The sequence below is a fragment of the Peromyscus eremicus genome, chromosome 1 (assembly GCF_949786415.1).
Source record: "Peromyscus eremicus chromosome 1, PerEre_H2_v1, whole genome shotgun sequence".
Taxonomy (NCBI): Eukaryota; Metazoa; Chordata; class Mammalia; order Rodentia; family Cricetidae; genus Peromyscus; species Peromyscus eremicus.
In genome coordinates, this window is record NC_081416.1 from 152,311,728 (window position 1) to 152,372,675 (window position 60,948).

Below are 60,948 nucleotides of genomic sequence, written 5' to 3' on the forward strand. Positions count from 1 at the left end.
TGTTTTCGAGGGTGTATCTGACTTCCTTAGGTTGGAATTTTCCTTCTAGTGCTTTCTGTAGGGCTGGGTTTGTGGATAAATATTGTTTAAATCTGGCTTTGTCATGGAATGTCTTGTTCACTCCATCTATGACGATTGAAAGTTTTGCTGGGTATATTAGTCTAGGCTGACATCCATGGTCTCTTAATGTCTGCATTACATCTGTCCAGGACCTTCTGGCTTTCAAAGTCTCCATTGAGAAATCGGGTGTTATTCTGATAGGTTTGCCTTTATATGTCACTTGGCCTTTTTCCTTTGCTGCTCTTAATATTCTTTCTTTATTCTGTACGTTTAATTGTTTAATTATTATGTGGCGAGGGGACTTTTTTGGGGGTCTAGTCTGTTTGGTGTTCTATAGGCTTCCTGTATCTTCATAGGCATTTCCTTCTTTAAGTTGGGAAAGTTTTCTTCTATGATCTTGTTGAATATATTTTCTGTGCCCTTGAGTTGGTATTCTTCTCCTTCTTCTACCCCTATTATTCGTAGGTTTGGTCTTTTCATGGTGTCCCAAATTTCTTGGACATTTTGGTTCATGACTTTGTTGACTTTAGTGTTTTCTTTGACTGATGAATCCATTTCTTCTATTGTATCTTCAACGCTAGAGATCCTCTCTTCCATCTCTTGCATTCTGTTGATTATACTTGCATCTGAAGTTCCCAATCGTTTTCTCAGATTTTCTATTTCCAGCATTCCCTCTGTTTGTGTCTTCTTCATTTTTTCTATTTCCCTTTTCAGGTCTTGGACTGTTTCCTTCATTTGTTTCATTGATTTTTCTTGATTTTCTTTCAGTATTTTATTGTTCTCTTCCAGGACTTTATTGATTTCTTCTAATTTGTTTGCCCTTTCCTCTAGTTGTTTACAGCGTTCTTCACATTTTTTTGTCTTTTCCTCTACACGAGCCTCTAGCTTCTTCATGATGACATTCATAAGGCTATTTTCTTCTGCTTCTTCCAATTTCTGATGTTCAGGTCTAGGTGTTGGAGGAGGGCTAGGGCCTGGTGATGGTGTATTACTATTCATTTTGTTGTATGTGTTTCTGCCTTGACGTCTGCCCATCTCCTTGTGGTTCGTTCCTGGCCTTATTCGCACACTTGGTTCAGAGCTGACAGATTCAGGAAGTCTCTCTCTCTTGTCCAGATGGGAGCTCTCTTGTCCAAATTGGAAGTCCGGGACAGGATGGAAGCTCTTGTTCAGAAGGGAAGTCCGGGGGAGGATGGGTGCTCTCCTCTCTCTCTCTCTCTCTCTCTCTCTCTCTCTCTCTCTCTCTCCTCCAGATGGGAAATCCACGGCAAGATGGGAGCTGGGGGCCAGCCTCTAAGTCTCAAGAAGAGGCTTGGGGCTCAGGCGGATGGGCGTGGGGGCAGGGCGTGGAGACTGCAGGGTCTGCCAGGGGTCTTGGAGAAGGAGATCCTTCCCGGTGGGGCTAGAAGGGCACCTGCCCAGGGACCAGAACCTGGGGCCAAGTTGGGCAGGTCTTCCCTGGAGTTGCTGGTGCCCAGGGATGGGGTCCGGGGCAAGCTAGGGCACTCACCTGTGCTTCAGAAGGGAAGTCCTGGGCAAGATGGGAGCTGGGGGGCCTGGCCTCTAAGTCTCAGGAAGAGGCTTGGGGCTCAGGCGGATGGGCGTGGGGGCAGGGCGTGGAGACTGCAGGGTCTGCCAGGGGTCTTGGAGAAGGGGATCCTTCCCAGTGGGGCTAGAAGGGCACCTGCCCGGGGAGCAGAACCTGGGGCCAAGTTGGGCAGGTCTTCCCCAGAGTGACTGGTGCCCAGGGATGGGGTCGGGGGCAAGCTAGGGCACTCACCTGTGCTTCAGAAGGGAAGTCCTGGGCAAGATGGGAGCTGGGGGCCGGCCTCTAAGTCTCAGGAAGAGGCTTGGGGCTCAGGCAGATGGGCGTGGGGGCAGGGCGTGGAGACTGCAGGGTCTGCCAAGGGTCTTGGGGAAGGGGATCCTTCCCGGTTGTGGTAGAAGGGCACCTGCCCGGGGACCAGAACCTGGGGCCAAGTTGGGCAGGTCTTCCCCGGAGTGGCTGGTGCCCAGGGATGGGGTCTGGGGCAAGCTAGGGCACTCACCTGTGCTTCAGAAGGGAAGTCCTGGGCAAGATGGGAGCTGGGGGGCCTGGCCTCTAAGTCTCAGGGAGAGGCTTGGGGCTCAGGCGGATGGGCGTGGGGGCAGGGCGTGGAGACTGCAGGGTCTGCCAGGGGTCTTGGAGAAGGGGATCCTTCCCGGTTGTGGTAGAAGGGCACCTGCCCGGGGACCAGAACCTGGGCCCAAGTTGGGCAGGTCTTCCCCGGAGTGGCTGGTGCCCAGGGATGGGGTCGGGGGCAAGCTAGGGCACTCACCTGTGCTTCAGAAGGGAAGTCCTGGGCAAGATGGGAGCTGGGGGCCGGCCTCTAAGTCTCAGGGAGAGGCTTGGGGCTCAGGCAGATGGGCGTGGGGGCAGGGCGTGGAGACTGCAGGGTCTGCCAGGGGTCTTGGAGAAGGGGATCCTTCCCGGTTGTGGTAGAAGGGCACCTGCCCGGGGACCAGAACCTGGGCCCAAGTTGGACAGGTCTTCCCCGGAGTGGCTGGTGCCCAGGGATGGGGTCAGGGGCAAGCTAGGACACTCACCTGTGCTTCAGAAGGGAAGTCCTGGGCAAGATGGGAGCTGGGGGCCGGCCTCTAAGTCTCAGGAAGAGGCTTGGGGCTCAGGCAGATGGGCGTGGGGGCAGGGCGTGGAGACTGCAGGGTCTGCCAAGGGTCTTGGAGAAGGGGATCCTTCCCGGTTGTGGTAGAAGGGCACCTGCCCGGGGACCAGAACCTGGGCCCAAGTTGGGCAGGTCTTCCCCGGAGTGGCTGGTGCCCAGGGATGGGGTCGGGGGCAAGCTAGGGCACTCACCTGTGCTTCAGAAGGGAAGTCCTGGGCAAGATGGGAGCTGGGGGCCGGCCTCTAAGTCTCAGGAAGAGGCTTGGGGCTCAGGCAGATGGGCGTGGGGGCAGGGCGTGGAGACTGCAGGGTCTGCCAAGGGTCTTGGAGAAGGGGATCCTTCCCGGTTGTGGTAGAAGGGCACCTGCCCGGGGACCAGAACCTGGGCCCAAGTTGGGCAGGTCTTCCCCGGAGTGGCTGGTGCCCAGGGATGGGGTCGGGGGCAAGCTAGGGCACTCACCTGTGCTTCAGAAGGGAAGTCCTGGGCAAGATGGGAGCTGGGGGCCGGCCTCTAAGTCTCAGGAAGAGGCTTGGGTCTCAGGCAGATGGGCGTGGGGGCAGGGCGTGGAGACTGCAGGGTCTGCCAAGGGTCTTGGAGAAGGGGATCCTTCCCGGTTGTGGTAGAAGGGCACCTGCCCGGGGACCAGAACCTGGGGCCAAGTTGGGCAGGTCTTCCCCGGAGTGGCTGGTGCCCAGGGATGGGGTCTGGGGCAAGCTAGGGCACTCACCTGTGCTTCAGAAGGGAAGTCCTGGGCAAGATGGGAGCTGGGGGGCCTGGCCTCTAAGTCTCAGGGAGAGGCTTGGGGCTCAGGCGGATGGGCGTGGGGGCAGGGCGTGGAGACTGCAGGGTCTGCCAGGGGTCTTGGAGAAGGGGATCCTTCCCGGTTGTGGTAGAAGGGCACCTGCCCGGGGACCAGAACCTGGGCCCAAGTTGGGCAGGTCTTCCCCGGAGTGGCTGGTGCCCAGGGATGGGGTCGGGGGCAAGCTAGGGCACTCACCTGTGCTTCAGAAGGGAAGTCCTGGGCAAGATGGGAGCTGGGGGGCCTGGCCTCTAAGTCTCAGGGAGAGGCTTGGGGCTCAGGCGGATGGGCGTGGGGGCAGGGCGTGGAGACTGCAGGGTCTGCCAAGGGTCTTGGAGAAGGGGATCCTTCCCGGTTGTGGTAGAAGGGCACCTGCCCGGGGACCAGAACCTGGGCCCAAGTTGGGCAGGTCTTCCCCGGAGTGGCTGGTGCCCAGGGATGGGGTCTGGGGCAAGCTAGGGCACTCACCTGTGCTTCAGAAGGGAAGTCCTGGGCAAGATGGGAGCTGGGGGCCGGCCTCTAAGTCTCAGGGAGAGGCTTGGGGCTCAGGCAGATGGGCGTGGGGGCAGGGCGTGGAGACTGCAGGGTCTGCCAGGGGTCTTGGAGAAGGGGATCCTTCCCGGTTGTGGTAGAAGCGCACCTGCCCGGGGACCAGAACCTGGGCCCAAGTTGGGCAGGTCTTCCCCGGAGTGGCTGGTGCTCAGGGATGGGGTCGGGGGCAAGCTAGGGCACTCACCTGTGCTTCAGAAGGGAAGTCCTGGGCAAGATGGGAGCTGGGGGCCGGCCTCTAAGTCTCAGGAAGAGGCTTGGGGCTCAGGCAGATGGGCGTGGGGGCAGGGCGTGGAGACTGCAGGGTCTGCCAGGGGTCTTGGAGAAGGGGATCCTTCCCGGTTGTGGTAGAAGGGCACCTGCCCGGGGACCAGAACCTGGGCCCAAGTTGGGCAGGTCTTCCCCGGAGTGGCTGGTGCCCAGGGATGGGGTCGGGGGCAAGCTAGGGCACTCACCTGTGCTTCAGAAGGGAAGTCCTGGGCAAGATGGGAGCTGGGGGCCGGCCTCTAAGTCTCAGGGAGAGGCTTGGGGCTCAGGCAGATGGGCGTGGGGGCAGGGCGTGGAGACTGCAGGGTCTGCCAGGGGTCTTGGAGAAGGGGATCCTTCCCGGTTGTGGTAGAAGGGCACCTGCCCGGGGACCAGAACCTGGGCCCAAGTTGGGCAGGTCTTCCCCGGAGTGGCTGGTGCCCAGGGATGGGGTCGGGGGCAAGCTAGGGCACTCACCTGTGCTTCAGAAGGGAAGTCCTGGGCAAGATGGGACCTGGGGGCCGGCCTCTAAGTCTCAGGAAGAGGCTTGGGTCTCAGGCAGATGGGCGTGGGGGCAGGGCGTGGAGACTGCAGGGTCTGCCAAGGGTCTTGGAGAAGGGGATCCTTCCCGGTTGTGGTAGAAGGGCACCTGCCCGGGGACCAGAACCTGGGGCCAAGTTGGGCAGGTCTTCCCCGGAGTGGCTGGTGCCCAGGGATGGGGTCGGGGGCAAGCTAGGGCACTCACCTGTGCTTCAGAAGGGAAGTCCTGGGCAAGATGGGAGCTGGGGGGCCTGGCCTCTAAGTCTCAGGGAGAGGCTTGGGGCTCAGGCGGATGGGCGTGGGGGCAGGGCGTGGAGACTGCAGGGTCTGCCAAGGGTCTTGGAGAAGGGGATCCTTCCTGGTTGTGGTAGAAGGGCACCTGCCCGGGGACCAGAACCTGGGCCCAAGTTGGGCAGGTCTTCCCCGGAGTGGCTGGTGCCCAGGGATGGGGTCGGGGGCAAGCTAGGGCACTCACCTGTGCTTCAGAAGGGAAGTCCTGGGCAAGATGGGAGCTGGGGGCCGGCCTCTAAGTCTCAGGAAGAGGCTTGGGTCTCAGGCAGATGGGCGTGGGGGCAGGGCGTGGAGACTGCAGGGTCTGCCAGGGGTCTTGGAGAAGGGGATCCTTCCCGGTTGTGGTAGAAGGGCACCTGCCCGGGGACCAGAACCTGGGCCCAAGTTGGGCAGGTCTTCCCCGGAGTGGCTGGTGCCCAGGGATGGGGTCGGGGGCAAGCTAGGGCACTCACCTGTGCTTCAGAAGGGAAGTCCTGGGCAAGATGGGAGCTGGGGGCCGGCCTCTAAGTCTCAGGAAGAGGCTTGGGGCTCAGGCAGATGGGCGTGGGGGCAGGGCGTGGAGACTGCAGGGTCTGCCAAGGGTCTTGGAGAAGGGGATCCTTCCCGGTTGTGGTAGAAGGGCACCTGCCCGGGGACCAGAACCTGGGGCCAAGTTGGGCAGGTCTTCCCCGGAGTGGCTGGTGCCCAGGGATGGGGTCTGGGGCAAGCTAGGGCACTCACCTGTGCTTCAGAAGGGAAGTCCTGGGCAAGATGGGAGCTGGGGGGCCTGGCCTCTAAGTCTCAGGGAGAGGCTTGGGGCTCAGGTGGATGGGCGTGGGGGCAGGGCGTGGAGACTGCAGGGTCTGCCAGGGGTCTTGGAGAAGGGGATCCTTCCCGGTTGTGGTAGAAGGGCACCTCCCATTGCCTGACTTCTATGTTTAATGTAGCAGCTGACTTTTTCCTCTGATCCTTAGATAAGCTTTATTAAGGTGTACAATATATTAGGGGACACAATATATTACCACATACACACACACACACACACACACACACACACACACATACACACACACACATATGTATATGCCCAAAATCCTTTGAGTTCATTTAATTTTTCTCATGTGTATCTGTGTCTAGGGATGACCATTTGAAATTAGTGACCTATTAGGGAGCTCAACATTGGAGAAAACTGATTCTACCTCTTTCAGAAGCAATCAATTGCTTCATTTAAAAGTGAACCTTGTGAAATTTCCCACATCCACATTGGTGTAACAACTGGTGTTGTCATTAATTAGGTCTTGTTTAGGAGTCAGGTTACTGACATTTTATGTGTATAGCTATGTTTAGAAGACACTATGTAGCATCACATCCTGGTCCTCTGGCTCTTAAAATCTTTCTGTCCTGTCCTCTGGGATTTTTTTCCTGCTCTTTGGCTGTAGGGGTTGTATTGCAGATGCATCAATTGGAGCTATGCAGATTGGAAAATGGGGACAAGACTTTAACAAAGGACAGGAGAGGAAGAGTAATACAGAATTAGAGAGAGAAGAGATAAATGTTATTAAGGCTGTTAGAAAAAGACACAGGAAATTACACTGTTTTATGAACTTACTTAAAACACAAATATAACAGTATTTTATTATATATAATATATTATATATATGAAATATATACATTCTTTTTTATATAAACCACACAGCATGCTGATAATGTATCCCCCAAGAGGCATAGACTATCTAACAAACGTCCACAATGTCAAGCCTGGGAAACTCCTTTGATTTGTGGGTCAGAGGAGTTTATGAACCTCCCAAAGCAATACAGGTTATTGCCATTGTACTTTGCTGTCTACTAGAAATTGAAGGTAAGACCCTATTCCAAAGACACCACACTCGGAACTTGATGAAATTGAGATGGAACTGACCTAGAATCTTCCTATCTGAGTACTATCTTTCATAGTATCAAAGCATGCTATGCAAACTTCCAAGAGAGAAAAGCAATCAATAGTCCTACATAGCTAGAATGTCTATGTAGCAAAACAATGTCCAGTCCAGCAAGATATGACCAAGGATAAAATAGTGGTACTCGTAGTTTGTGAGAAGCAAATGGTTGTCTAATTGTATTTAATACCCATTTAATTGAAGGGGAATCATTCCTGTTATTGTAAACCTAACCAACTCTACATAACTACAGAGATCTTAAAACTAAGATGAAGAACATGCTACTTCCACTTCCCTAATACAATATAATTCCTAATTGCCTTCTAAATACTTGTCCTTATACACACAGAAAACTGTAGCTTCTATCCTTCATCAAAGAAACTTCATTTTGCAATAGATGGAGACTAGCAAAGAGATCCACAACTGTTCAAAATGAAGAAAATTTTACCTTGACGTTTTATCTATTCTAGCCTGTGACTATTTTTTTTCTCAATATACCTTATCAATCACATTAAAATTAATTTTCACTTCAGTAATTTTCACAGAGCAAAAATTAAAATAACCTCCCTACTTCTGCCTACACATACAAAGGCTCTCCAATATTTCTATTTTCCATAAGACTTAGGACCTTCCACTATACAATCAATTTCACTCACTCACTTACTAATTATTGTTTATTTCCAAGGTAGATCAACTTGGCAACTATATTCACTATGGCCTTGGATAGACTCCAATCCTTGACTGATGTTAGAGCTTTAGACCTTAAACATTTAGCAACTTACTGTAGTGGGTAGCCATTCCAACCTTGATCTGGAAGTTCCAACCCCCATTGAGGCTTCGGTAACTGTCACGCCTACAACGCGAGGCCAAGAGAGGACCCTGAAGACCTGAGATCCAGATGCGCCATCTCTCTTGGTTCCCAGACCCTGGACACTGGAGGTAGACCGAGCAGAGTTCTCCAGAGAACAATGCTGGTCTGCGCTACGTCTTTCCCAGACCCTGCGACCTACCTATCCCTTCATTTGTAAGTTATGCCACTAAATAAACCTCTCTTTTAACTATGTGGAGTGGCATTAATAATTTCACCAATAACTTATGAGCAAGTAGAGTATTAAAAAGAAGGAAAAGAATAAATAACTTTGACCTGATTTTTATGTTTCCATTTTCACTCACTGTAATGGCTACTATAACTAATATTGTATTACGCTTTACATGTGTTTCAAATATAACTATAATTTACACCAAAATAGCAAGGTGTCCTTTGCCTTACAGAAGCATTTCAGTTTCATGAGGTCCCATTTATTAATTGTTCATCTTAGCACCTGTACTGTTGGTGTTCTGTTCAGGAAGTTGTCTCCTGTAACAGGGCATTCAAGGCTATTCCCACTTTCTGTTCTGTTGAGTTCAGCATATCTGGTTTTATGTTGAAGTGGTTGTTCAACCTTGGACTTGACTTTTGTGCAGGGTGATAATTATGGATATATTTGCATTCTTCTACATGTTGGCGTTCAGTTTGACCAGGATCATTTGTTGTTGATGGTGTCTTTCTTCCAGTGTGTATTTCTGGCTTCTTTATCAAAGTTCAGGTGTCCATAGATGTATTGATTTGTCTTGGTCTTCAATTCTATTCCCTTGATCAGTGTGTCTATTTTATGCCAATGTCATGTGGTTAGTACTTCTATGGCTCAGAAGTACAACTTGAAATCAGGGATGGTGATACCTCAGGAAGTTCTTTTATAATATAGTATTGTGTTCACTATCATGGATTTCTTCTTTTTTCCATATAAAGTTAAGAATTGTCCTTTCAAGGTATGTAAAAAATCATATTGGAATTTTTATGGGGATTGTATTGAATCTGTAGATTGCTTGTGGTGGGATGGCCGTATTTACTGTGCTAATCCTACTGATCCATGAGCATCGGAGATTTTTCCATCTTCTGATATCTTCACCAGTTTCTTTTTTCAAATGCTTGAAGTTTTTTATCATACAAGTCTTTCACTTGAGTGGTTAAATTTACCCCAAGATATTTTATTTTATTGACTATTGTGAACAATGTCATTTCCCTGATTTATTTCTCAACCAACCAGTCATTTCTATATAGGAGGGATATTGGGTTTTTGAGGTAATCTTATACCTAGACACTTTATAGAAGGTGCTTATCAGGTGTAGGAATTCCCTGGTAGAATTTTTGGGATTGCTTATATATAATATCATATCATCTACAAATAATGATACTTTGACATTTTCCTTTCCAATTTATATCCCTTTATTTCCTTCGGTTGTCTTATTGTTCAAGCTAAAATTTCAAGTACTATATTGAATAGATATGAAAAGAGTGGAGAGCCTGTCTTGTTCCTGATTTTAGTGGAATTGCTTTGAACTTCTTTCCATTTAATTTGATGCTGGCTATGGGTTTGCTACAAATTGCTTTTATTATTTTTAAGTATGTCCATTATATCCCTAATCTCTCCAAGTCTTTTATCATGAAGGGATATTGGATTTTTGTCAAAGACATTTTTCAGCACCTAAGGAGATGATCATGTGTCTCTTTTTCTGTTTGTATATATGGTGGATTATAGTAACTGATTTATGTATGTTGAACCATCCCTAAATATCTGGGATGAAGCTTACTTGATCATGGTGGGTGATCTTTTTGATATATTCTTGAATTCAGCTTGCCAGTATTTTATTGAGTGTTTTTGCATCCATGTTCACAAGGGAAATTAGCACTTCCCAGATTTATGAAGATTCTTTTCCCAAAACCATTACTTTGGTTAGTTCTTGTTTTAAAAATGTATATATTTAGGTGTACTTCTCTGTGTGTATATTTGCCTATAAGTGTAGGTGCCTACTGAGGTCAAAAGAAGACATAAGATCCCACAGAGCTGAAGTTACAGGCTTTTGAGAGTTATATGACATGGGTCTAGGAAATGAACTCAGGTTCTCTACAAGATCAACAAGTGCTTAACTATGGAGCCATATCTACAACCCTCAGATTTAATGAGTTCTTAGAAAAAGTGTTCTCTTTTGTCCTCTGCAGCTCACATGATACCAGGATTATTCGGTTTTCTAAGATCAAAGTCAAAGTGGTAGCTGGGGTGAAACCCCTCACTGTCTCTGAAATAGAACATGCTTCCAGCCTCATTCAGTGTGTATTGGGGAGCTGAGAGAACAACTGAGTTTCATAAAGTTTATGTAACTAAGGCACTGATTATGATTCAAGGTAGTCTCCATTATTCTATAATGGCTTCTTTCTTTTAATCAACTATTTATAATGAAGTCTCATTCACAATTCAAATGCCTCTTCTTTTCATACTCACCAGAGAAAATGTTATTATTTTTAAAGGTTTTATAAAACAAAGCATGGAGCTACATGCTTTAAGTTCCCCAAGCCCTCATGGCGCAGGAATCCTGTTAGTACTGGGCATGGTCTAGCCCAGCTGTGGTAGGCACGTTGCAATGATGAAGAGGATGGATGGAAAACACAGCAATGGTGATGAGTACAGGGTCAAATGTGGGTGGAAGTAAATGAGTGGGAAGGAAGACATGAGAATGACATCCTGTGCCCAAGGTTCTGTTCTGTCTAAGGTACAACTGACCATTTTATCCTGAGCTTTAGGGTTTTAGCTCATTTCACGAATTTCAGCTGAGCCTTTATGCCACACTTTACCATCTGGTCCCTTCCTGCCTGGCTATATTGTGTCCCTGCCAATATGACAGCTGATACATCTCCCCAAAAGATTGATTCCCTCCCCTATATTTGTCACTTTTCTTTTCTTTTCTTTCTTTTTTTGTTTGTTTTTTTCAAGATAGGGTTTCTCTGTGTAGTTTTGATGCCTGTTCTGGATCTCGCTCTGTAGACCAGGCTAGCCTCCAATGCACAGAGATCTGCCTGGCTCTGCCTCCCGAGTGCTGGGATTAAAGGCAAGCCCGGCATCACTTTTCTTTTATGTGGGAAAATACCACAAAAATAAACAATGTATAAAAGAAAGCATTTATTTTGACTTAAGGTTCCAGAGGGCAAGTCCACCTTTGCCAGGAGGTATGGCAGCAAGCAGCAGGCATTGTAGCAAGAACAGGAAGCTGAAATCTCACATCTTGGACTGCAAACATATAGTGAACTGGGAGGGATGCTAGGTTTCTAATCTCAAAGACCATGTCCACTGACATTCTTCCTCCAGCAACCCTACACCACCTAAACCTCCAACAGCTGTACCACCAACTGAGGACTAAGTGTCCATATATCTGAGGCTACAGATGATGTTTCTTATTCAAACTACCACACATTCCTCATAACAGCAGTACTTAGAAACTTTCCTTACAACTGAGTCAGGCTTTCAGCTTGCTTTTAGACATTGCGCTCTGACATATTTACTTAGCCGATGCTCTGCACAGCTGCCCTGATGAATGCACATCTGTGAGCCTTAAGCAATGAATAACACAAGTCTGAGGCAAAATGAAACAAATGTGGCTTTGTCTAATTAATCAATCCTAATAACTTTTATCTCTGTATACACTTCCTGATATCTATAACCAATTAATTTTCATATGACCTTCTTTGAATTATGCATTGATTAACGTGGTCTTTACTAAAGAGAAAATCATTACTAAACCTTTGTACTCCAGGGATTCAAGATAAAATGTAATTCCACCAGTGTTTAACTTTGGCCTAATGTCTCTCCTGAAAATAGGTGTTAGAACCCTTTTGATTATTATGGTAGGTAGAGCACCATGGGAGCATGACGACAGAGTCTTTGAAATCATTCTGGGAGTACTTTTACCAGAATGGATGGGAGTTTCACCCTGCCATTTCCAGGTCTCTCTAATGTTGGCTAAAGAGCTGCTAATATGGAACAAGCCATGCAAACAACAAAGGAGGAAGAATATTAAAAACTCATTACAGCTGTGAAGGCCTCTTAGCTGCTCAGACAGCCAGAGCTCTTATTGTGCACACATTGCTACTTCAATTTCTTCAAATTTCCTGTGAACACGTGGGGGAAAGTTTCCTGCTTCATTTTAAGTGGGCCATTTGCATGAGTGTCCTTGGTCTAGAGAGATGCAGAGCCCTTAAGTCCCTCGAGGCAAGAGTTCTCAATAATGGCAAAAATTCAAAGTCTTGACATTTGTCACCTGCAGAATTAAGGCTGCCTGTTCATTTTCCAGGGTTAATGTGCCATCTCTTCAGTTCAATTACCCAAATGCACTTTAGGAGTCTTCAGATTCCTGCAGCATGGTTTTATATTGCCAGACCTGGACTTTGACCTCTGCTCTGCTATCTACCACCCTTGTGGACAAGTGGGCTACTTTACCCCTTTATGTCTGTCTCCTTTAAAGCCACTTAACGGCCATACTTCTTAACATTTTGGTTTGTTATAAAATGCTACAAAGACAGGATCATTTCAAAGTGAATGTTAGACATATAAAGACAAGTAACTATGAGGAATTTTGTGATTCTTGGAAGAATTCAGTGGGAAATTTGATGGATGACAATTTGAGAGGGGTGGAGGCAGATAGAGATCAAAATGTTTGCTGCTGTAATCGCACTACAGAAATGGCAGGACTGAGGGACAAAATAAACTTTTGACAGCTTGCCCATTCACACCCAAGGCAGGGGAGATTTCTGGATTTCCTATACAGAATCCTGGTTGTACTATTCACAGACCACAGGAGAGTGACTAGCAGGATGAAGGCAAAAGATGGATCCTAAGAGGCTCTAGAACCATGTCCCATGAGCCAGCAAATACCAGCTCAGCTGAGGGGAAGAGGTAAAGACAGACATTCTCTCTCAGTACCTCCAAGACAAGAGATGCTTCCATCTTCTTGATCAAGGCACAGGCACATGAGAGGATGAAATTCCAAGCCCCAACTAGGATTGAAATTTTATGATTTTTAACTATAAATGTAGCAACACTGGAATACACGAATGTTACTACAGAAAAAATCAAATTAGTGCATCTATTACTAATATGAATAAATTTCTTTAAGGAAAAAAATTCCAAGCCTGAGTGAAAACATGAAAATGGAAGCTACAAAAGAAAATTTAAAATTGGAAGAGATAATTTCTCTCTGAGCTTAGATTGTCTCATGAATTCAAACATGTCTAAATGTGTTTTAATTTTAATATAAAAAGGAACTATAAATCATTGAAACACCCTGGAAGAACAGGAGGTGTGGTCATTGATTTACTTGGTAATCCACTGTGCATTTCTTCTTTTTTCTTTTTAAAAATATATATTTTATTAATTCTCTGTATATTTCATATATATACATAATATATTTTGGTCATATTCACCTATTTCTCCTCTAACATCTTCCACATCTACTTGCTACATTCTTACACTTCCCTCTACAACCAATTTTAGGGTCTCTTTTCTTTGTTTTAAATCCAGAGTCCAGTCAGTGTTGCTCATATACTAGATGGAGTATCTCTCCAAAAGTAGCACGTATTATGATGATTTCCAATTGGTTCCACCAGTTTGCAGCAATAAGTTGAAAGATGAATGGTAAGTGGGAATGGAAGGGTGGTAGGAGTCAGAGGTCAGGGATGTCCAAGGTAAAACAGTATTTTCTGGACATGACAAGATCACTTCTTACCTGGACACAGGGCAGCTGCTGTTCTTCTCATAATTCCTGTGCAAGATCAAGCCAGTCAACATGGCAGCACGGAAGGGGAAAAGGCTCACAAGTCTAAACCCCTTCCTGAGAAACCACTGACAGCTGATGACTGCTGGGAAAGGACCATTCACTTTTTCGTATGGGTATGGCCCTTGCTAAGTATATGGGCATTTCTTCTTAAATGAATCTTATTTTAATTGACACACAGTACAAATATTTATGAAATGCAGTATGAGGCTCACATATATGTATAAGCCGTATAAAGAGAAAAATCAGATTATTTATTATATCTTTCACCTCAATTTATCATTTCTTTGTTCTCAAATGTTCACAACCCACTGTGTGGAGCTTGAGGATGGATCAATGGCACTCTTCCAGGTGACCTGGTTCCCCAAATCCACATTGGGTAGCTCAGGGCTGTCTGAAACTCCAGTTCCACAGGATTTAATATCCTCTTCTGAACTCTGAGGATACCTGCACTCACATACATATATACCTACACCTATACACACAATTAAAACTAAAAAATATCTTTAAAAGAACCACTGTCCAGATATGTTGAAGTGCACAGGTCCATCTTGATGGCTCAGCTACAACACACTACACTCAAAGAACAAACTTAATCCTTCTAGCTGTAATTTTGTGCTCACTGAAGAAAACTTCTTCCATCTGCTCCCTCTACTCCCCATATACTACAAAAAAAATTTAGAGGAAATGATTCATATTTGTATGAAAAGGAAGATTTTTAATAAAAAACTAGAAATCCTAGGCAAGAAAGGCAAAATTTGATAAATATGATTATAATTAAGTAAAAACATTTGCATAGCTCAGGGGACAGTAATAGGCACAGGAGACAGCCTACAAAACAAATAAAAGTATTTGCAATTTACAGATCTGATGAGTTAATATGAGGTAATTTTAAAAACTGAAGTAATAAATTAACAAAAATGTGGACACATTTCTAAATGGTCTTATTAAGTAAAAAAACATGGAGCCAGAAATTGGGGTTAAAGGCTGAGAGAGATCAGAGGAATAGGAAGAGCCACCAGCCAACCTCACCTCACCAACTCTGCAGCTTCCAAAAAGCTACTTCCTGTCTAGCCACACCTATATGCCTTCTGTTCTGCCATCTGATTTACTCTCTCTGTCCAGCTACATCACTTCCTCTTCCTGGCCAGCTCTGTCACTTCCTGTCTGTCTGTACAGACCTCCAGACTTCATGGTTTACTAGTGTTGAAATTTAAGGCGTGTGCCACCATGCCTGGCTCTGTTCCCAGTGTGGCCTTGAACTCACATAGATCCAGACAGATCCCTTCCTCCCAAGTGATAAGATTAAAGGCATGTGTTACCATTACTTGACCTATATGTCTAATATAGTGGCTGGCTTTCCTCTGATCTCCAGGCAAGCTTCATTTATTAAAGCACAAATAAAATATCACCACAGAAAAATTCTTTAAAATCCATTTAGAAAACAAATGACTTGCATAATTATTTTTATACAGGAAACTCATGATACCAAAATTTCCATATTCATTCTCCTTAACCAAAAGAGAAATGTAAATAAAACCCACAATAAATAACACCATGTTCCAAGAATGACTAGCACTAATTCAATCAAAAATTTTTTAAAAAAGCAAACTTTTTTGGCTGAAAATTCTTGAAAAGCATTGTAAACTGTTGGTGCCAATGTTAATTAGTATAAAACAATGTAGAGTTTCCACAAAAATTGTTACTCATACCTTTTTTTAGCAATTATCTTTTAACGAATCATTTACATATTTATTTATGTGTATGTCCATGTGAGTGTGTGTTCATATGTTTTCTATGCCTGTGTGTGCAGGTGAAAGCCAGAAGCAGGCTTCTGGTATTTTCTTCTACCACACTCCACTTGCTTCTCCCAAGCAGGGTCTCTCCCTGAATCTAGAGCTGTGTTTTCTTGGCTAGTGGAAAGTGACCAAGCCTCAGATGTTCTCATCTCATTGTCCCTTAGAGTAAAACTGTTTGCTTATTTCCCAGGTGCTAGGATCTAAACTCTGGTCTTCATGATGGTAAATTAAACACCCAACCACTAGGTGATATCTCCAGCCCCATTTTTCTAGAAATTCTTGTACTGAAAGCATTCAAAGGAAGGAAATAAAGGTATCAAAATGATACCTGTCCTCCCTATTAACAACAGACAAGACATGCAAACTATTGAAAATGCTCCTGAAATTCTAATTATCTATAACAAAGTGAAAAGTAAGTTACTAAGATAACTGATAATTGAAAATGTGACATATCTTTAGTTTTTAAAAGAATTTATCTTGTGTTCATGTCAACATTTCTGAATAACCTGTAAACTCTAATAGTATAGTGCAATCATGAAAAATAGGTCTAATATAGTGTATGAAAAGAACACCACCTCATAATGACCTGTACCACCTTAGATTTATACAGGTGCCACACATGGAAAGGACTCCATCTGAAGCTCATAAATACTATATCTTGTTATCTTCTCTCTTAAATGATATGACTGAGAACTTCAAGAAAGACATCTTGAATTACCTTGATCAAATATTCGGATTTGTGAATGTGTGTTTTACTGAGTGGAGAAAACCATGTTGTTGGGAGCCATGCAGCCTAGTTTCAGACCAGTATATGAATGCTTGTCCAGTGAGTCTCCAGATGAGGCAAAGCCCATAGGGACAGTCTTACTAGGCAACAACCAGTGGACTTTGGGACAGCACAGAATGTTGCTGGGACTGCAGGGCCTACACCCTCTTTTTCTCGTAATGTTGACTATTCTTTTGGTGGTTTTTAGTATTACTTTGTCAATCACACATGGGACAGATGTGATCAGTACTGGAAACCCATTTTTTCTCGAATATGTTCCCCTAAAATACTTTGGGAGCTGATGCTTCTCAGGTTTCTTCTTTGGGGATGCCAGCTGTTATTCCAGACCCTGGGAACTCTTCTGATTCAGTGCTGACAGGATCGGAGGCAATTCACCTCTATTTTTCTAAACATGCTTTCATAAATTTTGAACAATATTATTATTCCTGAAAGTATATGCCTATGTTTACCACCTTTTAGTTTTGTAAAGACAAGATGTACCTAGCTTGATATTTGGCCAAGCTAGCAAAATGATGTGTTGTTTGGGGTTTAAAGATATTTTTGATGTGAAAATTGGAAGAAGACATATTTGACATATTTGTTTTTGTCAGAGGTTAACATTGGAGGATGGGAAAAACATGCTTGTTTTGATGTGTAAATAAAGACAGCTGGAGCTATGCGAGGCTGGCCACTTGTGTGAAACTCATCTGGTGGTCAGACAGTTCATTTCTTCATGCCAATGCCACTTCCCAGTCTCAGAACCTGAACCTAGGCTTTGGCGGGACTGTGGCACCATGAGATTTATGAAACCCAGATTTTTATGAGATTGTATTTGTGCTGTATGATAAAACAAGACAGATACTGGCCAAGTCCAACATTTTTAAAAGGTCTTCGATTCCAAGATTAATATTGGCAGAAGCAGCTTCACCTTTGGAAACTCATTCTTCATAGAAACTAGACAACTGTGCAGGACAAAAAACATGGAATCCTGAAAATGAAGACAAGAGCCTTCAGAAACCTTCCCCAGCAGTGAGACTGAAGTCTAATTAAGGAATTCCAAATGCTTTACTTTGAAAAGCAAAACAAATCTGTGACTTCTGGAACTGCCAATTGTCCAGTAGTTTAAGAACATGTTCTGCAGATTCTCAGTCTGTCCCGACCATTGTATGTCGGAGGGACATACACAAGGTATGAAGGATGACTGTCTCCTTGGCTCATTCTTTAAATTCCTTAGCTGACCTGAAGACTTTCCCGGACAAGTCTTATCTACAGATATTTTCTATAGCTGCTGGCCTCAAGTCTGATTCTTATATAAAGTGCTGTGAGGTCCTTCACTTTGTTTAGCTTGCATAGGGAGACATGGTTTAACTAATAGGATAAATTGTGTTATATCATACTTTTCAAAAATCACCATGGAGATATATTCATTACTGGGCTGTCTCCCTTTCATTCTGCAATAAATCTAATGATTCTACTTCTCTTTATAAAATAGGATGGATCTTTTTTACCGGACATGAATAAAATAAAACATAAAGAGCAGGTAATAATCAAGGCTAGATCATAAATGTCATGGTGATTTGGACAGGATTTTCTCTTGGGATAAATTCATAGAATCTGAGACAGAAATGGCAGGATCCCTTGGTTTCCCACTGACCACAGTACCTCCTGAGCACCTAGTGAATCTGACTTATAGACAAGAACTGGGAGGCAGAGGACTGAAATTCTGCATTAACTCAGTAAAGATGGTGAACACAGGCTGTGCTCATTTTGCCAATAACTGAATGAGGTGGGAAGAGACAGCACAGAAGGCCTGTAACCTGCACACATGCACAAGGAGGTGCTAGGGAAATGTCACATGTAAATCACAGGTGTGTCATGGTTGTGAGCAACATTCCTTAGAGGGGATCAGGGCTTCCCTGCACATTTGAAATCTACTCAGTTCTGCCCTGGAAATGAAAATCAAATTTCCTGAATGGGATGAAATACACACACACACACACACACACACACACACACACACACACACACATACACACACACAAACACACACACAAACACACACACAAGCAAACGTGCACACACACTTGTACAATGTCTGGCCATCATGCATGATAATTTAAAATTTTACTATGGGTCAAGTTAAAATGTCTAATGAAAGATATAAGTGGACTGTGGGAACAAATTAAGCTAAAGTGGTAAGGCACTGTGCATGAATAGAATTGGAACAATTGCTGTGAAGAAGGGGAAAGGAGGCCTCCAGGTGTTGAGAAATAATGTCATCAATAGACAATAAAGTGATACTTTCTCATAACACCTATAAAAGAGGTAAGTTTACTATATTAGACATTAAGAACTGCAGGATAAATGGTACCATAAGGTAAATAAAGAGTTCCTGGTAGAAAGTTTATGTAACAGAATAATGGATGTCATCTTATGTTCCCATGCAATTTAGGTAGGAAGGTCATTAAAGTGTAACGAATATGTAATACGTTTTTATGGGTGCTGCTATATAGGTTCTTTGTATTTATTTTTATCAGTCTTCATCTCTGTAGTAATTGTTATTGAAATCTCAATAATTAACAGTGTTAGTGATGTCTTAGTCCAAATTCCTAGAGAACAGGGGATTTATGAAGCCCAGAAATTTATTTGATATATTTCTGAACCTGTGAATTCAAGCACATTGTGCCAATACTTGTCAACCTGAAGTGAGGGCCTTGCTGTGTCATTAGATGATGTAGGGTGTGTCAGGGTGAGGTGGAGCACACAAGCTAGCTTGGTTCTTCCTCCTGTGTGAATACCCTGATGCTATCCATGGAGTTCCATTTTAAGACCTCACCTAGTTCAAAATAAATCCCTAAAATTATACATCTTAAGTCTATCAATGTGTAAAACTGCTGTTTGGTTTTCCTAGGTATTGATCGTGGATGCTCAATTATACCATAGTCAGAGATAAAAACTGAAGGGTATAGTTAAATGAAACCTGAAGCTGAGAAGTGCTCTTCCAAGTCTTTATACTAAGTCTGGTCTCATGATTCACACACAATCCATGGTGGACTCCTGACTTTCCAAAGTATATATCATCATGACTTACACAAAAATATTCCAGTGATTGTAGAATATGTCTTGAAGAGAAAAGATTTAGAAAAGTTTCTGAGAGACATACACTTCATTTCAATGTGGACAAGGTTTGCATGAAACATACCTTCATGGGGGTTACACTAATCAATAGATTATTATATAGAGAGAGATAGTTAATATTACATATTAACTATCAAATGCCAGTAATAACATTATGCTTAATAAATAATATCTCATGCCAAGAGACAGAAAATGATTTTAAAATTAAAATGGCAACTGGTAATTTTAAAACAATCCTTGGAAAAAGAAACTTAAAATTAGTAAATACTAATTTTGTTAGGACTTTCATATTTATGATTACGTTTCTTAAGTATCATTTTAGAACTTACAAAAGAAATATCAAATTATAGCAAAAGGCTGATTCAGCTTTAGAATATTCCCCAAGGGAAATGAGTAAATGGTCCACCAGAAATGGTTGTCTGTCTATACATATGAAATGAATTTCAAATATGAAATGAGCAAACAAAAAACATGGGAAAATATTAACTTGTAAATTATACATCTTCACATACCATTGCTCTGAAATGACTTAATTTTATCCATCCAAGGTTTAGATCAGCTTTGGAAATACAAATATTGATTGACATAAGTTCATAGGAGACACATCCATAAACAGAGTGTTTATTAATAGGAATTGGTTTTACAAACCCACCAGGATTCAATTAAAATAATTGCAGTGGATTTGCATGGTTTAACACATGAAAATTATCTAAAAGACATCTAACTAAAAACTTTTCTCACAGCTATATATATATATATATGCCTAAAATAAAATGAATACATGTGAGGATGTATGTGCAAGTTAGAGATAGGTTTACAAGAATTTTGACTCTCTCATTCAAGTGGCTACAATGTTGAAATGGCATGGGTGACATTCCAAATGTTTACAATGTTAAAATGGATTGTTTTATAATCAACACATACTTTTAACAGAAAACAGTATGTCATGCCATCACAGTGGTAAGTTAAAACACATAATTACCTGAATTTTTGTTCACTATAAATCAATCTGAAACATCCCTAGCAGCAACATTTTTAACTCACTTCAGACTGCCATCCAAATGCTAGGTCAGTTATGACCTGACAAATATTCTTCCCTTGGGCCAGCAATGTTCACAGGAAAATGTTAACTCGTGTCTGCTTTACTCCAGAAGCAGGCTATACCAGGCTGACTGTAATTCCTGAGTTCAATTCTAAGCAGTTTTCTCATGGAAGAGACAACATTCCCCAAAGCTTCTGGAAATAAAAGGACAATAACAGTTCATCACAGTGAAAAACCTTTAGATAATTTTTCAGGAAAACCAATTTGCCAGTGTACTAATACAGTATCTTCTCTAGTAAGATAGATCAGTAATAGTATCTTTAAATAAATAGAATATGTTCGGGTAAGGGTTGGGAAATTTTTCTACTGTTCTAATGAAAATTTTACAGTATGATCCTAAGCTCAGTAGATCTTAGTGAAATAAGTCCTATAAGATTTGACACAACATCCAATGACATCTCAACTCAGTACTCAGATTCTATCATCCTTAAAACTGCAACTCAGAGAAAGTTGAGTGCAGCTCCATGTGATTTCTTAAAAGCTTGATGTCACTCAGGCAACAAAGAGAACACTAAAATTTTTCTGAGAAGACTAACCCTTTACTCATGAATTTATAAATTTCCACCTTTCAACACATCTCTAAATTATTGTGCTTTGAGACTAGATCGGCCATAGATCTAGGGGAAAACGAAATATCGTTTTCTACTAAAAGAGTGCAGCAATAAAATGACTCCTAATGACATTCTCCTCTACTCAGACCACTGTCATCCTCAGTCATCATTAGAGAAGCTCCCTCTGCAGAGGATGGGAATAAATACAGAGATCCACAGTTGAACAATGTGCAGACAGTAAGAGACTTCAGAACACTCAGTTCTAAATGTGATGTCTCCATCAAGTCTCTTTCTTTGGGACTCAATAACCTGAGGAAGAAGAGGTGGGAAGATTGTAAGAGCCAATGGGAATGGAGGACACTAAGGAAATAAGACCTTGTAGACACAACAGGACTGATGCACACATAAACTCACAGGGTCTGTGATAGCATACACAGGTCCTGAACACGTCTAACCCAGATGGGGTCCCAGCACTGTGAGAGGAAATGGCACAATGCCCCCAACCCCAACCCAGAAGATGATAATTACTCAAAAATAAAAATTAGTTTTCTCCAAGGGAGTCTCACTGGGTAAACAAAATACAGTTAGGAGTAGGTCCCATCACCTTGTGCAGCCTTGGAGCAGTAGGGAGAGGCTCGGCTCACTCCCCATGGGACCCTTGATTTGGAGGATGTGGGGCTGTGGGTGGCTTGGGAGGGAGGGCTGGAGGGTGAGAGGAGGGAGGAGGGGGATCTGTGAGTGGTATGTAGAGTGAGTAGAAAATTTCTTAATAAAAAAAATGAAGAAAAAAAAAGAGTATGTCCCATGCCCAGAAGTAGATGGCCAACACAAAATGAACTCAGTGGTATTTTGGAGGGTTTTTTATTTTATTTTTTGTCTCATAATGTTTTGTATGGGTGTTTTTTCTGTTTTAGTTTATAGTTTCTGGTTTTGTGTTTGTATGGGATGTCTGTGTGTGCAAATAGGTGTATTTCTGAATGTATATGTGTTTCTTGTGCTTTTCCTTTGGCTTTTTCCTGTTCATTTGTTTATTTTGTTTTCTTCTTCTTCTTCTTCTTCTTCTTCTTCTTCTTCTTCTTCTTCTTCTTCTTCTTCCTCCTCCTCCTCCTCCTCCTCCTCCTCCTCCTCCTCCTCCTCCTTCTTCTTCTTCTTCTTCTTCTTCTTCTTCTTCTTCTTCATCCTCCTCCTCCTCCTCCTCCTCCTCCTCCTTCTTCTTCTTCTTCTTCTTCTCTCTCTCTCTCTCTCTCTCTCTCTCTCTCTCTCTCTCTCTCTCTCTCTCACTTTCTCCTAAATGCCTGTTTGTTTCCTAATAAGAGATAGCAAGAAAAGGTGTGGATTTGGGTGGTTGGAGAAGTGGGGAGAAGCTAGAAGAAGTTGGGGAGGGAAACCATAGTCAGAATATATTATATTTAAAAAAATCTTTTTTTAATAAAGAAGAAAAACAAATAATGGCGCCTCAACAAAAATACTCTAAAGTGAAATAAATACCTAAATACTGTTACTTTTGACACAAAATTTTAAAGCAAAAAAAATGAATTGATGTTCATTTACTAATTTTATTCATCCCTAGTTATTTATTTGTATGTGATATCTGCAGTGCCCATTGTCAGGTTTAACAAGGGCAGGTGAGCAAATGCAGACCCAGTCTCTATTTTAGTAACTCCTCCTGTACATAAACGCGTGCCCAGCACTTGGGAGCTAGCAAGCTCCATGTAGTTGGATCCTCATGAGATCAAAGCATCAAAGCACATCTTCCTGGTCACTTTGAGAAATACACTAACTGCAAAGCTTCCATCTACAGTATCATCAGCTCAATTTAGTTATTAGTTTATAGCATATTAATTGTCAGGGAATATGCAAACCAAAATACCCACTGAATTTTTTACATTAAAACTAAAATACTCAGTAACACAGTTAAAGCAAAAATGAGAACTGTTACTTAAGCAAGTCTGATTATCCAGTTTTAGAAAGACAGACGACTGGTGGAGACCCAAGCTGATTCCCCCTTGTGCCGCTTTAATTATCATCAAATTTTACTGACATTCTTAATGAGGCTTCTGCCTCTGTTTTTCAGTCAACTAAAGGTAGATAATGATTTGAAAACTCATTCCTGAACTCTCTGGCTTCCTATGAGCTCTAGGCATTGGCTCTATCCCTTTATACAGCTGCTCTGTGGCTCTTTTTTTGCCCATGGAGTATTTTTGTTTCTACAAGATGTCCAAGAAGACCCCAAGATAATATCCAGAATGGTTGCATGGCTATATCCTCCACAAGAAGATTCAAAGGACTGAGGAAAAGACAGGGAACTTCTCCATCAACATAAGAAGAAACTGGAACCAAGATTAGAAATAATAAAAAATGTTTTAGGCTGAGTAACCAATTTGGAGCCACACTCGTGATTAGCACCCCTGGAAAAGGACAAAGCTGAATGGGTAAAAATGTTCTTTAAAGACTAGCTAACTCTATGCAGCACTACCATTTCAGGCAGGCCTCAGCATTCAGGGCTCATTACCACATATTGCAAAGCCAGCAGTCATAGTCATGGCTAATTTGACAGGATCTAGAATCAGCTAGGGGAAGAACCACTGGGCACATCTATGGGGTTTTCCTAGATTGGGCTTCTTGAGGTGACAAGACTCACATTAACTGTTGGTAGAGCATCCTGTTGTCAGAATGACAGAAATGAATGAAAAAGACAAAGAAAACTGAGTGCCAGGATTCATCTCTCCCACATTCTCTAGATGCATTGTGACTAACTAGCTTCTTCCTGTTCCTGTCAAGACTTTCCTACCATGATGGACTGCACCCTCATTGTACCTATAAGACAAAATAAATGCTTCCTTTCTTAAGTCTCTTTGGTCAGATTTTGTTAGAGTAAGGACAGTAACATACACATCTTGATAAGGGACCATCATGGGCAAATACTTGCTTGTTAATTTTTCAGTCTGTGATTCAATCTCCATGTTTCTCTGCATTCATCAAGGAAGACATTGAGAATGAGGCTACAGTGGGAATTGGATGTCACTCCAAGAGGTAAGGGTTAGGGTGTTCTGGGTTCTAGCTGATACACAGACTAGAAACATTAGTTCCACACAGATGATCCCTCTGCAGGCTGACCAGCCTCTGGTCCTAACTCACATGTCATTATGAGTCAAGATTCTGTTCATGCCTTTGCACAAGTATTTTGAGCAAAAGTGTTCCCTGAGGAAAACAAAGTTTAGAGTGATTATTGGAAAAAAAAGACATAAGTCAACTTTATTCCTCAGCAGATTTGCATTATAGGTTCTCTATATGCTGGGTTTTGTAATAGCAGGGAAATGTGAATGTCCGTGGAGTCTGTAGATGCTAATACACATTTCGAGAATATCTAAAGTTTGTCATTTTGCAAATCCTGACTGCATGATATATTTCAGGCTGACAATTATGACCTAAACATTGTAACAGAAAAGACTATAATGAATCCAATCTATTTAACTGATATATTTCACCTCCCTGTGTGATAAGGAACTATATTTAGACAAAGAAACTGATTGGAAAACATGGGACTAAATGCTGTTTTGAGTATAAAAACACAGAAGAATATTCTATAGAGGCAAAAGACTTTTCTCTTCTCTCCATGTGCAATTTACAATCTGGTTTAAACAAATAATCACATACAAATAAAATTAGAATTGTAGCTCTTTCAAAGTGCAGATGTATATATAATGTCTCCATAATCACAAAAAAAAAATTTCTCCCTGGAAATACAGGAAACAAATTAGCAGGGGTATAATCCTTGGCTGGAAAAAAAGCACATTATTGGTAAGAGTTAAAGATGAGGAAGATTAGAGTGAGGAAAGCTGAGCAAGAAAACACCGTCAACAGAAATACAATGGAGGGACCACAGGAAACACGGATTCTAAAGTCCTTCTACCACACAGTGAGTGGGGTCAGTTGTTTCAAGAATAATGGTACATGATATCAATCTAACCTTCTGAGTTCTAAGTTTCTGAGGTTCATTTTGTGGTCTTGGCAGCTCCCATACATTTATTATTTTTCTTAATTTTTATAGCAGAAGTGTGCATTCAAACACAAGACATAGAATATAATATTAACACTATTATCACATGTGAACTTTTTAGAACCATAAAACAATAGATTCTCCCCAATACTAAGTTTTGAAGCTATTTTCCTCTTTAAAGTACAGAGTAAATATGTTTCTCTTTTAGGTTTGTAAAGTTGTGAAAAGGACATAATCTAGCAAGGTGTCACTTTCAGTTCAGAACCAATCCCATGTTGATCTGCACAGAGAGGTGGAAAGCCCAGTGGGTGGTCTTTCTTACCATCTCTACTGACATCGTCACTCTTGGCATCTTTTCCATACCTAAACCAAGTTAGTCAACTGGCCAAGCTTCATGTTGTATTTCCCCATAACTGCTTTGTGTTTTAATATTAACAGTGCAAAGATGACTTCATGAGCCAAAGATTGCTTTATTTTTTTTACACCATGTCCTCAACCTCCAGAGTAAAGCTGGGGATGTGAAATCAAATGAGAAGTCATTGGTATATTGCTTTCCTGGCATACAAGCCAAACACACCAAATAATTGAGGTCCATGGTGTTAGCTTTCCTTCCAAACATGTTAAAGTGTTGCATTCCACTTTTGACTTGGGGACCAGAAAATCTAGGAGGAAAACTATGAGATCTGTCTCTTACCATCATGATGATTGTCTCACATTTTGAGGTTAACACAATTTCTGCTGTGTTTGAGATTATATATGACTTTCTTTGCTATGTTCCTATTGTCTCAGTAAGTTTTAGTTAATGTGATCACCATTACAAAGGGTAATACAATCACACATTGAAGTTATATATAAAAAAAAGAGTCACTGAATGCCCATCCTTCACACTATCACACAGAAGGACAGAAATGAATGAAAAAGACAAAGAAAACTGAGTGTCAGGATTCATCTCTCCCACATTCTCACTCTAGATGAACGCCCATCCTTCACACTATCACATGATTTTCCCTAAAGCTCTTACCTCTTCTCCCACTTTCTCCAGTAGAAACTGGCCTTGAAATGTTTTTCCTTAATCCAAATGACTGACTTATTTTTATGTGCTAATATTAAACCCTTAAAGTCAGGGCAATTCTCTCTTAAAATATGTGTTATTTCTTTCTAGCTGAAGGGTGGATCATATGGCTGAGAAATTTATTCCTCATACAATTTTCAGATTTCTACCTGGGCACAGCTAAAGTTCTGAGTTACAAAATAAACAAATTAATAGCAAGCATTTTCTCTAGCTATGGCAACCCAATAGAACATTGTATTTTAAATACATAGAAAATGTCAGGGACAAACCTTTGTGGACTATCAATTTCAAATATAAAGAATGAGATCCAGAAATAAGAAACTAATATCTGGCTTTGTACCTAATTATTTTAAAAGACAAAAAGAGAGCCCCAGTGTCCAGTTGTTTAAGGATCTTGATCTCTAGGGAGACATAAGCAAGCCACTGCTCATAGGGCTCCAGCAACAAACCCAAGTATAATTCTAGCAAAGTCCAACCTGGGGAGACAATGAGTTGATTGGTTTACTTACAGATAATGGGCAAGGGATTATGTACAGGAACATGGTAACACCAAAGCAGCAATAACAATAAAAAGTCTTACCCCCAGCATAGAAGATGACTTCCCCATAGCTGCATAGATGGAGACCCCCGGTAACTCTTCCAGTCTTTATAGTGTAGCACCTCCCAAGATCATGAGGCACATGCAATCAGGACAGAATGACAAATGACCAGGAGGTGCAGAAGGAAGAATATCAGGGGAAGGGCCTAATGACCTCGGCCAACTCTTGCCCTATAAGGGAACTTCCACAGTCAACAAGCCCAACCACAGGGGTATCTTGAAGTAATCATGGCTGTTCTGGTGACAACAGAGGTTCTTATGCTCAGAGGATGGTTCATTACACCTGTATAGATGCTTTTGCGACTTTTCAGTCTTCTCTGGAAACATTCTGAAAACTCATACTATCCTTCAAAATGAAGTACACATTTGGGACAAGAAATGAGAGTATAGAAGAAATATTCAACAAGGAATGATAAGAAAGGCAAGCAGTATGTGTAGATATGAGGAAAATGAAAAATAATATTGCATCTCCACATTTAATATTTTCTCACTGGGACAAGTAAACTTACATTGTTCCAACTACAAATATCAGTATTAGAAGCTGTCCCTCAGAGTTCTGTTGTCATAATTATTAGCATGTGTGATTCATAAAACCATGACAACTGTGAAATAGAATACAGGACATAATAGATTTTATTTATTTATTTAATATTTTAGGAGAACTGGTAATATTAATTTTCACTATTAGATTTAAATCGGATTTGAATTATTTCACTCAGATGTAGTCAGTGAAACATTTGACAGCGAGAATTCCTTAAAACAATAAAAGGAAATGAAAAATTTGGCATCGTATTATTTAAATGAACAGAGAATCATTTATTTAATAATAATAAACATATTGTATTGAGTAGATGCAATTTTTATTTTCCAAGTTACCATGGGCTCTAGTCATAGCCTTGGATCTCTTTAATCTGACACAAAGTGAATTTTCCTTTTGAGCTTACAAAAACTTTAGCAATTTTCTTTACTCTCCATTATTATGTCTTGAGTTTTTCTAAGAAGCTTATTGAGTTTAAATATGAAGGTTATCTAATAGGCTCATGAGTGGAACAGGTAGCTGGAGTTGCAACTTTAGAAGTTGTGTCTAGTTGGAGGAAGTGGGTCACTGGGGATTTGTCCTGCAGGTGTACATCTTGTTCTCTCTCTCTCTCTCTCTCTCTCTCTCTCTCTCTCTCTCTCTCTCTCTCTCTCTCTCTTCCTCCCTCCCTCCCTCCTTCCCTCTCTCTCTCTCTCTCTCTCTCTCTCTCTCCTCTCTTGTCTTTCTGACTGACATGAGATGAGTAGCTTATCCTACTACATAGCTCTGCCACAATGCATCACATAATGTAGTGTCTCAAACACAGAACCATGCCTCAAATTGACATTCCCCAAATGGTAAACTAAAAGTAAAGTCACCACCTCTTTAAGATTTTCCTATTAGTTTCCTATCATAGTAAATAAATGTGTGACTATATAAAGGAAAAACTAACTCTTGTGAGACACATTTAGTTGTGGTAGGGAAAAGGGTGTTCATATGAAGAATACAGCTACTACCCCCTCATAAAGCACAGACATTAATTCTACCAATGTTTTCAGCAATCCAAAATAACATCTTACAGAGGAAAAAAATTATATATTATTATCCGCTAGCTATTTGATGTGTGTGTGTGTGTGTGTGTGTGTGTGTGTGTGTTTGTAGTTAGATGGTTGAGTGGAAGTAGAGGTGTTGTTAATGTGAACCAATAGACTTACACAGTATATTTGAGAGTTTTGAATACACTCATACACACACACACACACACACACACACACACACACACACACACACATTGCTCTACATCTGTACCTTGTAGGAGCAAGTGTTTGTCTTTAACTTAGAGAAAAATGAAAATACAAGTTCATATCCCAATCTAATTCTTTTACACAACATTTACCTTCAAAACACAAATTAACGCATATAGCCATCGACTGCTCACTTCTCACTGAGACTTTCAGGAGCATCATCTTCTGTCTGATTCAATTTCACAACCTGGTCCACACAGGAGGATGCTGTGCCTTGAGGAAGGCAGCTCTAAGTGTGAAATTTCCTGAAAGGAAAAATGAACATGCATGTCACAAAGGCAGAGAACAGAATTACACCTACAAGTTTCATAAAGAAGGTGTGATATTTTCTGTTTCCCATCTGTTTGGAAAGCCTGCAGCCACAGCCAGAAGTTGTCTAAGTATACTCAAGTTAAGGGAGAGGCTAAGGCTGATCTTTTTATTTAATTTGTAAGTCTGACCGCTGTTAATAATAAGCAGCCAGCAAGGTGGTACACCTGTTTAATCAAGAGCACATACGGAGATTCAAGAGTTCAAGGCCAGCCTCCCCTACTTGAGACCCTGTCCTGAAAACCCACTCAATGAGTGAAAACAAAACAAAATGCTGTTAATTTTGAGCAAATTAGTTAATCTCCTTGCTTCTATAGTGGCAATGCTGAGGAAATATAGTTCCTCATAGATCAGGGTAATTGTGAGGTCAAACTAAAATTATGTAGGTAAATCCTTTACTTCATAGCCTAGAAAGAGATTTTTCCAATTAACACAGAAATGATTATTTTAATTAATGGCACGTATTTTCCCACATGGTACAATTTTATTTGCTTTATACAATGTAACAAAAATTTACAGTTAATTGAAAAAGTTACCTAATGTCTGGCCACAAGCCACACTGCTGTGATATCCTAATTAACAACTGAATGACTGGCAGAGTGGAGTCTTTTATGGGAAAACAGAACAAGATTAACAACAGCAAAATAATTTTATTTGCTTTAATACTATAAAATTTACTTTGAATATGTATGTAAATTTTCATTAACACCTGTTAAATATTTAAGTGTGCTCTGATTTTAATGAGATACATTTCCATATAGAATGAATATTTTTCATCAAGATGATACTTCTAGCTTTTGATGTCCTGGAACATCAAACCCTGCATGGTTATGGGCAATGAGAAATTTTTAGTCATCACCTGCTCTTTTCAAGGTTCAGAGTTCGAACTCAATAGTCTAATTCACTAGACACAATAACAACCCATGAAAAAAGGCTATTAAGTCAATTGTCCCAGTTTTCTGAGGTAACTAGGTGAGTGAAATACATTTTTTTTCATTTATTGTAATGGATTGGGGCTAGAAATAACTCATTAAGAAGACCAGGTGTAGGTCAGAAAAATAATTTAGTGTCAAATGTATAGATGCATACAGTTGTGATTTATAAGTTTATATAGAAACACAAATGTGTATATGTAAACATAAAACTTTAACTTTTACACTGGTTCAAGGTGAATACTTATTGGGTGAGTTCAACCATTCAGTGTAGTAAGAATTGACTAAATTATATAGTCATTATGTTTGGACATCAGGCTCACTGGCCCAAAGCTTCAGGGGAGTCTCCTGTCTCTGACTCCCATCATGCACTGCCTTTCTGTGGATTCTAGGGATTTAAACTCAGGTCCTCATGAGGCATGGCAAGCATTTTATCCACTGAGCCATCTCCTCAGACACAGTCTTCACTATTTATAAATACTTCTTTCTTTTCAGTCAGAAACTTCCAGACACAATAATACATTGAATGACAAGAGAAAAGGTGGTAGAAACCTAGTCACAGATGAACCAGTCTCTGCGGTTTTCAGAAATGAACATTAAAATATGAATGGTAAAATGTGAAGAAAATAAATGGTAGAACTTAGATCTTCCTAGAGAGAATAGAAGTCATTTCTTAATAAGTAAACTCACACTTAAAAAAATATACTGAGTATGTTAAGTGAAAAAAGAAACCAGAATGAATCTTTAAACAGAATATTTATAAAAGAGTAGGACAGTGCACTGTAAAATAAGTCAGAGGATCACAAATAGTTAACAAATGAGGAGGTGAAATATGCAAGAAACCATTAAAGGACTATAGTCTGACGGCAGAGGTCTTCTCAAGGCATTGGGTTGTCCTAACAGAAAGCAAAGGAATGGTCGGGGCGGGGTGGGGGGGGCAGGGAGCTAGTTGAGGAGGTACATAGATTTTTCAAAAATAGAAAAAATAAGTCAAGTCAGGAATTCACGAAGTTATAACAAGTACAAGCCAAAGAAACTCAAGAAACCATCATCCATCCATTATAATAAAAACTCTAAAACTAAAACCAGAGATGGAATTAACAAAACAATTGCTCATAAAGACACATTAACATCAAAGAAGTCCTGAGGTCCTAAGGAACTGCTCTGGAGAAATGATGGAAATGAGATGGCATTGAACATAAGCTTTAGAAAATAACTTAAAATTGCCACCTTAAATTTTTAAAATGTTACTGATACCTTAGTTTAGTTTTAATTGTATAGAATAAAAAGAATGGCTATTTTATTGACAGTGTAGCTCTGGATGGTCACATGGTAACACCATAAACTCTTATGTTATTAAAAACCTAACCATCAAGCCATTGTATTATCATCTCTACCCTTTTAATGTCTATCATTTGAGTTGGAAATGTCTACACAGGGTGTGTTCCCAACCCACTTTCAAGTCTTATTGTTTCTGCTTAGTGACCCACTAGTGAACCAGCACACCTCACGTGGACATAGTTGGAATGGTAACCACTGGAGCCTATAATCACTTATGTTCATGATTATTTTATGTAGAGTACAAGATTATGTGTTTTATCCCATGCACATAAAACCTTACACTTTGCTATGGTTCACCCCATCCAACCCTAAAAGTTCCCTCGTGACATCTAAGTAGTGCCAATATTTACTTTCACTTTCAAAATCTGTTAATTTTGTTCTACATTTATTTTCATAAGAAGTATTAATGAAGATAAAAAGCACAAAATAATCTCAGCAAATGGAAATACGCATAGACAAAATTCCTCAATATGAAAACACGTCAGAGTATTTAACATCCAGGAAATATTTAAAATTTCAAAGATATAACATTAGATTCCTCAAGAAAGTCCCCAAATTCAAAATTAATTGCACCAACAGAAAGACAGCTAGTACTAACATGTGATGCGAGAAGGTTGCTCAGTTGGAACATCCTCATGACCAGAGGCAGTCTAAGAGGCTTTAATCAGAACTCACACTCTAGGGGAAGATACCACTTTTCCTACAAGCTTTTAGATACCTATGGGGGTAGCAAACATATACATGGTCACTAATGTTGTTTACTCATAGATCAAACTATAACCTAATACAATAAATAAATGTACAACAGTGGTTCAGAGGGAAAGGCACAGGTCCTGATTTTTTCAGTAGATGTTGGAGTTCCTATACACATACATGATATAGGATTCTCTTATATCCTGAACCAACATTTTCTTTTCTCTCCTCTCTTCTCTTCTTTTCTTCTCTCAATTTTTCTCTCTTTCTCTGTCTCTCTCTGTCTCTCTCTCTCTTCCTCTCTCTCTCTCTTTCTCCTTTTCCTCACCTCCTTCCTTTCACATCAATAAGCAATAGTGAATTGGTATTGATAAAGGGTAAATATAATTGTATCCCATATTTCTGATCAGAGAATATTACTTGAAGGCTAAGATTTTGCACAAGTTCAAGTTAGTAAGTAAAGGTGACAGTTTCCCACTTGGTTTCCTTTACTGTTTAGCAGCTGTTATGTGTCATGCAAAGTCTTTTCACTTATCTCATTAAAAGCAATGACATGAAATAGCAAATTATAGTTGTTCATGTGTTTAGTGTCTATACTGCTGGTATCACTTAATAACAGGTGTATGAAAAACATATACTGTAGTTGGAATAATAACAAAACATCAATCTCCTTTAACACAAACTGCCAGATATATGAAAATGAAGTGAAATTTATGTTGATTTTGACCATCTTCTGTGCATGTAAGAAATCTTCAATAATCCACATATATTTCTAGGTAATCGTTTACGTATTCTTTTCTTCATTACAATAAATAACACCAAAATGTAATGTGTTTTTCCAGCCAACAAAACCATGTGTTTTGTGAGTCATTTGTTATTTTTTTAATAGATTTGATTCCAAGGTTCCCTCATGCTTTTAAACAAGTAAGTCCCCAGGTAGGTGTTTATTTCAAATACTTAGCAATATATAAAGTTGTATGTTTGCTAGCTAGTCTCTTTTCTTCACTAAAAATAAGAGTATTCTCCTCTTATTAATGAATCGATTTCTTTCATTCAGAACAACACACACCACCTAAGATGTGAAATATGTGCAGATGAATAAGGCCAAGGACTCCCCTTTCCCAGCCTACCCTTGGGTTCATGTGTCTCCTCAGGTACTGGTGAGCACAGCAGCAGTGGGAGCTCCTCCTGGCTCTGCTACAGACAGAATTCTGAGTGGCTTCTATGACACCTGCCCTGTTGATAAACACCTTTGACATTTCCTCCTTGGGATGACAACCTGGACCCACTGAAACAATGGGACATTATTGCTCTCATGTTTTATGTTATTTGACAAAAGTGAAGACATCTGAAAACTCTTAGCAGGGTCACAAACCTGATGACTCAGATTAATCGGGAAGGATATTGTCCTGAGAAGTTGTAATGACATGAAAGTCTTTCAACAGAGATTGAGCCCTTCCCCAGAGAAGCAGAGAACTGAGCTCCTGATGGACACATTGAAATAGTGAGCTGCCCTGTTGTGAGGGCCAGTGGATGCTCTCTTCTGAATTTCTTCCCTCTACCATGCTACGTTGATCTAATTTTTTAAAGTGTTTCTGTGACTCAATACAATTCAAATCTTATTTAAAATAAAAGAATTCCTAGTATATTTCTAGCAACTTGAACTACCACATAATATTCAGATGATTTTGAGAACACACGTCTCTAGAATAAAAATTTCAATCTCTTGTACTTAAATACAAAATAATTTTCCTGAAGGGCAAATGAAAAAAGAAGATATTTCACAGGAAAATCACATTTTCCAGAGCCCCAAGAAGTTGTGTATTACTAATCGATTTTTAATTTATTAAAAATTCAATTTAAACCTTTGCAAGTTTTCTGTGGGAAATGTTTTTTTTTTTTATTGCTTTGGAAGGTCTGACACATAGAATCAGAGCCATTCTTACAGAACTACGCTGTTATTTCATGTCCTTTCTTTAAAGTAATGGCTCTGTGAATGTTTTCCTAGGGAGTCTATTCTATTATTCACAGGAGGAAGGGATAATGGCAGGCCTAAGACACCATCTTATCCAAGCCAAGCTGGATGAGCCAATGTACTTACTGAGGATACGGCAGGAGCTTGGTGACCTGGATAGCAGCATCAGGGAAAGGCCACCTCGGTATGGTTGCAACTCATGGAATCTGTGTTACTACTGTCAGGTCCCAAAGAAACTCAGGACAAGTAGCTAACTGTGTGGCCAATTAACCTATCAAAATGCACACTAGCAGCCTCTCTGAGCATCACAAGTACCTATTACAGAGTCCTGGCTCCTTTCAGCATTTCTCACCCTTGTCTTCTGTCCCTACTCTAAACCTCTCCAGCCCTGAACTTTGCTTCCCTTCCTCCAGCTTCTGGTTCCTACAAAAACCTCCCATTTCAGCCACACATTCTCTTTGTTCTCTTGGTTCTTCTCTCTCTCTTGGCCCTCCATTTTGGCTCCTGGTCCCCTCTCTTTGCTCCCTTGCTCTTCTCTTCCTCTCTCACTCTCCCAGTCTCCCTCTCCTCTCATGACCATGTTCAGTCTATTACTTTCTCTCCCTGCTCTAGACTCTTCCAGATGCCTCTGGCTGTACTCTCCCTCATATCTACAATAAAAACCTTCTCAACCACACCTTGGAGCAGTCACATCCTCATTTCCTTCAACTGCACTCTCCTGTTCAGCATGCAGACAACTCCACTGAAGAGTTTTCCTTCCTTTAGGAGTATTTTAACATTTGTAAAAACCACAGGCAGGCTCCTCACAAGCCTTTTGCATTATGTGAGTCTCCCATAAGTCCCCTGAGCCTCAGAGAGAGGGAAACACTTACACAGCAATGACATTCTCTCATGATATAAAGGACACATGTCCCACTCTCATAGCCTAAGGTCATCCCAGGGTTCTCTGTCTTTGTTATGACAATGAGATTTTCAAAATCAGTTGCATAGGTCCTTAGAAATCACAGAGACACCTCACATTTCAGGTCAGGAACAGGGAAGTGGGTCATAACACAACATTTTGAGAAAGGAAGCTCCAACCTCACTTCAAATTAACCCAGGCTTTTCATTTGGTTTACACATCTTAGTCTTCCTAGGTATGGCGTCATTTAATTCGCAGACTTCAGAGCTTTGAAGTTGGTAAAAATAAAGAAAGATGGGATATTAAACAGGAACATAGTACAATCCTATTTGAGTTTTAGCAAAATTCCTCAGTGACCTTGTGAAATACTGATCAGAAGTAGATTACATGACTATCAGATAAAGCAGTTCACACAGGATAATCCCATCCAGACATGAACTGGAGAAAGGCAATGGGAAGTGGAGCTCACTGATGAAAGAAAATGGGACAAATATCAGAATCTAAGAAATGATGGGCTAAATACCCATTAACACAGTGCTTAAGACAGTGTATGACTTCATGGATCAGCACACTGCTTACAGGAGGAATCAGTCAAAGATGGAGCACAGGCCACGTAGCTAGTAATATGTAATGCATATGTGCGTATCTGTAATGTATACACGTACAATGTATATAATATGTACATGTAGGATTGTGAACAAAAATCATATTAGGATAGGTAGCTTGTGTCAACATCAGCAATAGTCATTGCTACTCATATCTAGCGCCCGTCATAGATACCACGCAAAGGACATGACACACTGTTCTAGTTTCATTTCTGTTGTGATGAAACACTGGACAAGACCAACTTTAGAGGTAAAAGGGGTTCCAGGTTCTCGTCTGTCACTTCAGGTAAGGCCCAGCAGAAACTCAGGCAGCCAGTGTCGGCACACCCACAATCAAGAGCACTGGAAACACAGGCACCCGTGCTGCCTGCTTGCTTGTTCTCAGTTGTTTTCTTCACTCTTAGTTCAGGGCCCGTTGTAGAGAACGGTGAAATACAGAGTCAGATCAACTAATAATCAAGATAATCCCCATTGACGGGTCCACAGGCTAATCTGCTCTAGACAATTTCTCAGTACGCTTTCACAAGCTGACTTTTAAAACTATCACACTCACATTTACTGTTGTAAATGCTGTTGTTTGAGACAGGGCTTTACCATGTAGACCAGCCTGTCCTCAAGTGTTGGATTTTATATATATATGAGCCATCCCAACTGGCTCTATTATTAATATTGTCATTGTTATTATTATTAAATTACTTGAGTGCTGATATAAAATACGATTAAATGAGTTCTACCTACCTTTCCAGTTTTTACTTCAACTACCCTGTCCACAGCTACTCTGAAAGTCAGAGGGGGTTTTGATCATCTCCTACAACTTCCCTTTCCAGCACCCTCAGAATCTTAGTGTAGTCATGGTGGAAAAAGCCACCTCAGATTTTACTTTCACTAGGAACTCATGCTTGCTGCTGACGGTGCCCTTACTGCCATCTAAACTCCATTTGCCTGTGTGGATGCAAAATTCCCAGGGACCATTGCCACACAAGTTCCTTTGGTGAGTGTTCAGGTCAGTTCATTGGATATGAATTGAACAATTCAGTATATCACTTTTCCATATTCACAGAAAGTCCTTATTGAGTCGGACCATGCTAGTGAACTGCAATGATGCCCACATTTCACACACTGGAAGCCTGTCAGCACACGTTCCTGAAGGCAGAATCTTATATGAGGAACTTTCAGTTCAGCAGCGGGTGTTTTTAATTGCCCTACAACATGATTCCTACTGGTTTACCAGACTTCATACTAAGACAGTACAACCAGGAGCTCTAATTTGTGTCAGAAAAGGTTAAAATGTTACCTTTTCCCAGGTGAACTTAACAGTGGGAGATCTGAGTGGTTACCATGGTAACAGCGGTGACAAAAGCTAAAGGAGCTGACAGCCTCCACTGAAGACTGTAGAGGGCTAGCTCTCCTAACAGAGGTGAAGAGCAACAGTCCCCAAGCTCAAGTTCACTCTCCTTACCTTTGGACTCAAGGCTCTGACATCAGCAACTATTCGGATCTTCTGTGAAAAACACAAATTCCTGCCCTAGCAGAACCAGTCCATGCTGACTTTCGCTGTGGAAGATGTTATTTCTTCTTGGGATGTCCCTCTCCCCACCAGGAAATGAGGCGGGGTTTCAGTCCCTCACACCTTACACTGCAGGGGCCGTAGGCTTTTCTCGCCCAACATACAGGCTCCCAGTCCAACTGTGGTGGTGTACACCTATCATCTAGGCACCCAGGATGTGGAGTCAAGAGGATCAAAGCTCTAGTTCACCCTTGGCTACACAGCTAGCTTGAGAATAACGGGCTAATTAGACCCTGTCTCAAAACTCAATCAAGCAGTTAATCAATGAATTAATAAAAATAATAAAAATAAAAACCCTTACCCCGAATCAATGCCTGTCTCACTCACTGCTGCTCTTGGAGGTCAGAATCTCTCACATTCACAAGCAGTTTAAAATAAAAGGGGACAAAATTTGGATCTAATGTTTCACAGGAATTTGGCATAAGGAATTCAGATGTGTGTGGTAAGTATTTTTGGATCCCTGAAAGTGGTTTCCTCCATTGATGAAACAAGCCAGCCAGATCAAGCCGAATTAAAAGTCCAGGGCTTTCTGAGAAGGGTGTTGCAAGAATATCTCTGCTGTTGTGGAGAAAGGAAGATAGAAATGGACTCCTCAGAAATGAATGAAGGAAAAGTAATGAGATACAGAACCTACTGAGCCCCGTCACTGCACAAGTGCACATTGATGTTCCTCTGTCTTCATAAAATTTAGTACAAAAGCCCTCTTTTCCCCGCATTCCTGTCTGCAATCTGTTGACTAAACTATGTGCACACCATCCCCTTAAGTGTGTGGGCATAGTATCATTATTTATTTATTGATCTCACTTTTATGATGATTCTATCTTATACATTGATCTATAAGATTGCATTTGAGGATTTTACATTTTCCAATGTAGGATATTTCAATATATAATTTTTCTTGGATTACTTTTGGTGAATATTTGTCCTGTATTGATAGCTAATTCATCCAGGTTCCTCAGAAGAGAATCCTTTCTTCACTGCACGAAAACATCCCATATTAATAGAGAGTGACATTATTTCTGGTATTTTAAATTTCTCACTCATTGTGTCAAGGGCATGGATATACTACACTTACAGTGATCTTCACAACTGTCAGGGACCAACACAGTGTTTAGCTTTGGTATATTATCTACATGTTGCCCTTTGATATGTATAAATGTCTCAGTCTTCAATAACCATGAAATCTGATCTCTGAGATTGTAAGTTATGTAAAGTTCAACTGAGGGCTATTGGCCTCATTTTAAAATTCAATTTTCCATTCTGTAAGTGGTTTACCCCTCCATTCATGGACCTCTTCTTCCTCTTCTTCTTCTTCTTCTTCTTCTTCTTCTTCTTCTTCTTCTTCTTCTTCTTCTTCTTCTTCTTCTTCTTCCTCTTCTTCTTCCTTTTCTTCTTCTTCTTCTTCTTCTTCTTCTTCTTCTTCTTCCTCTTCTTCTTCTTTTCTTCTTCTTCTTCTTCTTCTTCTTCTTCTTCTTCTTCTTCTTCTTCTTCTTCTTCTTCTTCTTCTTCCTCTTCTTCTTCTTCTTCTCCTCCTCCTCCTCCTCCTCCTCCTCCTCCTTCTTCTTGTACTTTTTTTTTTTGGTTTTTTTTGAGACAGGGTTTCTTTGTGTAGTTTTGGAGCTTACCCTGGATCTCACTTTGTAGACCAGGCTAGCCTCGAACTCACAGAGATCCACCTGAGTCTGCCTCCCGAGTCCTGGGATTAAGGGCATGTGCCACCACTGCCCGGCTCTGTTCACTATTCTTTTTCTCATTTTTCTCTTTTCGGTGTAGCCGCTCTATTTTCTACACATTTCTCAAGTACATGAAAATAAATGAACCAATTTGTGATTATACTTTGCATAGCTATTGTTTTGCTCATATCAAATAAATTTATTCTGAAGAGATCTTGTTGTAAACCATCTTGCTTATTTTTTATTGTTTTGTTTTTGAAGCAGCTTCACCATCCATAACTTTAATTTCTGGCATTCTCCCCCTTTTCTCTGCTTCCAGAGTAGACCTGGTGCTGAGGGGCATTCACACTTCACATTGCTTCTTACCTATGTGCAGTTTACAATGGGCCAGAGTCTCTGTGACTTCAGTCAGGTGTGTTGGGTTCTTTTGTTTCACTCTGATAGGGGGTTTTTGTTCATGAATTTGCTTGAAAGAGGGATATTTCCCTTAAGTTCAACTCTACTGAGAGTGTATCGTAAGAAAGTTTAGTTTACTCACTAGCTCTGCAAAAACTTGCTGAAATGATCATGTTTCCTTAAAGCAACAGTCTAAATTGAATGAGTTAATGTGAGGACAAGCTGTGTTTCTGTCTTTGAAAGAAAATTTTTCTAATTATGTTGATTTATTCTTTATATCAGTATGTTTCACTTTTCAAATTTTTATAAAGGAATTTATAGTTATATTCATATTTGAGAGTATTTATTTCCAAATTTCACTTCTCCAAGTATTGGGGTCAAATGTCCTATATCATGAGATTTTGGAAATTTTCCACAATTAATATTTTGTGAAATATTTATATTAATTTTTATTAAAATGTTTTAGAATGATTCCATTACATCATCTGGTTTTCTTTGAGAGTAGATTTTATGCAATTACCTTTAAATAACATAAAAAGACTCAGATTTTTTACTTTATCTGATGCCTTTTTGTAAATTTCTACATATAGAAAAATGCATTTAAATGAACAGAATGATTTCTGTTCCATTTATATATATTTATATAACACAGGCTGAATGGTCGACCTGTGTTTCTACATTTCCTCTTGCCATGAGAGAATGATAATTAATTCTTCTATTAATCAATTGTAGCTATTTTCTCAGTGTTGTGAGCAAGTCAGGTTTAAATGAAATCTTATTTCATTTTATTTAATGATTCTGTATTATTTCTGGCCTCTGTTACTGTTGAAATATACACATCCACTGGTAGTTCCTTGTTTGTGTGGTTATTTTTCTTTTCTGTATACTCTCAAGGTTTTTATTTTCTTTCTGCTTTTGCACTTGTACTATTACATGGAAATGTTTTGTCTGTAGGCCAGCTGCATTTGCTTATCTTTCTGAATCTCTGCATTAGGGCCCTCTATTAATTGTAGAAAACTGGATGATTCAGATTTATATTTAGCTTTTCTCCTTTATTGTCTTTTTCCTATGAAATCTCAATTGCATATGTATTAACATGTTGGAATAACTCAACTATCTCTTGGAATATTGTATTCTGAACTTCAATATAAACTTGCCACACATGCCATATTATATTCTCTACTTTCCCTTTAAAATTAGTAATCTTTTGCTTCTTGTATCTTTTTTAATTTTTCAGAAAATTAGTCTGCATCTAATTATTGACTGATTTATCACAGAATCTTTATAAACTTGGATATTTTTTTCCTTCTCCCTAGCCCTATAATAACAGGCATCTCTTATTTGAAGAGTTCAAAATCAGCTGTTCAGTTTCCCAAAGTATTTGTAAAGACTCTTGATTCATGACTGAGGCTGAATGGTCGACCTGTGTTTCTACATTTCCTCTTGCCATGAGAGAATGATAATTAATTCTTCTATTAATCAATTGTAGCTATTTTCTCAGTGTTGTGAGCAAGTCAGGTTTAAATTGATATAGAATCTGAGGCTATAGAAATGCACATGTCTCCACCTTCCTATGTTGTTAAACACATTGCTGGGTTTTCTTTCTCTCCTCTCTTCTCTGTTTGGAGAAGACTATTCCTCTCCATACAGAATCAGTGGTAGTCAGGTGATGGGCAGGCACTGTTGTTCACCTTCAATGCACCTCAAACAAGTTATTCTTCTGTGTTGACACATCTTAGCTTTGTGGCTTTTGGAGTACTTCGGTTGCTTTGAGAAAAGACTTTAGAACTGATCCTACTTTTTTAGTTGTTCAGGGATACTTTCTCCTGCTACGTAATATTCATGTTTCTGCTTATGGTTTGTAGTAAACTGTAGATTAAAAAAAACTAGATCTGGCTTTTTCAGGCCTTTATAGACACACGATAATTGTGATTTTTTTTTCTGTCAAGAACCAGGTTAGGAGTGTTTTCTATTAATGTAGCTTCATATTAATAGATATTGATATACATATGTTATACATAATAATGACAGTGGTATATTTCCATTACTTTCACTTCTTGTGTGGATTATTTTAGGCTCTAATAGAAAGCCTTGACCATTTATTGCTAATCCTTTTTAAAATATCAGGAATGCAACTCCAAGTTTTATTATATCTCCAGAGAGTAATGAAAGAACATGTTTTTTTTCTCTGATTTAGCTTAAGATTTCTACTTAGCTTCTCAGACTCTCATGAACCACTTTTTTTTCCTTAGTTGGAAGAATAGTTAAGTAGGGAAAGTGTTTCCATACCTGAGCATTTTGAGTGGCTTCAAGTCTGCCTGGAAACAACAGCCAAATAAATCTTTGTATCCTCTTATGTCCTCAAACATAATTTTTACTTCTTTCAAGCATGAACAGCTGTTCTTAGTGTGTGGATTGTTATGTTGATTCCAAGTCTATTATCATGCACCTATAAATAACCTTGGTTCAATCTAATTCTGTGGATACATAATTACTGCAACTTAATGGCCTGCTGATTCTAAAAGACTGGAACACATTTCATTTTAATGACCATGTATTTCTGGTATCAAAATTTATATAACAATTAGCAAAGGATGGGCAGTTATTGATAATAATATTTGACATGTTAATGTGAAACTAAAAGAACAAGCATAACAAACGTTGCTTAAGAGAGAATAATAAATATCTCTGATTAAAACCTTCCTGAGTGAACTGTGTGCAATAGCCCATGTCTGTATTTCCAGCCACTAGCCAGGCTACAAATACAGTATCACAACCACAAGGCCAGCCTGGGTAGCATAACAAGACTGCCTGTCTAAACCATTAACATACAAGAAAACCAAGGATATAGCTCAGTGGTTCAGTGCCTGCACCACATATATAAGAACTTGGAGATGATCCTCATCCACAAGCAACTGGTCATATAATTGATTCCCACTCAACAGTAGAACACACATGCACTGGAGAGACACACACTCAGAGCATTGAAAGAATAAGTCTAAGGCAGAGGATGAGACACCAGGGTTGCCAAACTACCTCAATCTAAGAGAGGACTAGGGAGGGTGGAATCATGGGTGGATGCTAGAAGACAGAGCCAAGAAAGACTAAGAGACAGTGATCTGGGAATGAGATGACACCTCAGCTGTGTGTATAAGGGACTCACAATAGAAGGACTGATAATGTGCAATGTTATGTCTGTCATGAAACATTTCATTGATTTAATTACAGTTAATACATACTGAGTAGTAACTGTCAATCTACAAAGTAATCAAAGAACATTTCTTACATTGCACTAGAAATGTAAGAAATGTTAAACATTGAAATAAGTATAGTCAAATGATATCTTGTAAAAACTACACAGGAATGAAATATGCCATAGCATTCCAGTCATGATTATTGAATTATTGTATTTATCTTTACTAGAGTGTATGGGTTTTGCCTGATGTTTCTAAGCAACTCTGATTTGTACTTCACACCTACCTCACTACAGCCTCAGAAATCATAAAATGGTCTCCTACTGCTGACCAACAGAAGGCTTTAGTGATTATAACATTCTGGTGCATAGTGTAGATATAATAAAGATATTTTCTCAATAGATCATATTTGCTGATTTCACAACTTATTTCTCCCTGGTTCTTTACTGGATGCTTTCCAAAGACTCACCCACCCAATGCATCCATCAGCTGACCAGCTCTTTTTTGTTTGTTTGTTTGTTGTTGTTTTTTTGAGACAAGGTTTCTCTGTGTAGTTTGGGTGCCTGTCCTGGATCTCGCTCTGTAGACCAGGCTGGCCTTGAACTTACAGAGATCCTCCTGACTCTGCCTCCTGAGTGCTGGGATTAAAGACATGCGCCACCACTGCCCAGCAAAACATGTGTTTTCTATAGTCTACCTATAACACCATTATCAGCGAACCATGTAGTTGGCTTGGCCTAGCTACCTTGAGAGGCATCCATCATAGGTTTCTCAGGTTAGAGTCCATGGCTCTTGGGGCACAATGTGACTTCCAGATCCTGTGGGACTGATGCATTCCCTCAGGCAGTGAAGCATTCAGGTCATTTGGTGTTTCTCTGTATGTCACCTTAGTGGTCAAGGAAGCCCTAAGGCTTCACGGGACAATTGGTCTTAGACATTAATCTTCTATACTCTATATGGCTTGCAAATTTCACTGTATCCTGGCAACCACAATTGTATTGATCCTGGCAATTGCCATTATATTCTGTTTCTGATAAAGGTATAAAAAGTCTGGTTTCTCTCAAAAAATTGTCACAGCCTCTGCTTTACTGTGATCTCTCCAACCTGGCCTGATTTCATTCCTTGAGGCTATATCAAGGTGATCTTGGCTCAGTAAGCAAGCGTAGGCTGTTACACTCATTATGTTTTATTTAAAATATATTTAATCTCACTAAAAATATATTTATATTTATATAAAATAAAATGCAGAGATGGCTCAATCATCAAGATCATTTACTACTCTTGCAGAGCACTGAGTTTTGCTTCCTAGCATTCTTTTTGAGTGCTAGAAAGATACATTACTCTAATCCCAAGGGATCTGATATTTCTAAAGTAGGTTATCTAAAGTTGGTTAGTCTCTACCATGCTTGGGAGGAGTTGTCTAAAGTAAGTTAGTCTCTAGCATGCTTGGGAGGCGTTGTCTAAAGTAAGCTAGTCTCTAACGTGTTTGGGAGGACTTATCTTGATTAGCTTAACAAAGGTGGGAAGACCCACCTGTAATGTGGGCAGCACCATTCATGGGATGATGTCCTTGGGCAGCACCATTCATGGATCTTTGGAAAATAAAACATGGACACGGAGCTGAACAATTCATCTCTTTCTACTTCCTGATTGTGGAGAAAACATGACCAACTTCTACCTCCTGTCACCATGACTTCCCTGCTGGAATCTTCCTCTGGGAGCCAAAATAATCTCTACTTTCTTTAATTTACTTTTAGTTGGGTATTTTCTCACAGTGATGAGGAATGCAACTATTACATATCTATTTTCTAAGTGTAATTCACTGACAGTAAAATGATCTTATCAAGAGTTATCATCATCATTTCCCTTCAAAACTCTGTATATCATAAAGGATAACATTGGAATTCCACAAAGATTACATTTCAGTTCCTCAATTCCCTATCCACCATGCCTGGGTGAATAACATTATATTTTCTATCTAAATAAATGAGGCTCTGAATAAATGAGGCTCTGTTCACTTCACCTCTATGCATTCTGTATTTATGACTGACTGATTTTAAGGCCCTGAAGTTTCATTCATATTATCCTTTGCAAGAACTGCTTCCCTTGTAAGGATTGGGTCTTGCCTCTTTGCATGCAGCAACCAAATCTGTTCATGAGGGTATCTGCTAAAAACCTCTTGCATTAGTTTTGCTTCATTTTGGTCAGTTGTTTGACATGGTAATTCACACTCTTATTGGCCTTAAAACCCCTGCAGAACTCATTAGACACCAGCACTACTGCTTCATGGGCATCTTCAATCCATCTACATTATTTCTAGAACTTAGAATGTCCTTCAGTCCATCTGTAGAAGCTTTCCTTTCTCATAGCCTCCTTAAATGTATCCTTTGATCTTTGCTCTGCAACAGCCTCAATTTCTCCTCTTCTGTCTTTGTTTGAGCTGTTAAAGAAATGGAAAGCTGTGGGGCTAAACACAGCTTTTGTCTTACTTAGAAAACCCTTCCAAATCATGTCCTTCTAGTAGGCTTCTATTTATCCATCTATTAGTTCCCATATCTGTGTTCCATAGATTATAAGAGAATTTATACTTTAACCTCACCAGTACCCAAACAAACAAGACTTACTTTTAAATACATACTAAGTACATAGCATTAACTATAGATATACAGGTTTTTAATAGTTTTCCTCATAGAACTTGATATTATACAATGTTATGAAATGAAATTACATTCTCTCAAAAACATATGCTAAAGAGTTTTATTGTGGAACCCTTTCCTTCAGGCATGCCATGCTTATTGGAATCTTGAAATCACAACAGTTGAGCTAACCCACATGACACCACCAAAGACCAGACCTATTAGCAAGGAATATGCCATGAATTTCCAGCCTCTCCCTTTCTCCACCGCATTTTCATGTATCCTACTATATGAAAGTGGTCATGAGAGAGACACTAGAATATGGAGAAGGTTGACAGTTGACTGGAGACTCATTCCATTGATGCAGCTGCCAAGTACTCTAGTGGGATTTCTGGGGAGGCACCCATTTTTCAACCATTTTTTTCCTGTAAAGAACACCTCACCCAGAAAGATTCTAGGAACTAGGAAAGTTGGGGACACCAACCCAGAGTCATCTGAGCAGAATTCTTAGGGGTTGACAGAGATCGATGTGACAATCACCAATCACAAACCTTGTATGGGTCTGAGCTAGGTCCTTTGCATATACATTATTGTTTTATAGCTTGGTATTCTTGTGGTGCCCCTAACAGTGAAAGTGGGGAGCTTATCTCTGATGTTTTTGTCTGCTCTTGGGACCCTTTTTCTCCTGCTGGGTCACCTCAACCAGCCTTGATATGTATGAGTGTTTGTGCCTAGCCTTATTGTAATTTGTTATGCCATGTTCAGTTGCTGTCCCTGAGAATCCTGTTTTTCTTTCTTTTTTTCTTTCTTTTTTTTGAGGAAAATAGAAGAGGAGTGGATCTGGGCAGAGGGAGGTAAAGGAGCTTGGAGAAGTGGAAAAAAGGGAAACTGAGGTCAGGATATAACATATGTAAAAAATAAAAATAAAAAATAAAATATTGCCTCATCCATGCTCTGTAAGAAACCCCTCAGCCATTCTCTGTAAATAATGCCTCTGTAAAACACCCCCACAGACTCACTGCTTCACCAAGTTGAACTTGCCTAGAATTGTTTCTTAAATGTATCCTTGATGCTTTATTTTGGAAGAAAACATTTTTGTTCACGTCTCCCTGATAAATACAAATAAAATCCTCTTTCACAGTACTCAAATACTAGGAAGTGGGGCTTTTGTTGAGATAATCTGGTCATGAGGCTAGAGCCCTCATGAGAAGGTCATACCCCAATAAGAAAACATCCTAATCCCTCCCACGCCCCTATTTCTGAGAAGGCATAAGAAACCTGCATAGCAGGAAGCAGAGCTCACCAGGCTCTATATCTGTGGGTAACTTGATCTTACACTTCAAAACCCTCCAGAACCTGGAGAAATAAGTGTTTGCTCTCAAGTCACCCAGGCTATGGGTTTTTCTCACCGCAGCCTGAGCATGCTAAGCAGTGGAGGTGAACACTGCTGAGGGCAGCGGGCAGAATAAAAACAGCATCAAAGATAGGGATACAAATCAGACCTTCTGCATGTGTAACGGTCATCAGCTAGACCAGTGTGCACTTCTACCTGTTCTGGGTTTAAGTTTATTTCATGTTCTGCATTGACGTTGTCTGTAGGGTTTCCATACTACTGAGTTCATTTTTTCTAATTTTCTTTCTTCTCAGCTTATAATTATCATCATCTGTCCTTTGTTTCAGCATTTCCAAATTGGAGAGATATTATGTAATGCATATTCTCTCAGATATATTTTTCATATTTATAAACTTAATTTTTTGTTTTGTTCCTAAATGCTTAATAATCCCTGGTTTGGTAATTTGATGATGCTTAATTGACATTTTTAGTTTTAGATTTATATTCTCATTTTGTGGCACATTATATATAACTTCTACTTATGACAAGTTATATATGAATTTGTTATCATTTTCTGTTAGTATATGGAAACTTTCCCATTAAAACATACATTAAGATTATTATTTTGAATACATATATTCATTTCTCCTTTATTCTTTACATTTTCTTATTTTTTTAAAACTTCCAATGTCTGTCTTGTGAGTTAAGAGAAAATTCAAAGTCTTGTCCTTTACAGCAAACTGTATACCAAAGTGTTCATTTATTTAATTAGTCTTTCTTTAATTGCCTGTTGAGTTAAAGGAGTGAGCTGGGCTAATTGAGGTTGTAGTTTCCTCAACTCAACTCACAATAAATCAGACTTATTGGAAAGTAATCAGTTTAAAAAAAAAACCATAGGCTTCATGGAGGGTTTTATGTTTGACAGACCAAAGCTGCTTTTGTTTTCTTGTGAGGTTTTGGGCTAAGATCAGTATGAGAGCCCATGTTCACTGATCAGTTCCTCCCCCTGGAATACTTTGTTTCCAGTTGGGAGAGGTCATTCTGTTAAATCAACAGCATGACAGCAGAGCTATTGTGGAATGACCATAGAGAGTCTTGTTTTTCAGAACATTTTATCCTTGTTTGGTATTTATTTGAGACAGGAAGTTGTGGTAAGGATGGACTAGAATCAGACATGCTTTGTCTAGAGTAATCTAAACAAACATTAGTGTTGCTTGAGAAAGTGTTCATAGGAGCAAACTCTGTATGTCAGTTACTCTAAACTTCTGTTCAAAACCAATCCACACTCTCACCAAAAAGGCATTCATTTCATGCTTATTCAACCATGTTTACATGGTTACAGTAGGACAGAGATAGAACATTAAACTAGAGATTGTGCAATCTCAAAACCAGTACCAGGGCATAGTGATGTGCACCTTTAACCCCAGCAGTCCAAAGGCAGAGTCAAGAGGATCTCAGTAGCTAGAGGCCCACTTGGTCTACACAGTCATCTCCAGGAAAGACAGAAATGCAGAGACATTGTCTCTAGTACCTCAACATCCCCTGAAAGTACTCATTTTGATATGCTTCAAGGGGAAGGCTTTGCTCTCCCTTGCTTGATCATTGCTCATCTATTAGAAACTACAGCTCTTCAGTGGTCAGAACACCTTTAAAGTACAATGTATTAGCTCTAAATTGTAAAATTCTGATAGATACCTGGTATGTCTGAAAAGTATAACTCACAAACACCAACTGTCTATGTACAAACTTTCATAGACAACATAGATCCCTGAGAAGGTAATGAGATTTAAAATAAATTCTTTTATTATTCTTATTTATTTTTATAGGTTTTATCGCTGTTGGGGAATATTATTTTAAGGTGTGTTACTTTTGTTTATGTTGCACTTGTTTAACTCTGTGAAGCTGTGTTACTTTGACTAGATAAAACACCTGATGATCTGATAAAAGAACTGAACAGCCAATGGCAAGGCAGGAGAAAAGATAGGCGGGGATAGCAGGCAGAGAGAATATATAGAAGGAGAAATCTGGGAAGGAGGGAAAAGAAGTAGCCAGAGAAGGAGGAGGATTCCAGCGGCCAGCTACCCATCTACACAGCAAGCCATGGAGTAAGAGTAAGATTTACAGAAGTAAGAGAATGGGAAAAGTCCAGAGGCAAAAGGTAGATAGGATAAGTTAAGGAAAGCTGGCAAGAAACAAGCTAAGCTAAAGCTAGAAGTTTATAAGTAATAATAAGCCTCTGTGTGTGATTTATTTGAGAGCTGGGTGGCAGGTCTTCCCAAAACAGCCAAAAAACAAAAAACGAAGCATCCCTTTTCTTCTCCTCCCTCAAACTCATCCAGTGTTTACTTACCTTGCTCCTACTCAAATTTATAACATTTTCTTTATATTCTTTTTAAAATTTATTGAGTTTTCCCTTTTATTATACACCAATTCTTTTCTCATGCAAAATAATCTGAATACAATTTCTCCTCCCTCTACTTGTTCCAGTTACTTCCCACCTTCTCTCTCATCCAGATCCATTCCCATTCTGTCTCTCTTTAGAAAAGAACAGGCTTCTAAGAGATATCAAAAAACATAACAAAATAAAATATAATAAGATAAAACAAAAAGGATCATACTGAAGTTTGATAATCCAAGCCAACAGAAAAATAAAAGAGAAGGCATAAGAATCAGAAACCCACTCATTTTCACATTCATGAATTCCATAAAATATGAAACGAAAGTTATAGTGTATATACAGAAGACCTGGTGCAGCTCCATGTAGGCCCTGTGCTTTCTTGCTTCAGATTCAGTGAGTTCATACAAGATTTTCTCAGTTGTTTTAGAGGGCCTTGTTTTCTTGGTGTTCTCCATGCCCTCTGTCACCCCTGCTCCTTCTGATTCTTCTCTTGTGGGGTTCCCTGAATTCTGAGGTGGGGAGATTTGATGGAGACATCTCATTTAGGGCTGTGTGTTCCAATCTCTCTCTCTCTCTCTCTCTCTCTCTCTCTCTCTCTCTCTCTCTCTCTCTCTCTGTGTGTGTGTGTGTGTGTGTGTGTGTGTGTGTGTGTGTGTGTGTGTGTGTGTAATGTCTGACTTTGGGTCTCTGCATCTGTTCCCATCTGCTTCTGTGATGATGACAGAATAAGGCACCAATCTAGGAGTATAGTAAAATATCATTAGAAGTCATTTTAGTCATTTTATTGTTACTTTTTTTAAAGCAATAACATTTGGTTCTTCCTTAGGACTCTTAGCTATCTAGTCTGTTTCTTGGTCACAAGCAATGTCTGGTATGGGTGCTCTCTCACAGAATGGGCTTTAAGTCAAATCAGACATCAGTTGGTTATTCTCACAGACTTTGCTCTACCATTGCCCTAGTATATTTTACCAGCATGTATATGTATATCTTCCTAGATCAAAAGTTTGGTGGTTAAGTTGTTTCCCTTTTGGTAGCCTGCAGAGTATGGTTCCATGTCAAAGACACTAGAACGTGGGGATGAGCAGATTCTGTGCAGCCACCAGCTCAACCTCTTATTGTCTTCAGCAATGGGACCTTGCTATCAGTTTGTGGAGGGCAACTTATTGCCTTGGCAACAGCCTGGGTTTAAAATAAGCTGTTTTAAAAAAATCAATGACTAGAGCTGAAGAGATGGATTCAAAATAAGATTCAAGAGATTCAAAGATGAATTCAAAATTTAAAATTACTCACTGCTCCTGAAGGTTATTTGTGTTTGATTCCCAGCACCCACATGAAAGGTAACAACTACATGTAACTCAAGTTGCCAGGGATTTAACAAGCTCTTCTGGACTCAGAGACCACTATGCATGCTTGTGGTGCATAGATATACATGCAAGCAATCACTAATACACAGGAAATAACCCATAACTACCTGACATCGGGTTAATATAAAGTATTATAAAGAACAACATTTTCTAAGTATAGTAAATGCTTCCTGAGACAAGAGGCAACTTCAATGGCTAGCCTGCTGCTTGCTAATAATTTCCAATCTGAGTGTCTGGTGCCCTGTGTCATAAAGCAAAGCAATGTCTTCTTGGAGACAAGCTGTCCATGTGATTAACACACGCCATGAGAACAGAATGTCTCCCATGGGATCTCAACAAGTTTGGGCATATTTAGAAATGGTACCAGGAATACTTGAAATCTTGGCACAGTTATACAATCAAAAAGGAAATCAAGAAAATGAATGAAATGGTGAAAGAGATGGTGATTTGAACAGATTTGAACTCTCTTAAATTGAAGTTTTCCCTCAAACATATTTAGTTTAAGTAGAAAGATATTGTTCTAAAGACATACACAACATTCAGAAAGAAATAAAAATAAATGGAAATAAAATCCAGTTGTATATGAAGTAAAGGCAGTAGAAACATGAATAGAGAAGGATAAAAATAATTAAATAGGTAGAAATTCAGTCAAATGAAGTGTGAAGATTTGTGACTGGCACTTATGAGAATCTCACAATCATGATACTTATTGGGCAGGGAGTTATCTTGTTCAAGAGTTTATTTAATTTTAGATGTTTATAAGAAAACTACACTCCTGAAACAGTGATAAGAAGGCTCTACTTGAAGCCAGGTGTGATGGGCCACTCCTTTAATTCCAGCACTCAGGAGTCAGAGGCAGGTAGATCTCTGTGAGTGTGAAACTGGCCTGATCTCCAGAAAAAGAAGAAAAGGAGGGAGGGGGAGGAGGAGGAGGAGGAGGAGGAGGAGGAGGAGGAGGAGGAGGAGGAGGAAGGTGGCTCTACCTGGCTGGATGTCTTGCCAGAATCAGGGCTCACAAGTTGAATTAAGTTCATAATTTAATAAGAATAATTGCTCACATAAGAGAGCACAATGAATAGGAAAATTTCTGTGTAAGCATTATCAAAGTGACTTTGTTTCCAACTATAGGTTTGTAGCATTCCAAAGTCCTGAAGAATCAGGTCTCTTGTTGCATTTTCTACACTACGTCATCAGTCTCAGCAGTGAATGCACAGGCTGTGATTCTGAAGCTGCAACTCATTTCATCTTGCTTTGAAAATATCATCCTGCACTTTTCCTCTCTTTTTTCTGTGGTCTACTGAAAGAGTTTGACATAGAGGGGTGATATATCGCTATGTCATCATTTTTTGTGGTGTTTTAGCAAAAGAAGTGGGCAGGAATATTAAGACAAAAAAAAAGCAGAGAGTACCTTAGCCTCAGCTGATGTGCAGATTGTTTTCAACATTTTCTATGATAATTTTATCAATTCTGAAAATGTATCCATTTACTCGGTAGTATTACATGCCAGAAACTCTTTTATTTATATACTAAAAAAGACCTTAAATATAACAAAATAAAGAAATTCATATAAAATTTAAACCAAAATATATAGGATGAAATTGAGCAAAGGGAAAGAAGCTTTCCATATGTATTAGAGCCACAGAACATATCTGGTATGTCTTTGGTTAAGAAATAAATTTAATTCAACAACAGAAAAAACATAAAGGAGCAGAAGAAAGATATTTCATGAAGTGGAAGAGGTGTGTGTTTTGATACAAAGGTAGGACGTCCTAGACTTGGTGAATTACATTCAATAAATAAAGATTATTGTAGGTGCCCTAGGAAGAGAAAATGCTGTCTGAATTTGAAGAATAGACAAGTCATAAAATTAATGATGATTTATGTACAGTCATAGTGCTGTGGGATGGTCTGTATGTCAAATTGCTCTGATTGGTCAATAAATAAAACACTGATTGGCCAGTGGCCAGGCAGGAAGTATAGGCGGGACTAACAGAGAGGAGAATTGAGAAAATAGGAAGGCGGAGGGAGTCACTGCCAGCCGCCACCATGACAAGCAGCATGTGAAGATGCCAGTAAGCCACGAGCCATGTGGCAAGGTATAGATTTATGGAAATGGATTAATTTAAGCTATAAGAACAGTTAGCAAGAAGCCTGCCACGGCCATACAGTTTGTAAGCAATATAAGTCTCTGTGTTTACTTGGTTGGGTCTGAGCGGCTGTGGGACTGGCTGGTGACAGAGATTTGTCCTGACTGTGGGCAAGGCAGGAAAACTCTAGTTACAGTCATAGTGAAGTTTGAAAAGGAAGTTCATGAGTTTGGGTTGTGAGTATCAAGCATTGCTCAAACATACAATGGTTAGCTGATGGGAGGGGGAAAGTCAGATTCCTTTAATGCTGTGGCTTCTGGTAAATCTATGGTGCTGCTCTGGAGTGCCTCATTACCAAGAGTACACAGGATCACTAATAGACCTAGATAAGTTATTACACAAAAAGAAGAAAGAATATGAAGTTGAGAGGGTAGGGAGGTTGAAGAAGCTCTTGAAGGACTTGAGGTAATAGACAATGAATATGATCAAAATATTTTGTATTAAGTTTTCAAAAAATTAATAAATATGTTTTAAAGTACATGCACTGGATCTTAGCTTTGATTTCCACTATGAAAAATAAGTTAATAAATCAGGTCAAGTTTTGTTGTTCCAGACAGGTCTGTTGAAAGCTGTCTAGCCTTCCCTCTCAAGGTCCATTTCTGTATTCTTACATATCTAATTGCTACCCTTTGATCCTTTTCCAGTAATCACTGTTCTCAATTTTGTAACTCAGTCATGATGCACTGGAGATCTTGGAGGATAGAGATATCTTCTTTAGTAAATCTCAAACACTCTCTTAATGAGATAAGAGAAAACAAAATGTCACACTTACTTTCTTAACACATTCACTGCTGACAGGGGCAGGTCTCCATGTGCTAGAAATTCCCCACTGGCAGAGCCCAGGGGTCCTCTAATTCAGTTCCACATGACACTTTACACCTGGAGTACAGAGTCAGTCCCATAAGCTCTCCCTCCACTCTGACACAGTCACAAGCAGTAGACTGTTAACTGCATTTCTAACTGGCAGGAGTGGGGGATGGGGTTGGATATATGCATGCTCCTTTATGAATGATTCCCAAATTAGTGTCTTTACCAAGGTGATTCTCCTTAGGTATATATTTTTCCTCATTTCTGACTAGAATGTGTAAAGGGAAGAGGTACTTGGTTCACAATTTGGTGTGCACATATGTTACTGGTGGAATTACTGTTCACACATATTGGGCAATGTGTATTTCTGATGCTGGAATTTTAACACATTTTGTAGATTTACTTGTGTAAAATTGAAACTCTTTGACTCTGTTCTTCAGTGTGCTATGGGAAATGTAATATTCAAACATCTCTCTGAAATTATAATTTTGATGGAAAGTTGAAGATCTTCCTAAGGTAACACTTGATATGTAACTCCAGGCTTTTATCACATGAAAATTCCCTTTTAAATATCTCAATTAATTACACAGCAACTCCTTTCTTCTCACACCGTGCTTCTGTGAAAGATAATAAAGAAGATAAATGATGGGTTCCAACAGACTGTTGCATAGGTAGCAAGTCTCATTTCAACTTATAAAGGTTTTGTTTTTCATATCCCCTTAAGCCTTTAAATAAATAATTGCAAAGAACATCAAGTTAATGAATATATCTGTTTATTGTTCAGAGAACAGTCTGCACCCCCAAGAGCTGAAAATACTACGTATTTTCTCCAGATAGCCAAAGGCTGTGAAGACCCAGGAGTTCCCACGAAAGAGAAGAGGATGCGTCCACAATTGCCCAGGTGCTCAGCAAGTTCAAGCATATGCTGGGAGGCACCATTGCTGTGCTGATTCCTTTCCATGGACCTAATTACCACTTCACTTTACTCAGAATCCTCTCATCTTCATGCAAATGAGCTGTGGCATCTGTTCTCTTTACTCCTAGAGAGGTTTAGTCTTAACAGTGTGTGAGTTAAAACTGAGCTGCAAAACATCCAGGCTTATCAGTAATGATAATCCCTCATGAGCATTTACACACATTCCATCAAACAGAAAGTAAAGAAACCTCACTTTAATAATTCTGTCATAGAGTGTATAAGGGATAAATCCTCCTTTCACGTGTGACTGGGCTGTGAGACCCTCTCGAAGACGGAATGGCATAAATACATAGTATTCATGTGGAGGAGGCCCTAAACACTAAAGATGACAGAACATATTCTGCTAGTCTCCAGCAAGATCATTACTGACCCAAAGAGCAGGAAACGGAGTGGTGACCATGAGATTTCACACAACCCAGAACCCATCTTCCTCTGAAATCATATGAAGATACCATTCCTGAAAACAGTATTTAAAAGGCTCACAGTTGAGTGAGGAGGGAAAATAAATTATTACAAAGATAAAGCATCAAAGTCAGTGAGGATAGGGTTATGGTCATCAGCCTGGCTTCAGCAACTAGTTCACTCTGTGGGCGCAGGTGTATACAAACATTTGCAAGTGTGCATGTGCATGTGCATGTGTGTGTATATGTGTATACCTGTGTATGTATGCATTGTGTATGTATGTGTTTTGTGTTTATAAACATGTATGTGTATTTAGGTATGCATTTATGTATGTGCATGTGTATGTGTGAATTGTATATATGTATGTATTTGTGTGTATTTATATTTATATGTGTGTGCATGTATATGTGTGTTAAGTGTGTATTTGTGTGTGTGCTTGTGTATGTGTGTAATTATACATATGAGTTTGTTCTATATGAGTTTTGTATAAATTTATGCATGTGTGTTTATGTACATATTTGTGTATTATATATATATGTGTGTATGCATGCATTCTTGTGTTGTACAGTATAGTGCTTTTGGATGTTCTGTATGGCAAATGTTTTGCTCTGATTAGTCAATAAATAAAACACTGATTGGCCATTGGCTAGGCAGGAAGTGTAGGTGGGACAAGCAGGAGAATAAAGCTGGGAAGTGGAAGGCTGAGTCAGAGAGACACTGCCAGCTGCCACGATGAGAAACACCATGTGAAGATGCCGGTAAGCCATGAGCCATGTGGCAAGGTGTAGATTAATGGAAATGGATTAATTTAAGCTGTAAGAAAAGTTAGCAAGAACCTGCCATGGCCATACAGTTTGTAACCAATGTAAGTCTTTGTGTTTATCTGGTTGGGTCTGAGTGGCTGTGGGACTGGCAGGTGACAGAGATTTGCCCTGACCATGGGCCAGGCAGAAAAACTCTAGGTACAAATGGCGTCCAACGTAGCAAGAGTTTCCACCTAAAACTTGAGAAAAGATTCTAAAACGGAGCTAAAAACAGTTCCTAATTGTCTCTCTCAAATGAGCGGCAGCTGCCGGTTTGAGCTACTGGTGGGTTTCTAGCATGCGCACTCAACCTGCAGTATGGCAGGAATGAGGCCTCTGCAAGTAGCACATTAAGCTGCATGGTGGATTTAGCCTTTACTAGTACAAAACAAAAAAAGAGGTTTCTGGCCTACATGCTGCTTGGATAAAAGCATAGACCCACAATAGCTCCCAGAGCTGGTGGTAAACGTACCCTACCGCCATGTTAGGAAGTTGAGGTGGGTGGAGCCAGCAGCCACAGCTGCTGCAGTTTAAAGCAATAGATTCACAACAAGACAGATTCAGATGTAATAGTTTAAAATGTGTGTAAAATATACGTAGGCTTGAAAGAGACAAAAAAGGTGATATATACAGTTATATAAACAAATACATAGTTTTAAAAAATAAAGTCTTTAAAGAGACAGTAAAATTAATATAAAAAATCAGCCACATAAAGATGAATATTACACAGAGAATCTGGATTGTGTTGTCTTTGGGATTTTTAACTGCAGAAAAACATTTGATCGTAAAAGATGTTGAGTTAAACCAATATGTATATTTTAAAGATACTTTGACTTCAAAATTTGGATATAAAGATATGTTGCTTTGGAAAGGAGACTCTGCTTTTGTTCCCACAGAAAGCCAGAGTCTATGGATTTGTTCCAGATTAAGATACATCAGGTTTGACCAGCCAAGACCCCCTGAAAGGTCTCCGGTGACACTATGGCACAGATGATCCAACATCCAGAATGGTTTGAAGGCAACTGGCTCAGATGATACACCCTCACGGACTATTCCATAATTCTAAAATTTTCTTTGTGTCCCCAAAAGATACAGTGCCCCCCTCCAGCAGGAAGTAGTAAGAGAAGCTACGCCCAAATTCCCAAATTATATGTAATTTTACTTTGTTAAGGTTAAAAATCTTCCTTTTAAAAAAAAAGGGGGGAAAGTGCTGTGGGATGTTCTGTATGGCAAATGTGTTGCTCTGATTAGTCAATAAATAAAACACTGATTGGCCATTGGCTAGGCAGGAAGTGTAGGTGGGACAAGCAGGAGAATAAAGCTGGGAAGTGGAAGGCTGAGTCAGAGAGACACTGCCAGCTGCCACAGCAGCTTCACCATGTGAAGATGCCAGTAAGCCATGAGCCATGTGGCAAGGTATAGATTAATGGAAATGGATTAATTTAAGCTGTAAGAAAAGTTAGCAAGAAGCCTGCCATGACCATACAGTTTGTAACCAATATAAGTCTCTGTGTTTATTTGGTTGGGTCTGAGCAGCTGTGGGACAGGCAGGTGAGAGAGATTTGCCCTGACCGTGGGCCAGGCAGAAAAACTCTAGGTACAGTATAGATCATGTATGTGTCTATTTTTGTGTGTATGTGTATATGTATTTGTGTGTAAGCATATGTATATGATTGCATTTTTGTGTACATACCAGTGAAGGCACCTGTGTTTGTGTATGTGAATATTTGACTGCCTGTTTTCCAAGTCGTGTACACATGTGTGGTTCTGTATGTGCATGCACACACATGTATATATGCATTGTTTGCACATTTATCTGTATATGTGTATATATATATATTTATGCATTAGTAATATGCTTATGTATTTATCTGTATGACTTCATGAGTATACAGTGTACATGTGCATTTGTGTTTTTGTATATGTGTGCACATTGCACATTTCAATCTATGCAATCATAGACAAACAAAAACACTGAGGGCAAGCAAGTGAACAAGACAATTAGTAATGTAGGATGAAATGACATGATTATCGAAATGAATAAGGCAACATATAAAGAGAACAATGGCATTGTTTACAAGGTAGCTGTTTGAATCAAGAGTCTTTATGAACTTGACTTTGACCTGAGCAGTGTCAGACTGATATTACCACCTACAGTATGTGACTGAGTGGATGGTACTATGTGCCAGCTAGAACAAGAAAAATGAGTTCGCAAGTACATTTCTTATTGATCACTCATTAATTAATATTGTCTAAAAAATATACAAATATGATTTAGAGTTTGAACTATGTCAACTGACATTGTCAAGAACTAATAATTTTCCTTTCTCCATTACCTGTCCTCCCCAGGGCTGGATATGCTATCGGTCTTTCCAACCCATGGATGCATAAGACTGCAAGTAAACAACAGGCAGAGTTGGAGCTAAAGAATTCTTACATAATTATCTTCTCATTGGAAGAAACCATTCATACATAAAGTATTCCTATTTCCTTAGTAGTTTATTATTCCTTAGTATGAATTATATGATTTTCGATTATGTAAATTGTTCTACAAGAGGAGATATGTTTTAAACACAGTAAGCTATGAATACCTAAATTGTTATAGCCTTTCACCATAATAAAACAATTAAAATTTAAATTAAAGCACAATGAAATGAGAATACACTTTTATATACATAATGCAAACTAGCTAAGTGCAGCTATTTGTAAATAAGATGAGTGGGAAACATGACTGGGCTAATATGTGGAAAATTAAATTTAGAACGCTCTTTCTAATATATGAGTATAAAATGCAAAAAAGAATTTCATGCTGAACAACTCACTGAAGTTTTCATAAACCATATAACTAATTTACAAAGGAAAGAGAACAATTACACATATGTCATGTGAGGATAAAATTAAGTAAATATAAATATTATAACTGATGATCCTTTTTAAGGAGATGAAGATTATACTGTAAGGTTTTTTGTATGGAAATATTGTATTACTGGACATTTGCACACACCAACAAAATTAGTGTAGAAGATTATATATCTAGGTGATGGTAATACATTTTGTTTTGCTATATTAGAGGTGGTATGGTAATGATGGATTTAAGAACAATTGGTAGATCAGTCAGATGGTGGTCTCTGAGAGGGTTCTATGTAGTACTCAAGGTAAAAGAGGACCTATTCATGTGGAATACAATTTTTGATCAATTTTCTGTTCTCACTCAACCTAGCTACAACCTTTCACCTTAATATACAGTCAATGAATTACAATTGTCATAAATGAAAACACATTGAAGACTATGTTTCTTTTGCATTACTAGAGATTGAAGTAAGAGCTTTGTCCAGGCTGTTCTAAGCATTATATTTCACAATTTTGCATTATTCAAGAAAAATATTACTGACATGTCAGAAACACAGTAGCCTCATTTTACAACAATTTTTTGCAAATTTCCTGTGATCTCAGAACTAAACTCAGGATTTGTCCTTGAGAGGACTTGCTTTGATGTATCACAATCTTCTGTGTTTTTTGTTTTTTGGGTTTTTTTAATAATTTAATTTAATTTTACATATCAGCCATGGATTCCCCTGTCCTCCCCCCTCCCTACCCCCACCTTCCCCCCAGCCCACCCTCCATTCCCATCTCCTCCAGGGCAAAGACTCCCCTGGGGATTTAGGTCAACCTGGTAGATTCAGTCCAGGCAGGTCCAGTCCCCTCCTCCCAGGCTGAAGGAAGTGTCCCTGCATAAGCCCCAGGTTTCAAACAGCCAGCTCAAACACTAAGGACAGGTTCCAGTCCCACTGCCTGGGTGCCTCCCAAACAGTTCAAGCTAATCAACTGTCTCACTTATCCAGAGGGCCTGATCCAGTTGGGGGCTCCTCAGCTGTTGGTTCATAGTTCATGTGTTTCCATTAGTTTGGCTATTTGTCCCTGTGCTTTTTCCAGTCTTGGTCTCAACAATTCTCGCTCATACAATCCCTCCTCTTTCTCGCCAATTGGACTAAAATCGACCACATACTTGGCCACAAAGCAAATCTCAGCAGATACAAAACAATTGGAATAACCTCCTGTGTTCTATCAGACCACCATGGTTTAAAGTTCGATTTCAACAACAACAAAAATTACAGAAAACCTACAATCTTGTGGAAACTGAATAATGTTCTGTGTTTTATTAAAGCTTTTTCCTGTTAAAAACTACCATGAAAATTAAGCTAAATGGTTTATCTATCTATCTATCTATCTATCTATCTATCTATCTATCTATCTATCTATCTATATCTTATATCTATCTGTCATCTATAATTTACCATCTACTAATATCTATCTTCTTTTTTAATTTATTTATTTATTATTATGTACACAGTGTTCTGCCTGTATGCATGCCTGCACACCAGAAGCAGGCACCAGATCTCATTACAGATGGTTGTGAACCACACTGTGTGTTTGTTGGGAATTGAACCCAGGACTACTGGAAAGACAGCCAGTGCTCTTAACTGCTTAACCATCTGTCTAGCCTGGTATCTATCTTCTATACATGATCTATAGTCACCTACCTTTCATCTACAGCCTACCTATTATCTATGATTTATCTCTACCTTCTATCTGTAAATGACACTTCTAGCATATGTTATTCATTTTCTGTCATCCCTCTGTCTCAATGCCTGGCATGTGTCTATCTGTGTCACCTCCTTTGAGTCTTACTACAGTGTTCCCATTTGAATTTGCTTTTGGAATTTTATCAGCTGTCCTTTACTATAATTACTTTTCATATGCTAATTCTAGTCTCTCCTAGCATACTTGTTTACAATATAACTCTTTCCCATATTTCTGAAGCTCTTTAAGGCATATATACAAAATGTATTTCTGGTAATTAGGAACTCATGTTTTATTTCTATAGCAGCTATGTCTCTTGCTTCATGAAAACAAATTTATGAATGAACATACCATTTTAGTCAGAAAAAGTGATTCTTTCAAAGAGTTCTACTAGTATGGCTCATTAAAAATAAACTATGAGTCCTGAACACACAAAGAACTGTAGGCAACTAAGAGATGTTGAGAGTGGGAGAAATAGTCTTTCCTGGGATAAGTATATGAATTGGTTATCTAATATCAAAAAGTTAGTGTGAAAATATACATACAGGTACTGTTACACAGACTGAACAAGTTGTATTTAGGAATCTATATGTATATACACATACATAAATACATGTAATAACAATTAATGAAAAACTAGGCCATGAATTTGAAAGAGAGCAAAGGGGAGTATATGAGAGAGTTTGGAGGGAGGAAAGGGAAGGAATAAATGCTACATTATCATTTTATAAAACAAATAATAAAAATGTATAAAAAGAAATGCAGATGGTTTCAATAAGCAACGTGTGTGTGTGTGTGTGTGTGTGTGTGTGTGTGTGTGTGCCACACCAACTCCAGTGTCGTCCCTGTGACATGAACAATTATGTTAATAATAGTGGATGGGAGATATGTGTCCCACGGGACTAAGCTCCCTTGAGGTCCCTGGCAAAGTGCCCACATTATGCTTCCTTCTCGAAGAATATGTGCTTCACAGATCATGAGCTCCCTGGGCTATGGGTTCTGTATAACTGCTTTTCTGATAATGTTCTAATTAATCTATGAAGCACAGCCAAAATTAATGAATGCTTGGGTTGTGAACTGTGGAAGAAAGGGAAAGCTGGACATGGATCTTAATCAGATATAGCAGAATGAGCTATTTCTTAAAAACCCCAAGCCACTAGATTAAAAAAGTATAAAGGTTCAGACACTTCTAGGGAATAAACACTCACCCACTAGGAATCCTTTGGGAATCCCAACTAAAATGATTTATGGCAGAAGGCGTTATCTCATAGGAGGCAGATGGTGGGCCCCTCTGTTGAGGAAGTTCAGCATGAGAAACTTAAGGACTACAGCAGAACCCCTTCCCCTTACAGGTGTAAAAGTACA

The 60,948-nt window shown here is 39.8% G+C and overlaps 2 long non-coding RNA genes across 6 annotated transcripts; one reads left to right on the forward strand and one right to left on the reverse strand.

The window, feature by feature from the left end:
* Window positions 1-20,175: 20,175 nt before the first annotated feature.
* On the reverse strand, window positions 20,176-58,143 carry LOC131920340 (uncharacterized). Of its 4 annotated transcripts, none has more exons than XR_009381628.1 (3): window positions 52,787-53,449; window positions 28,643-28,795; window positions 20,176-20,642 (listed from the first exon to the last, which is right to left on the reverse strand). It is a non-coding gene; the product is annotated as an uncharacterized LOC131920340 (long non-coding RNA). The 4 variants fall into 4 exon arrangements; XR_009381625.1 differs by lacking the exon at window positions 20,176-20,642 and adding an exon at window positions 22,270-22,365 and having other exon boundaries at window positions 52,787-53,448; XR_009381623.1 differs by lacking the exon at window positions 20,176-20,642 and adding an exon at window positions 22,328-22,423.
* LOC131920336 (uncharacterized) lies at window positions 52,937-57,656 on the forward strand. 2 transcript variants are annotated; one of them, XR_009381621.1, is made up of 3 exons: window positions 52,937-53,065; window positions 53,606-53,722; window positions 57,352-57,656. It is a non-coding gene; the product is annotated as an uncharacterized LOC131920336 (long non-coding RNA). The 2 variants fall into 2 exon arrangements; XR_009381620.1 differs by having other exon boundaries at window positions 52,937-53,051.
* Window positions 58,144-60,948: the final 2,805 nt, after the last annotated feature.